Source organism: Pinus tabuliformis, chromosome 5_2 (genome assembly GCF_031772625.1).
Source record: "Pinus tabuliformis cultivar Carrire ecotype Pingquan chromosome 5_2, CPIR1, whole genome shotgun sequence".
Taxonomy (NCBI): domain Eukaryota; kingdom Viridiplantae; phylum Streptophyta; class Pinopsida; order Pinales; family Pinaceae; genus Pinus; species Pinus tabuliformis.
Window position 1 is genome coordinate 130,562,097 of NC_142306.1, and position 69,971 is coordinate 130,632,067.

The 69,971-nt window shown below is 36.0% G+C and overlaps 1 non-coding gene and 1 pseudogene across 1 annotated transcript; both read left to right on the top strand.

The window, feature by feature from the left end:
- Window positions 1-21,711: 21,711 nt before the first annotated feature.
- On the top strand, window positions 21,712-59,628 carry LOC149157849 (uncharacterized; annotated as a pseudogene).
- Window positions 59,629-63,219: 3,591 nt separating this feature from the next.
- TRNAI-UAU (transfer RNA isoleucine (anticodon UAU)) lies at window positions 63,220-63,291 on the top strand. Its single transcript has one exon. It is a non-coding gene; the product is annotated as a tRNA-Ile (tRNA).
- The last annotated feature ends 6,680 nt before the right edge of the window (window positions 63,292-69,971 follow it).

Here is a 69,971-nt window from a genome sequence, read left to right on the forward strand (position 1 = left end):
AAGATGAAAACTTGGAATATGGCAAGAACATTATTCAATCTTTAAATAAACATGAAAATAAGAGACTTGAATTTTTAAATAGAATGAATTATTCTTTTGTGACCATTTGTTCCAAAAAATAAGGTCATTTTCTCGAAATTAACCCCAATACCATGAAATACGGGAAAATGAAAGAAAAAAACCTTTTTTACACTGAATGTGGAGGGTGAAATAACTATCATAAATACCTATTCTTGAAAATTAGCACGAATGGAAGGTTGTAACTCCTAATTTCAAGGGCTAAATTTACTTTTTTTACTCTCTCCCTTAAAATAAGGTGGGCTAACCTCCATACCTAATTTTTTTATAAAATAAATGTGAGGCTATTTGTAACAATGTACTGTGATACGAAATATTTGCCCAATAAAAATATAAAAACCCTTAATTTCACCCAAGGGGGAAAATTTGCCCCTAAAATTTTCCATGGTTGTTGATTCCCATTGCCAAGAAGCTATCCATCCAAGATGAATATTTGTTCTTGCAAGAGGTTTGTTTCTGAATCATCTATTTGAAGAATGAGTGGTTTTATGATAGTGTTTACATGGATGAAGATCAAAACAATGATATTTTAGATGGCCAACTCGGTCACAGTGTTGGCATTTCACAATCTGTTGCTGTGGAAGAGGGGCGGAATCTAGAACAGCTGAAGGTGAACTGTCATGAAGGAATCCAACACTCTGAAACTAATTGGGCTTTGAGTAATTTGGAATATGAAAGGACAAGTCCTTCTCATATCCAAGACTAGTTTTGTGCTTATTATGGACAAGCTCTTCCCAAGGTCTGATGATTGGCATGGGAAATGCAGACTGAGTTTCTTCTTCTACATGTAACCTTGCTGCTTTATTGGTCACTGGATCTGAATCAACTTGTTGTTTATGGGAGTCTGTTTCAATTTTTTGAACAGAAACAGGTTCAGAATGATGACTCCTCTGTTTTAATTCTTCTTGCTTTAGTTGAGATTCAAGCTCCAAAAATTCTATCTTTTCTTGTGTATACTGCAGACAGGTTTGGATGTCAAAGAGAGTGTCTTTGTTGACTTTAATTGTATCATGAATTGTGGAGTGTATTACAGTATTTAACAACTCTAATACTTCACCAATTTTATCCATTTTCCAAACAATCAGACCAAAAATGCACTTGTAGAAACAATAATGGTTTTAGAAAATTAATTTGTCAGCTTTTCAACACGAATTAATTTTCACTTTTGTCTGCTCATGTTCTCACTTCACAATGTCTTATGACTCAATTTCTACACAATCAATTCAATATTGCTGCCTTAACAGATTGTCCAGCTTGATAGGTTTGCAGCCCACAGGCTCTTCTTTTCCAGCAATAACAAGACCCTAATAGAAATGAGATTAGCTTCTATATTTCATCGACCATACACCATATAACACTAACACTCGTGCACAATAGCCTTCAATGCATTCAAAGCAGCATACAGTAGTTCCAGGCCGTGGAATTTCAATCGTCCCCACTCAATTTTGAATAATACATAAAACAACATAATCCATACCTTTCCACTTATTCTCCAGGCTCTGCACATTCCCCAAGATTACCTTTATCGCAATCACTCATCGCAGTCTGCCTTGGTCACACCACATATCACCCCTTTTGCATCCGATATGCGACTATCAGAAGCGTTTAAATAATGCTTAAGGATTTAAACCGGAATCACTCAATTTTTAACACATTTTCCTTTAAAACCTGAGACACACCACTTTATCGCAAATACACTGGAAAACAAAGGAAAACCCCACTCTGGCAGCATAAGCCGGACTTCAAAATTCATACACTCACTTCTATAAATATCGTCGAGTCCGTCTCTTGAAGCCTTTTCGCTATACTGCTACCCCCGAACTTCGATCTTCGATCAACACTTATCGTTATCGGCTATCACACCGTCCTTCACACCTGGCCTCTTCCACTTAAAAGTTCTGATCCAACATGACTTACGAACTCGATGGGTTCTAGGTTGCAGTATATAATTTGTCGGGTCCGCTCCTAAATCGCATGTCGCATATCGCACTTAGCTCAAGACTAATGTCTCCCTTTGATGTATTGCGATGTGATATTACTTGTTCCACTCTCGCAATTTAATCTTGACTGTTGATCTTCCAGATCTAACGGTTTCTGTGCATCAACTCTTCACCTCTTCGCTCTTCTCTTTGCTTATGTTTTATGCTATTTCTTCAGCGTTTCACTATACAATCCCTCCTGAGCTTGGACTATGATTCTTCTAATGGATTCAATGATCTATTATGATCCTCCTCTTCATGTATCCCTCTCTATGTAATCACTAAACTTCACCTGCACACATCTGGAGCAGCCTTCTTTGCTGGGGTAGCTGGTTTAGCAGCCTTTGCTGGCTTGGTAGCAAGAGCCTTTGTAGACTTGATGTATGGAGAAGTGTTCAATGGATACCAAAAGTTTGAAGGAGAGACCATGAAAATGTTTTAATTCCCAAAGAACCCGGTCAATCAACCGATAGTGGAATACACATAAACTCACCTTTTCACCAATCCGCAGCTTTCGCACAGTTCCCGAGGTTTAACTTTATTGAGTTCATTCTCCACCATAGATTTCAATCCCATGATCTAACTGTTGATATCTTTCCGTGATCAATCAAACTTGCACAATCATCCTCTGCCGTAGATCTGTACTCACAGGATCAGACGGTCTTCAGCGATTTCGCATGGACAACTTGCACAAGATGCACTTGCTTGAAATGAGAAATTTTTTCTCTCTCCTCTTGTGGCTATGTGTCAAACGATGAGTGGAATCTTGTGGACTCGCAAGATTACCACTTACCACCTTTTATGCGCCCGAAATACCGTTTCCTGTACAAATACCACCTTTTTCGCTGGCTATCTTCCACGCGTCTTCTCCAAGCGATGACCGTTAGATCTATTGATCTATCGATCGGACGGTTGTCGCTCCCCTTCAGCTTTTGACTCAAAATTGTTGGGTTTTCTGCTGTTCCGCTATAGATTTAACACTTCCACCAGTTTATATTGGAGTCGTGGTTTGGAGGAGCTCCGATACCAGAGTGTGAACCGAAGGTGTGAACGAGGTAATACCACGGAGGACACACAACACCAAATCATAGTTTAGACAAGTGGTTTGGAGAGCCACAAATGGCGGTTTGCTTCAACGGAGCTGATAATGGATAGGTTGAGAATGACTGTCATTGGTTCACATAAATGCCCTTCTTCCACAACACCTCTAGGCATTGACTTTGATGATCAAGTTAGAGCTATCGTCAATGTGTCAACACAAACATTCAATACAATGTCTTCAAACACACAACAATAATGTACTAGAGTTTCTGCTTATAATGCATAGTTTTCCATTGGAATTGGATTTGGAATGAAGAAAAATAGAATAGAACATTGAACCAGACAAGTATTCAAGACATTGAAGATGCCTTTTCTAGCGTAGGTACGCTTTCGTATTCAAAAGGAATGCTTGCCATTACCAGAGGAAAAATTCAAGGTTGTCTTAGAGGTAATAGACAGATAGGCTTAGATGGTAGAGCCCTAAATTTGATGAGACCACAAGTCAATTCCAAACCAAACTTAGATTGGAGCAGCTATGAACCAGCTACGAACCAGATGATATAGTGCTCACAATAATCTCAACAGATATATAAATACAACTGAAATTTACTGCAGGAGTAACGCTATAACTTAGCATATAAACTTTTAACTTCAATTAACGCACAAAGAAAGAGTGTATATACCACGATTTCATGGGGCAAAGAGCCAAATTTACGTCTTGTGTTCCAACCGGATGCAAATAGATTTTGGAAAGCATATTAAAGTAGTTCACGAAATTTAGGGTATGGTATAACATTTAACTCTCGACCAACTCATTCGACAATAGAGATTTTATAGAGATGGCAGTCTAGAACAAAGGTACAGGACTGACATGTATAGAAAGGCCACAGAACAACAAGCTCACATAAACAAGTGGCTCATACTTGAGCAGGGCAGGAGATCACCTGCTCTGATACCATGTTAAACACACACATGGCAGCAACATAATATGAAAGATAAATAGGAGAGTAATTCTACTATTAACAAATGATATACATTTATAGTACATTGTGTGACCATTGGGTTCCACATCCCAAGGTCTCTTGGACTTCCTTAGTCTATTCGGCTTCCACACTAACCCATAGAGGATTAGGTGTCCAACATAAACTTCTTATTCACTTCATCATAGAGATGGTATTCTTTGGAGGTATGAGTACCCAAAGAAGACACATTTGTGACTCCTTGCACTGAGTTTTTTAATTTGTTCCTTAGGTATGAAGGCATAACAGGAGGAACCAAAAACCCTGAGATGCCTCACTGAAGGAATGTGGCCATACCACATTTCATAGGGAGTTTTGTTTCTGATAGCATGAGATGGACACCTATTCTTTATATACACAACACATAGAACCACATCAACCCAAAAAATTATGAACTTAACATGTGAAAAATGCCAAGTTCATAGTGAAAGTAATACATTCTAGTGAACTATGTGTTGAAAAATGCAACAAGAAATTCTCAATTTGATTTTTCCTTGATTAAATTGAAAAAAATTGAATTTCCACATCAACAGACAACTTGGATGATGTTAACTTGTGTGACATGGCTTGTGTCACCTAGTTTACTCAGTAAATTCGAGTTGGAGGAGTTAGAGTTCAGTTTTGCATATGTGATTGCTAATTTGTAGCAATAAAGGTCAATTATCTGAGGTTGTTGTCAGTTAAACTAGTTCTAACTTTTGGAGGAACTAGTGGAAGGTCATTTAAGCAGTGGGACTTTAGTCAAACTCAGTGATCATCTAGTTAACTGATCAATCAACCCAAAATAGTTAGGGCATGCAGAGAAGTCGAGTTCCCTAAGATTTGTGGAGATTCCAAGGTAGTTTTAATTTCTTGTAGCTCACAAATTTGCAAGAACTTACTATAACCATAGTGGAGGAGGTAGCTTGAGTAGGAGATTCTTGTGAAATTGGAGAGGGAATGATTGTTGGTAGCATTAATAGCCTACCAACAATTTGTTTTGCACCACACTTCAATGTTTTGGGCAGGGTTTTTGAGGGTGGATAATTTTTTTTTATGCTTTTTGGTCATGCACATCCTCACTAACTATCTTGGGAGGTCTATAATAGTTCCTTGCATGCACGTCCTCACTAAATATGTTTTAGGATGTATGTACTAGTTCCTTGCAAATTTTTGTTTGTCAAGGCTTAACTACTTATGATCTTAGGTGCTCACAACAGTCTGATAGTTTATGGCACTCTCCAAATCACCATTCCTGAAAGGGTCCAACAAAACAACTTGAGAGGAAGATGAGAAGGGCACACTCTTATTGGAACTAGCCTAGAACTAGTGCAATTGGATGGTCCCAATGGTTTTAGAGTTGTACTAGTCTAATTTGGTGGTTCAGATTGGCTAAGGTTGGTCTTGTATTGAACTGACCTTAAAACACCAAAGTGACTAGTTCTCTACTAAACTGACCAATTCTGAAGAATGTAGTGCAACATAGCTAATGACAACCAAATATTTTTTTTAATAAAAAATAGTTAAAAGGAAAAAAAATATCTTAACCCTAGGGCCCTACAAAACCTAACCCTAGTAATTAATGGTAATACTTAAGTTTTAAAGTTAAAGTAAAAGTTGACATTCTCCTTATCTTTCCTTTTTGAAAAGGAAAGATAAGGATAATGTCAACTTTTACTTAAATTTTTAATATTAACATTAATTGTTTCGGGTTGTTTCAGAGTGGTTCCAACTTCATTCAATTTTGAGAAAGTCAAATTTTAGATCCCATTCAAAACTTAGTGGTGACTGTTTGAACCGCTTCTTTGTAATGAGTCCTAGACTTTGAATTCCAATTTTTCATGTGCATTTATTTCATAATCATCTTCCTCATGAGAATTTTCAATAGAAGTTGATCTCTAATCCATTTCAAGCACTTGACCTAGCTTAGGGAACCTTCAACTACCCCTCCCAAGGTTTTCCTCAACATTGAAATTTTCTTTAGAAGCAGGTTTTCATTTTATCCATTAGATAAGTTTTTCCACTGTGACAGTCCAACAACACCCTTGCTAGCATATGCTTGACAATCCATCTCATCTTTACCGCTACCTTATAAACACTCTTAAATCTTGTGTCTCCAATCTAAAAGAGGAAGAACCAGAAAGGGCTTTCTTGACACTCTTCTCAACCCACAATATGTTTAGCTTCTCTCTTGTGCTTACACTCTAGTTTGCTCGTAGCTTCAGAATGGAAAATCTTAAACACATTCTCATCATGTGCATTCAGGGAGGCATAATTCGCTGCTGTTGCATCAAATTATCCCCCTAGCATTCCCTTACCCTTTACATGTTCTCCTTAGGTGATGGAATTTTTTGACAAAACTATTTTGAGCGTTAACATTTGTTGAGTACATAGTCATCTTGTTTCATTAATAGAATTGTATTTATTGATAAAACAAGTAGAAAAAATCCTATTGGTGTGTTAGGATTCAAAGTAATTTTTCATTCCCCTAATATTATTTTTTAACTTGTGGAGGTGGAGGATTTTGAGGATGACATATTATGTTCTGCTAAGCAATGTGAGTAGGCCTTTTACTTAGATTTTCTAGGCAAAGCAAAATTTTCATATGTTATTAGATACGATCCAAGAGGAAAGTATAAATAATTATGGTTGGATCAATATATTATTTTTCAGCCATATTTTAGAGCAGGAAATTTGGAGGAATCAACTTTATATGTCATTTTTACTACTTCTCCCACCTTGAAAATTTCCAGAGAAAAGCCTTAATATCCATCTTAAGGCCTTAAATGACCACATTTTTTGTTCTCAACCTTATTAAGGAAATAATGGTAGGGAATATGTCAATGAATATGAGTTACAAGAGGAGAGAGTTGAATTGGGACCTGTTGCTCTGATACCATGTCAAGCTAGGTTTGTAACTATGAATCAAATTGTGTTTAGCATTAAAAGATAATATAACTATATACAAGGAGAGGGAGACTATTGGATTTCATCTCCCAATGTCTCTTCGTCTTCTATCTTCCTTTATTTTTTTCTATTTAGAATATTTACATAAGTTTTCCGAATCCCAAAGATTGGGTGTCAACATTTCCAATATTTGTGCTCAATCCAAATTCCTCTTTGGCATGCCTATACTAAGGCTGCAAATGCACCTCATCACATAGTTAGTATGTGATCTATTCACCTATATGGTCCTCAAATCATTCTAACATCATATTGTCCACAATATTCATCTAGACTTACTGTGAAAGTCATGTGCATCAACTAGCACCTCCATGGATATAATCATTTCATCCAAGATATCCTCAAGATTATCAATATGCCACTTTAATATTGTTAATGTCTCTCAATTTGTAGTGTTAGTTCATTCAAATACTTCTTGCATTGTCCATTTGTGTCTGAGGCCTCTAGTTTACTCTATTACTAAGTCACAAGGAAGACACTTGCACACCTACCGTCATCATCCTACTCACAACATGCACCAAGTGTGGGGTTAGGCATGAAAGGATATCCAAGTATTCTAAGTGTGAAAGGGTGAATACCTTCTTTAGGAAGAAGAGTTCAAAACTGTAGATGATGTGAGGTCGTGGTTTCGATTCTCATCGAAAGAACTTCAAGATCACCATTATGGAGTGAAAAAGGGAATGGAGAATATGTGCTTCTTGCTTAAGCGACGGTGAAGATAATATATTTTTTGATGTCATTATGAAGTAGGTTCATCAGCCTAAGAACCATTTGGTGGATGGTGAGGAGAAACATACTTATGCTTTCAAGGTATTATGTCAAGCTGGTCCAGTTGCAAATTGAAGGACATTTTTGCAAGAACATTTGCTTTTTTACTACAGGAAGCATTGAAATTAATCCTATAATTAATGATTGGATAAGGTTAGTGGAGGAAAATAAAATTAGCCTTGAGGACATGGCCTATTGGTAGGAAGCAATATATAAAAAAATAAAGGACAAAGACACAACAAACTTTAAAGGATGATCGACATGAGTAGGGAAGAGAACAAATGATGAAGTATTTGACAATCCAGGGTTGTCATCACAATCTAAGGAAAAAGAGTAGAAATGTGAAGAGGCGTTAAATGCGACAAAGAATGTTTTAACTAGTTATGAGGTCTTGCTCCAAAAAAGAGCTGTGAGTGATAATGAGCTAATAAGTTTCACTTGCTCGACAACTACATGTCTCAGAAAGGATTTCCCCTTACTGAAAAAGAATCATAGCCATGATCCTCCAATACAACTATAGAGAGCAGGTTCCTCTTCATCCCAAGTACATACATGACATATTTTAGATGAAGATGGGAGTCTGACTCCCTCTTAAAGGTTACGATACCAATTCCTTTGGTATTGTACCACCCATCATCCCCAATTTCTATGTGCATCTGGAGATCCTTCTCCTCTAGGCTACTAAAGAATTCTTTACATCATGTCATATGGAACGAGGCATCTGAATATAGATACCATGCACTCCCCATTATAGTGGTGTCCATACATGCAATCAGGGTGAAGCCTAATTTGAATTGTGAGGCAAGTGCTTCACCTCTTGCTCCTCTTGAAGGCTTCTTCTTATACTTCTTGTGCGAACACTTTCTTGCATAGTGCCCAAATTCATGGCAGCGAAAACATTTTATCTTGCTCAAGTCCTTCTTCTTGCCATTGTTCTGACTAGTCTCTGGTTTTATTTGGGCCTTCTTTCCCTTTCCCTTATTTCCATTTCCAACCAAGGCAAAATTATCTTCCCCCTCAGATTTGGATGTTATTCCATCTCTAGTATTCCGTTGAATTTCTTCCTACACCAAATTGGACCGAAGTCTCTCCCAATTTGGTAATTTTTCCCTTCCATTTACAAAGTTCCAATAGCTATGTCTGGATTTTAGAATCCCTAGGAGGGCTAGGATCACTAGTTCTCTAGAGGGAATATTTTCTCCAACTCCTCCAAGCTCATCTCGACACTAAATGAACCTGGAGAGTAATGTGAAATGATTTCTCTTTTCTGCAATCAGATGTTTCTGAGCTTGTCCCTCAATGCTAATCCTATTGGTGTGTTAGGATTCAAAGTAACTTTTCCTTCCCCTTATTTAGAGAAAGAAATATAGTTTAGAAATCTTGTTTAAAGAAATCTAGTTTAGATAAATCTAGTTTAGAAAGAAATCTAGTTTAGAGAAAGAAATCTACTTTCACTATGGAAAGGGGTCAAACAAGAAGTTAATTTTTTTTGCAAGGAAATTCCAAATACATTATCACATTATTTTATTGGTTGTCATTTATTAATATGAGCATGCAATTGAGGAATGGAAATGGCATCCAAACGAGAGACCATGAAATTAACAAACCTTGGACTTGGTGTGAGATCTCTACCTTATACCCTCATTTTCTTAGGAGTTTCTCCTATGATATGGACATGCAAAGAGCCTTTCTATGATATATTACATGAACTATAGATGATGAAAGAGGCAATCTAGAACTTGGTTGAGTTTGGGATCAAGAACCTCACAACAATTTTGGCCATAATTATACATAGGGGATGTTGTGAAGATGACCTATTTAAAGGGTAATAGTCATAGGTTGATTGAGCATGACCTCAGATATGATGAGATCCATGATAAAGTTAAGGTACATGATGGAAAGGTAAATGGAAAAAGTAGGAGCAAATTCAAAATTTTGCTTGGAACAATATAAAGGTGGAGGAAGAATAAATCTTCTTGTCAAAAGAGGGAGAGAAGTCAAAAGAGTTTCTTATAGTAGGAAGGATAAAGGTGAAATAAGGGGGGCGGGGGATCAATTTCTAGTGGAATTACAAAATATGTATACATATAAGTGGGAGTAGTAAATGGAATTATCCTAACCTACTTAGGCAACATGACTCTTATGTTTTCTTCGAGATTTGGGGTGACCTAGAAGCTTAGGAGTTTGAATGATTAATCCAATGGTTGAAACCATAAAGATATCAACATTTCTACATTTTCTATAGAAATAGAGTAGATATGATCAACTAAGAATAAAATTATTAGGAAAGTATGGGAGTTGTTGTTATGTTTGAGAAAAAACTAAGAATATAGGAAGGTTGAGAAGTGAGGGAGAAAGTTTAAACATTAATTAACTTGTATATGTTTGATGCGAACTAAAATGGGTGATTAAGGAGTGTTAGTTGATTATTAAAGGAGGGAACTTGGCTTGAATGGGGCTAATTTAAGTAAACCAACTCAGGAAACTAAACAAAATAGAGAAGAAGGAAAAAAAGTTGGGTTTAGTACTAAGAAGAGATGACTTAGATGAGAAAGGCTAGAAAACAAGGGAAAATGAGAAGAGTTAAAAAACATGACTTAGATGAGAAGAGTAAAAAATAAGAGAGGAAATAGAGAGAACTACAACTAAAGAAGAGTAAAATGTTAATTGAAATCAAGAAAGTGAGATTTATGTTTTTCAATGATCTCTAAAATTAGTATGCATATCCAAAAAGGAATTAAGAAGTTAGTAGGAATCAAGTAGATAAGTGTGACTATAGTGTACCCCCTAGGGGGTGGTAATATGGGGTACCTAGGGATGTATCTAAGGGGAATACTAGTAGATGTTTAGGTATTACTATATAATGAAGACCATCATTAATAGAGAGGTACCCTTGGGTACCTCTCTATGTACCCCATATTACCACCCTACGCATAAGCCAATGATAAGGAAGACATGTAAGTTATTCTACATTTTTCTTATTCTACCTTTAAAAGAAGAATGTTTCCCCTTTCTCCACATAATATAATAATATTGCATTAAAAATATTAGATATAAGTAAGGAACCAAAGAAACATAAAGATCCATACAATGCATAAATAAAAATAATGTCTTACAATACCTTTATTAAAAAGGAGACATATACTACTTTATAATCACTAGTCTCGTTAACATGTTTTACAAAGTTTTTATTTGTTTTTTGTCAGTCAATTTTTGTTCCATTAATTCAAAAAGTCACTGACAATCCCTATCACACACTCTTATTCATTCATTTCAATGCATTTGAAACTAGTGCACCCTTGCTTTTCCCCGGCACTCCATAACTCTCCTTGACATGCATTGGGACACCCTAGCACCTAGCACATCTTGACATGTTTCCCTAGCCTCTAGCATGCCATAACACTACCTAGCATACCTTAGCACACCTGGAACTCACTGACACTTTATGTCACAAACTCTTAATCGTTCATTTGCATGCATTATTTTCACCTAGTGCTCCCTTGTGTTTCCCTAGAGCTTCCTAGCACGTGTTATGTTCATTTTGCTAAGGCCATAGAAGAATGTTGTGGTTCCAACAACATAACAATTTCTTGGCTCGAATTGGTAAACTAGGGTCCACTTAAGTGTCCAACAAACATTGTACTAGTCTAGCATTGACGTTATGAATTCTTGAAGCAAGGAAGGTCTCACTTGAGGAGTGCTACCAAGGCATTGGATAGGTGGGGAGCTCTACATAGTGAAGTTATCATGTTGTGATGTAGTGCTTTCAAGTAACATTCATTTAACACTATGCAATCCAACAACCATAATTTTTCTTTATGTTATGACATTAAATTAGATTGTTGTAATTGATATTAATAATGGAGAGAAATTCAGACATTAATCTAAATATAAAACATAATAAAAACCTAACATACATCATATATCATAAAATAAAAAAATGAAATATATTTAAATTGTTCTAAAAAACGACCAACATATAGGACCAACATATACGCTATGCTCCTTAGATCATATATTCAACCAAACATTTCCCCAATGTTTCACTATTCAACCATCTAACTCTTTATCTTAACCCATACCATAGTAATTATACATTTTTTCCATATAAACATTTTGACATAAATACAATTAACACAGACGCGGACGGACCGCTTTTATCCGCTTTCTTTCTACATTATATTTGATAAAACCCACACACCCTCGTCCCAAATCCTCTGCACAATACTCCTTTCTTTTTGGATAACAGTATAGCTGGAGAACGCCACAGAGACCAACTGATATGATAATGAGATCTAAGACAATTATTAAGGTATTACAAACTCATGTGCATGGATTTGCCTATGTTACTTTGTGCAATGGATCGATAAGATTGTGAAATACATAGACAATGAAGCAGTAAAAGAAACATAATAGACAACACACATAAACACAACAAGTTTAATAAGGAGTTCACCCAACACTCCTGGGCTACATCTCCTAGTCCAGCCTTCAGTGGTGACCTCTCTATTATGTCTTCAAAATAGAGTTTTACAACAGTGAGCTCAATTTGAGCTTCACACAACAGATACAAAACAATAAGGCTTTACTTGGATCCCCCAAGTCTCTTTTGAGTACACAGACTCTCCTCATTGACTCTCTGTCTCTGTTGCTCTGTCTCAGCACTGCCTGTCTCTGTTTGCTCTTTGTTTGTGGCTTTAAAGCCAATCAACACTGTATGTTCATTTCTCCTTCTCGGGCTCTCTAGCCTCCTGACCTCTGTCCACTTAGATCCCCCTTTGAGCGTTAGCAATCATTTCTAAACGCTTTCAGGGATGGTGGCCACCTGTACTGTAACGGAATGGGTCATTGGGCCTTTGAAATCCTTCGAAATCGTCGTTCTTTGTTTACACAAAGAAATACGTTCAAACACAGGAAAAGTATACCAAACACTGTTTATCAGTCTTCAAATATCCATATATCCACCTTATACTCCTATCGGGTCCAGATGTATACCGACATCGCATCTCCACCGTTAATCTGGGAGATCCAGATCGAACGACTGTGGTTCATTTCGGGTGGCTCTTTCATATGGGAGTTAACCGCTCGATAAGGGTGGTTTACTCTCTCCTCAACCTAGACACATGACAGCCAGTGTGTGGGATCGGGAGGAGCCCGACCCAAACCACTTACAGCCTTTGGTCCTCCTGAAATCCTGCCTGTTTTATGATTTCCCTTTATATTGGAAAATAAATTAAAATATGAAAATCCCGCTTATAATGGACTTGAAATAACATACAATAGCATTAAGAAACCCTTTCGGGTCCGGTTCATCGCATCGTCGCTTTATCCTTTGTATTTCGTTTATTTAACGAAAATCGCGATTTACATTGAAAAAGTCCTTTTACCAGCCTTGAAATTATATCAAATCTCATTTATAATGTTATCGGGGCCCGACTGTCACAAGTTATATGTATATCGGCCCCTCTCCATTTTAATGTGCTGACGCGATATTGCGATGCAACTTGGGCCATCGATCTGTACGCTTGATTGATGATCCTCGTTGACCCCGCTGATCACTATTGTGTATTTCTTGTGGTCTCCACTGATAGCCTTCGTTTGCCACCGTCGATTGTGATTCACCGATCGGATCTAGACTGTTGATCGGCCATATCCGACGGCTCCGATTCAAAGTTGCTTTGACCGCCAATAAGCCTGTTTTTCTTAGGTGAAAATTTTGAATGTTTAGAAGATTTTGAAGCTTTAGAGGGTTTTCTAGGATCCATTTGGATCATGCCTTCCCACTGAAAAGGCTTTTGGACCACCAAAAGTTGGTTTTTAAGCATCAATCAAGTGAGGATACAACTTCCTTACTTGCCCAATCTCTATCCATATTGCATTTCTTGGTTTTGAACCTTTGAGTCCGATTATGAGGTACTCAACATCCCCTCTACACATAGTTCCCACCTTCCTATCCAGAACTGCATCTTCGTGCAACTCATTGAGATATTCAGGCAACAAATCATCAATAGAAGGCAACTAACTTTTCTCTTCGGGATCTTCAATCAATGAAGGTTCAAATAGTCTCAAGTTCTATGCGTTAACTACTGAATAGATGTGCATGTAAGCTGGCAAATCAAGGCGAAAAGTGTTCTCACCAATTTTCTCAAGTATCTTGAAAGGGCCACACCTTATTGGCTTCAACTTCTTACCTTCACCTTGCATTTTGTCTTTGCTGATGTACAACCAGACTTGATCACCAACTTGGAAGCTATGCTCAATTCGATGCTTGGCATTCCTTGCCTTGTACTTGGCTTGGCTCTTTTCCAACTGTTCCTACACTGCCTGATGAATTTCTTGGATCTATTCAATGAACTTGGTTGCTTTGTCCACATCAATGTGTCCATTAACTACTGTGTCTTTACTAAAGACAAAATCCAAGGGAGACCTTGCTGTGAAACCAAAACAAGTCTCAAAAGGAGATCTCTATGTAGAAGAATGTCTAGCATGGTTGTAAGCATGTTGCACATAACACAAATGTTCATCCCAAAGCTTGGGATGCTTGCTACAATAGCCCCTGAGCAACTGGATCACTGTCCTGTTGACCACCTCTGTTTGGCCATCTATTTGTGGATGAAATGTTGTGTTCTTATTCAATTTGGTGTCCATTAACTCCCATAGACTTGACCAAAAATTCCCAACAAATCGGGAATCTAGATCAGAGACAGTAGAAGTGGGTAACCCAAAATTAACCCATACATGCTGAAAGAACAAATTTGTTGTTTGTTCAGCTGTAATCTACTTGTTACAAGGTATTAAAATACACATTTTGTTGAACATGTCCACAATAACATATAAATAGTCATGACCTTTTCTAGATTTTGGCAGTCCCCCAACAAAGTCCATGGAAACACTTTTGCAAGGATGAGAATGAACTGGAAGTGGAGTGTACAAGCCTAGTTTTCTATTGTTGGGCTTGCTTCTAGCACACATGGTACACCCTTTAATATATCTAGAAATTGTTTCATGCATTCTTGGCCAATAACAGAATCTTTGCAGTTGTGCAACTATTTTACTTACACCAAAATGACCTGATATTAGAGAAGTATGTGCTTCTCGGATTATGTTAATTCTTTCAGTTTGAGGAATGCATAACTTTCCAAAATGATACAAGAGTTGGTCCTTAACATGATAATCCAATTCTTCTACTTGTTTGCCATGACTTAAAGTTGCATATACATCTTTAAAATCTACATCTTGAGCATATTGTTCAATGTAGCTTTCATGCAATACTGAATTATGCTTAAGTATAGTAGATGCATTTATGATTGGTCTGGATAACATATTTGCAACCTTATTGTGTATGCCTTTCTTATATCTGATGACAAGATGAAACTGTTATAGAAAACCCATCCACCTATAGTGTCTTGATTGCTGCAATTTAGTTTATGAGTGTAAATATTGAAGTGGTTGATGATCAATATGTATAACTATTTCTTTGCCCAATAGGTAATGTTTCCACTTTTTCACACTCTGCACTAATGCATACAATTCTTTATCATATGTGGGATAATTAGCTATTGCAAAATGAAATGTCTCAGAGTGATAACATATGGGTTTACCATGTTGCATCAACACTGCTCCCATGGCATAGTCACTGGCATCTGTTTCAATCTCAAAGGGTCTTTGAAGATCTGGTAATGCTAGTACTGGTGTTGTACTAATATTTTATTTCAAGGTGTTGAAGGCTTTCTACTGTTTGCCTCCCCACTGAAACACCTTGTTCAATCCTGTTAAAGCATGTAAGGGAGCTGCAATCAAGGAAAAGTTAGCAATAAACTTTCTCCAATATTGTGCTGCTCCTAGGAAGCTCCTAACTTCTGTAGCAGATTTGGGTTTAGGCCAGTTCACAATGACTTCAACCTTAGAGGGATCTATCTTCAATTCACCACCCCCTACAATATGACCCAAATAATTCAAAGATGTTTTTCCAAATTCACATTTTGATAACTTAACATAGAGATTTTCTCTTTTCAAAACATCTAGAGTCTGCTTTACATGCTTCAAATGTTCTTCCCATGTTTTACTGAAAACAAGAATGTCATCTAAATATACAATTACAAAATCATCATAAAAGGTTGGAGTACATCATTCATAACTCTCATGAAAGTTGCAGGAGCATTAGTTAAGCCAAAAGGCATAACTAGCCACTCATACAACCCTTTCTTTGTTTTGAAAGCAGTCTTCCATGCATCTTGTTCTGCAACTCTGACCTGATGGTAGCCACTATGCAAGACCAACTTGGAAAAGTAAACAGCTTCTTCCAGTTGATCTAATAGATCATCTATGCGAGGATGAGGATAATGATTCTTGATCGTTATTTTATTCAGTACTTTGTAATCAATGCACATCCTCCACGAGCCATCTTTCGTTCTCACCAAGACAATTGGAGATCCACATGGTGATGTGCTTGGCCTTATGAACCCTTTCTCGAACAACTCTTGTACCTGCTTATTGATTTATGCATTCTCTAAATTGGATAACCTGTACATTCCGATGTCAGGCAACAGAGCATCTTGCTGCAAATGAATATCATGTACTATTTCCCTTTTGGGTGGCAGACCTTTAGGTTCTTGAAATAGGATATCATATTTTGAAACAACTTTTTCTAAATCAGCTTTCTGTTTAGTATCATAGCCTTCAAATACATTGGTTTTATCAGGGGTCTTTTCCTTTACAACCATTAGTAAAAATTGCTTGCATGAATTTACAATTCTTTTCATCTGCCCTAAGTTTATGAGAGTGTATTTATTTTTGAGCTGATGAGCTCTTACAATATATTCTATTCCATCTTTTGTGAGTTGATACTTATTTTCAGTTCTATATAAAATGGCTTTTCTATCATACAAGTAAGGACTTCCTAAAACAATACCACATATATCCAAAGGAACTATATCTAACTAAACCTCATCTAAAAAAGTTGACCCAAAAGCAAACCTAAGTTTACATTGTCTAGTCACTTGTAGCTTTTCTTTATCACATACCCAACCTAATGGATATGGCTTCTTGTGAGGTGTGGTTAGTAGTCCCAACTTCTTTACAATTGCTTCAGAAATCAAGTTTACTTGTGAACCACTATCAAATAAAGTATCAATCTTTTGATGCTTGGAAATAATTATAATATGAAAAAGCTCATGTCTTTTCCTCTCTTTTTCCTCATTATCAATAGATTGTATAGTAGATGCTTTAGAATTTTTACCTTTTATACCTACGGCTGCGAATGTTGCTTCATCACCTGAGTCTGACCCCAAATCTTTCTAAATAGCAGCAACAATATTCTTCTTCTTGCCATCGAACTTCTTGGGTTTCAGCTCCAAAGGCAAAGACCAACAGTGTTCATCATCATGTCCATCCTTCTTGCAGTGAGTTCATGAAGGTTTGTCTTTCTGTACAATGTTTACCTTCCTCTCTTTCCATTTATGCTTCCTCTTTTCCTTGTTCTTTCTTGCAGTGGGTTTTGATGATCCCCCAACCTTTAGGTTCACTTTCTTGCCTCTAGCCTCTAGATGTGTAGCCTGAATAGATACCTCATCTATGCTAGTGGGGTTAAACATGAGAATGGTGTGCTTGAAATTGCCATGTAGACCACCTAGCCTAGAATTTTAGCTCTTTTTCTAAATTCCTGGGTATAGCTTTGTACACTTTGCCCCTTTAATTGGCGAAGAGTTTGCCCACTCATCATTGCTTGCTGCATATAAGCTAGTGGGTAGATTTTTTTTCTAATGGCATAAACAAATTCACTCCAGGTAGAAAGAATTTTACCATGCTTCTTCAAATCAGCTTGTGTCTTGCCTTCCCACCAAACTAGGGCAGTTCCTCCAAGGTGAAGGTTAGACAATTGAATCTTTCTCCTTTCTAAATCGATGTTCTGTACCCTGCAATATACGTCAATCTGTCTAATCTAGTTATCTGGCTTTTTTGCATTTAATTCTCCATCATATATTGACAAATCAAATTTTACATCTAATTTAATCAAAGGGCTAGAAGGAGGTGTTGATAGAGGAGGCTCTTTCCCTTTCCCTTTGCCTTCTGAATGGCCATCTAGAAGAGGTTCCTCTATTCCTTTGTCTTGTTTGGAGGTTGAAGTATCTTCACCTCGACCTTTCTTAAATTCTCAACACATCTCTTCTACCATGGCTCTCATGATCATGAAACTGTCCATGAACTGAGAGTCCGATTCCAAGGGAATTTCTTCTATCATTTTCCTCCTAGGATAGACTCTTCATATTTCTGGGTTAGTCTCAACCAGTTCTCCTTCTCCTAATTTGAGCTTTGACCTAGTTAGCATTCAAAAATCCAACACAAGCTTGTCTAACCTTAGCAAACCTAAAGCTCTGATACCACTTGATCTGATAATGAGATCTAAGACAATTATTAAGGTATTACAGACTCATGTGCATGGATTTTCCTATGTTACTTTGTGCAATGGATCGATAAGATTGTGAAATACATAGACAATGAAGCAATAAAAGAAACATAATATACAACACACATAAACACAAGTTTAATAAGGAGTTCACCCAACACTCCTGGGCTACATCTCCTGGTCCAGCCTTCAGTGGTGACCTCTCTATTATGTCTTCAAAACAGAGTTTTACAATAGTGAGCTCAATTTGAGCCTCACACAATAGATACAAAACAATAAGGCTTTACTTGGATCCCCCAAGTCTCTTCTGAGTACACAGACTCTCCTCACTGACTCTCTGTCTCTATTGCTCTGTCTTAGCACTGCCTGTCTCTGTTTTCTCTATGTCTGTAGCTTTAAGGCCAATCTGTGTTGTCTATTCATTTCTCCTTCTAGAGCTCTCTAGCTTCTCGACCTCTATCCGATTAGATCCCCCTCTGAGCATTAGCAATCATTGCTAAACACTTTTAGGGATGGTGGCCACTTGTACTATAACGGAATGGGTCATCGGGCCTTTGAAATCCTTTGAAATCACCATTCTCTATTTACACAGAGAAATACGTTCAAACACAGGAAAATTCTACCAAACACTATTTATCGGACTTCAAATATTCATAAATCCACCTTATACTCCTATCGGGTCTGCTTGTATATCGACATTGCATATCCACCATTGATCTGGGAGATCTAGATCCAACGGTTGTGGTTCATTTCGGGCGGCTCTTTCGTACGGGGGTTAACCACCTGATAAGGTTGGTTTTCTCTTTCCTTAGCCTAGAAACGTCGTAGCCGGTGTGTGGGATCGGGCAGAGCCTGGCCCAAACCACTTACAGCCTTTTGTCCTCTCGAAATCCTTCCTGTTTTGTGATTTCCATTTATATCAGAAAATACATTAAAATATGAAAATATCACTTATATCAGACTTGAAATAACATACAATAGCATTAGGAAACCCTTTCGGGTCTTGTTCATCACATCGACACTTTATCCTTTGTATTTCGTTTATTTAACAAAAATCATGATTTACATTGAAAAAGTCCTTTTACCAGACTTGAAATTATATCAAATCTCATTTATAATGTTTTCAAATCCGGTTGTCGCAAGACATATGTATATCGGCCCCGCTCCATTGCAATGTGCCGATGTGATATTGCGATGCAACTTGGGCCGTTGATCTGCTGCGCTTGATCGACAGTCCTCGTGGACCCCGCTGATCGCTGTTGTGTATTCCTTGTAATCTCTACTGATAGCCTCCCTTTGCCACTGCCAATTGCGATTCGCCGATCGAATCTGGACCATTGATCGGCTAGATCTGATGGCTCCGATTCAAAGTTGCTTTGACCACCAATAAGCCTGTTTTTCAATGCTTTCTCTACATTTTTGCCTCCTGATAGTGTTATTTGCCTTCTTTAAAGGTTTTTCTTAGGCGATAGTTTTGAATGTTTAGAAGATTTTGAAAACTTAGAGGGTTTTCTAGGATCCGTTTAGATCACCAACAATTGGAGGAATGAGGAATCCAAGCAGAAGATCGTCAATAAGATGTACTCAATCTACCCACAAAACCCATTTGTCTCATTTTTTGTTGTTGTTGTTTTTTTGATTTGGATCATGATGGATATTTCAATGTAGATTAGGGTTTTTATTGATTGATGATAGTTTAGGTGACCTCAATCAATCCATAGAAAATCTGCTTATGATTGTGGAATTTTAAATAATTTTTGTGTTGAAGGAGGAAGCGCTCTGGGATATTGGACCTAGTCTTGAACTTTGAGAATACAAAATAAGCCCAAGCCTCTGTTGTTGAGCTCAATGCATTCATTCACTCTTCAAAATTATTATTTTGTTAAATAGCTTACAAGGAAAGGTGGGATGAGGGCATATATATATTAGATCCAAGTTTCTGGGATATCTCTTTTCTAGAGACATGAAGGATATGCAATTTTCTCATCTTATAAATCAAATGTGCCAACACCCATATGAGTGAAATTTCTTTCTTCGCGAATTGCAAAATAGGATTAATGGGCTTTTACCATTCACTGTAGGATTTATGGAATTTTACCATTTAGCTCCACTTTGAGATGGTTTTGTTAAATTATTTGTTGGGGGTTCTTTAGAGAGTTCCGAGCGTCATTAAATCTGTAATGAGCGAAACAATATAAATCGCGATGATATCAAAATTTCTGGAAAACCGGTGTGAATATCGCAAGGAACAGTCTGAACGTGGGTGCCTAATAAGCATGATGTTAGGATTGAACTTTAAACTTTCCCATATCACAATAAAAACAATGAGAAGTTTTATAGTTATGCATGCTTTCTGGTTCACACTATGTTATTGTTTATATGCCTAATTTATAATCCACACATGTAATTTTACCTACTGAGATTTGTAGACAGGACGGAGTGGAGGACTTTGAAAGGCTAGGATTAGGGCCTTTGATATGGAATCCCTTGATTGGGCATTACTTTTCACCCCGGAAGATATAGTGACAACTTTCAAAATAACAACAGAACAGATTATATCCTATCTCTCTGATTTCTTAGACGATTGGCAGGAGAAAGATATACAGGTAGAGGAATTCTTGTCTTTTGTGGCCAAGAAAGAATCAGTTTCTTTTCCTACCCAGTTATGCATACGCATTGAAAGTTTAAGGATGCACATTGGTTTTCTTTGGTGCACTAAGAAAGTTGAAAAGGACCTTAATTGTTAGGTGGAAGCTGAAATGAAGAAGAAAATCGATATTGAAAGAAGGAAACAAGTATCTGCAATGCAGTCCAAGATCATATCTGAATGATTGGCTTCATTTTTGTCTAGCAACAAGGAACTACCTCCTTTGGTCACAAACATATAAGATTTGAGACAGTTTCAAGTTCAGATAATGATGAGGATCCTGCAGCTAGAAACACTAGTGTAAGATCGGTACCAAAGAGAAAATTAGATTACCAGTGTGCGAAGTCTGGGGGTAGGTGCCCATACCTGTCAGCAATAGAAGAATTGGCACAGTTAGGAAAACAACCATCAACAGATAAAGAAATAAATTTCCTTAAATTCATTTTCTGATGAGGATGAGGATCCAGGTGGAAAATCACAGGATATATCTAGGAGGAAAAGGAGAAAGGTTCTGCAACATGAGAGATCCTTGGTTAGTCACCCTTTCCATTCAATAGCAGGAGAGCATGCTATGCTGGGGAAACAAGTATCCATAGAAAAATCCAAATATGTAAAAGATGATGTTCTTCTTCTCAAAGACAATGAACTGAAAATATTCATTGCATCTTGGAAGGACATTTGTCGGGAACAATCAGTGTATGAGGTTTTTACAAGAATGCTAGAATTGCAATGGATGGAAAGGGGAATAAAAATTGCACAAGAAAGTTGTTCAAACTTTTCAAAATGCAACCGACTATTGGTTTGTTGAATGTTGTTGTGATGTCAATGAAAATGGGACTATGGGATAGCCTCTATGACACTTTCCAAGAGGTCAACAAACAGGATGGCAGAAATACTAAAACGGCTTATGTTTCAGGGGTGATAGATGTTGGAATTTCTAAAGCAGTAGCACCAGTTCCATCTGTTAAGGAAGAAGGTGACACTTTGGTCTCTGCAAATGGTGTAAGCATTGGTGAAGTTCTTCAACAAGTTATAAGTTTTCTCGAACGTGATTCTATAGAAATTATTGAGGCTGGAGAATTAGCAATGAAGGAATGGTTCATGACATTGAGAAGGATTTGGGACTGTGAAAAATGGGTCATTTGTGTTCTCGGTATTTCAAGGGTGGAGGATTCCTACCAATGGGTATGCCAAAAATGAGTCTGAGAAATAGTACAACAGATGAGTCGTTTCATGCACTAGCAATGATGTAAAAACTAAAACCGGTTATAATAATGAACTATGAAATTATGTGCTGGATTAGTACCATATATTACATTTCATATCACATGTGAAGTAGAAATAGCAAACAATTTCCAATAAGCGGTCAATGTGGACTGGTAGGCATGACATTCAATTCAATGGGACTCTTTCAGGACAACCCCTCATTTGTAAGATCCAAAGAACTCCCACCCTGATAATACTCTTAAAAATAGGAGTTTGACTCATTAATTTCGGTAGCTTATTGATAAGACTTAGTCCCTAAGTTACGAGTGGACTTAGTTCTTGTATGTGTTATGATTGTAATTAACATTTTATAATTTATTTTCCTTACTTTATTGTACATAATTCGTGTAGGCCTTGGTCACGCATATCGTTCACCAAAATATGTATATTTTAATTGCATTCCCAGGGCACTTTTCTCCAATTTTTCATTTCTATGAATAACTATTACGTTGAATTGTGTACAATATGTGTACATTGTAGCGTTTTTTTTTTTTCCTTTTTTTTCTGAGTAATCATATTGTTGTTTTGTGCTCGTATCAATTGTTATAGACCTTTATGATTGGGGCTTTTTAAGGGCACCACAATTCCAACCTCTGTAGGGATTTTATGGTTGCCTCGGATTCTCCTTTGAAGCTCTCTCCAAGTAGTTTGAGGAATTTCCAGGCATGCCACCACCACGAATTCCTGTTTTCAAGCTATTTTTCTACTAGCCAAGGATTATATTAATCTTGAGCAAGAAGTCTCTTCGCTCACAATTTTAGATTGGCAAAAATGCAGACAATTGATCATGGACAATGTCAGCCAAGATAACTTTTGTTTCTTAGTAGTTGGTTGACTCGCTCCAAATCCATACCACACTGCATCCACAACCCTATCATTTTGGATGGGTCTAGGAAGCATGGTCATCCACACCTACCATCCATAGGTTTTCTATCACTTTTTCTATTCGACCTCTCATTGATAGAGTTGATTGTGATGTTACAATCCTAGATTGTTGTGACATGCTTCTTGGCAAGCCCTACCAATTTGACAAAAGAGATCAGATATGATGCATTTTCCAAAACTTATAGATTTCATAAGGATAGTGAAGGCTGCCAGATCAGATCTTATTTCCCGTATTATCGAAAATAGGTCGTTAAACATGCAAACCTCCACAAATTTAGAACTCTTTGTTCTGCTCCAGTCCTCATTTCTCCCGACTTTTTGCAAGGTCATCCGTAAGCTTGCAACTTCAACAAGGAGATGCCACCCCAGTGTCGATTCCACATCCTATCATCATTATGCGTCAACCCATATTGTTGTAACTTCAACCTTGAAGCAAATGACATTGCATCTTTCTCAGGGACACCTTGTTAATTGTTCTCCTCTCCACACAGATCTACAGGTTATAGCTTTTTAGCCTACCCTTCAACAACCATAGGAAGGACATTTCTTCTTCCAGCCAAGCACCAGTGGTTGCATGATCTCACATTTTAATAGTGTTTACCTTCCATTGTTCTGTTAGGACAATCCAACCCACACATAGTGCTTACCAATTATGTGGTCTCCTTCACTGGAAAGCAGGTTAACATAAATAGAAATTGCGAACGATTTTCTCTTAGCAGGGAGAAGTTGATGAGATTTAGTCACTAAGTTCCACTTCCAATGGACTTAGTTGTTATATGTATTATGATTGTAATTTTAACTTTTCACTTTATTTTTCCAATCTTATTATACATGATTCATAAGGGGCTTGGTCACCTTCATTCACCCACCAAAATATGTATATTTTAGTTAACCATAGGAGACTTGGTCAAAGATCATCACACTTCATCAATATTGTACTTTTATAAATACCTAATACAATGAAGAGTGTACCATGTGCACATTGCAACAATTTTGTCTCTCTACTACCATGATTGATCTCTTGGGGTTTTCTATTCTCATATATGAGTATTTTTACTACTGACAACTGTTTAATGTACCTATTGACTTTATTTTTAGAAATGCAAAACTTTTACTCCGCTTCCCTTTTGGAGGACATTTTTGCAAATTCTTTTTTTAACAAAAAAAGATATGTTGAATTGAAGCTTCTGTGATCCATATCAAGTTTATGAAAAAACATTTTTCGACGTAAATCACATGATAATACATTTGTCGATGCGTTTCGAACCAACGAGTGTGGTTCATCGTCAGGACAAGTTGAAGAATCAGATCATGGCTACAAATTAAATAAGGAGAGTAGATCGTCCAATGTCTAGGTTTGACTGAAAAAAAGGCTATATTAGGTCAGACTGGACAAACGGCTATAATTGACCAAGAAACGACTAGATTTGACTATTTAAATTGTTTAACTATAATAATATTATTCTGTTAAAACGAATATTATTTTAATATTTATCACGTGTTATTTTAAGTAATTTTGGGTTAACAATATTACATTTAGGGAATATTTACCATAATTTTGATTGAAATGTTAAAATATAATAACTATTAGTAATTGAAAGGATTTAATTTTAACTAAACTAATAATAATTAATGATATATTATTATTATAATAACGTTATAGTATTAATCTTCTTATTAATGGCTTGTGTAACTAATTAATATAAATCTAACAGTAAAGCCCATCTAATGGGAATCAATGTTAATAGATCTAGGGATATTAGTGAGGAAATTAATAATAATTAAAATCAGGAACCGGAGAATCCACAATATGAACATTTTTACACCAACGTTTCAAATCCCAAATGGGATCCATCTTCAGGGTTAAAGAATGATGATAAAGAAGAGCACTTCAGATAGAATAAATACTAATGAGGACAAATCTCAAGGAATAACCCACTGTCGGCTAGAAACAAAAAAATTTATTTCTGTTATTTTAATTTTAATTTTAATAAATTACATTATTTTATATTAATATTTATTAAAATTTTTATTAAAGTTTTTTTTTTTTTTTTTTTAATTTTTGGAAAGTTTATATCTAGGTTTAAAACCTATTGAATAAAAAGGATAGAACTCAAACTAACATTACTAAATTGATTGATTGAACTAAAATGTATTAAATTTCTATATAAATTAATTTAATATATTAAACTAATTTATATTAACAATTATGAATAATAAATATTTATAATTGATTAATATAATGATTAATATATTAATTAATAATTATATAGAAATTAATGTATTATAGCATTAAAGTGTTAAGTATTATATTAAAGAGGCTATTTCTATAAAATAAATGGATAATAAATTAATTCTAATAAAAAACCTAGGGCAATATATATTAATTTCTATATAAACTAAATTAATATATTTATACCCAATCATATTAACAAATATAAATAATTCATATTTATATTTAATTAATATAATAATTAAAATATATTAATTAATAGCTATATAGAAATTAATATACTATAGTATTTTAATGCTAATAATACTATATATGATATAAATAAAAGCTATTGACCAATAAAAATAGAATAGGAGAGGGATAATTTACGAGTTGAAGGCTTTACCTGGGGATGGGTTGACGCTTTTTGATTTCACTGATCAAGGGAAGCCAGCTACTGCTAATTTCCATACCATTGTCTCTGTTCAGATTATGAGGATGCTTAATAATCTCAAGGGCTTCTCTGATCTTTCGTCTTTGATGCTGCTCTTCCCTTGCTATAATTGATGCGTTTTCCAAGCAAATATGGTGCTTAGTCTTCGAGGAGTGTTCTGTCAAGGCTGAGGTACGAGATCTTCCATTCCTAATAATATTAGCATTAAAGAATACGCAGCTAATAATAAACATAATGAGTTACCCGTTTCAGATCAAAATTCCATGAAAAGCATTAAAAATTGCACAGGTAATATTACGCTTGAAGGGTTACACGTTTCAGATTTAAATTCAATAATAGACAATGGTGTCAAAGCCCAGAACATTGGCAAGATCGACAACGGAATAAGCGTGAGCTATTGTCAAAATTTAAAGAACGAATGCATTAGAGACTGTGCAGGGAACATTAAAAACCTAGCTGTTAGTTCTGGTAGTGTAAACATTGAAAATTGCGCAAATAATCCAATAAGAAACTGCGCAGGTTATACTCCTGTATCAATGGCAAACAGCGCAGGTAGTACTCCAAAATTGAAGGCAAACAACGCTGTTAGTTCTAGTAATGTAAGCATTGAAAATTACGCAGATAATTTCATAAGAAACTACGTAGGTTATACTCCAGTATCGATGGCAAACAGCGCAGGTAGTACTCCGGAATTGATGGTAAACAGCGCATGTATTATTCCAGAATCAAGGGTAAACAGCGTTAGTGACTGCGCAGGTATTCCAAAGAAAAAATGTGCAGGTAATACTCCAGATACAATGGAAGACTGCGTAGCTATCATTAAACATAAAAGGTTGCCCAGACCAGACCTGATGAATAACAACGGCACTAATAATGACAACACAGTGGTCAAGGCGCAAGACCATGGCGCTGATATTAGGAATGGAAGATCTTGTACCTCAGCCTTGGCAGAACACTCCTCGAAGACTAATCACTATATTTGCCTGGAAAACGCATCAATTATCGCAAGGGAAGAGCAGCATCAGAGACTAAAGATCAGAGAAGCCCTTGAGATTATTAAGCATCCTCATAATCTGAACAGAGACAATGGTATGGAAATTAGCAGTAGCTGGCTTCCCTTGATCAGTGAAATCAAAAAGCGTCAACCCATCCCCAGGTAAAGCCTTCAGCTGGTAAATTATCCCTCTCCTATTCTATTTTTATTGGCCAGTAGCTTTTATTTATATCATATATAGTATTATTAGCATTAAAATACTATAGTATATTAATTTCTATATAGCTATTAATTAATATATTTTAATTATTATATTAATTAAATATAAATATGAATTATTTATATTTGTTAATATGATTGGGTATAAATATATTAATTTAGTTTATATAGAAATTAATATATATTGCCCTAGGTTTTTGATTAGAATTAATTTATTATCCATTTATTTTATAGAAATAGCCTCTTTAATATAATACTTAACACTTTAATGCTATAATACATTAATTTCTATATAATTATTAATTAATATATTAATCATTATATTAATCAATTATAAATATTTATTATTTATAATTGTTAATATAAATTAGTTTAATATATTAAATTAATTTATATAGAAATTTAATACATTTTAGTTCAATCAATCAATTTACTAATGTTAGTTTGAGTTCTATCCTTTTTATTCAATAGGTTTTAAACCTAGATATAAACTTTCCAAAAAAAAAAAAAAAAAAAAAAAAAAAAAATTTAAAATAAAGTAATTTATTAAAATTAAAATTAAAATAATAGAAATAAAATTTTTTGTTTCTAGCCAACAGTGGGTTATTCCTTGAGATTTGTCCTCATTAGTATTTATTCTATCTGAAGTGCTCTTCTTTATCATCATTCTTTAACCCTGAAGATGGATCCCATTTGGGATTTGAAACGTTGGTGTAAAAATGTTCATACTGTGGATTCTCCAGTTCCTGATTCACAAGATAAAAACCACAGATCTCTTAAATCCAATAATTAAAATAATATTAATTATTGTTCTATTATTTAAACTAGATTATTTAGATTAGACATGAAAAGGGGACTATTTATACTAATATTTAACGTGTATAATTAGTAACAGTATGGATTTAATATTAATTATAATTAGTTATTATTATATTTTTGTTAATATAAAAGTATTATTCTTATTATTAATGGTTAGGTTATCTAATGGGAACATATATTAATAGATCTAGGGATGTTAGTACTTGTAAGGATTAATTGTATTAATATAATAGTGTTATAATAATAGTATTATTATTAAAGGTTTGTGTAACTAATTAACATAAATTTATAAGTAAAGTTTTCTAATGGGAATATCAACTTGCTATTTAAATATTAGATAATTTCACCCATTTAGATAGTCATGAAAAGGACTATAGCATAAATAAAATAAACCAAGGGAGATTTCCAAATAGGAAAAAGCAATTACGGCTAAACAAAGCAGGTTAAGGGATAACAAGGGGGGGGGGGGGAATTAAAAAAATCAAGAATGAGTTATTAATAGAGGAGGAGAGGAAGGGGAAGAAACGACTAGGAAGAGAGGGTAGGAATCCAGCAACTACTTATCTTCCAGCCGCCATCTCTATTGAGATTGCTTGGCATTCTTTCAATCTCAATTGCCTCCCTAAATTTTCGGTGATGGAACTGTGCAACCCTTGCAATAGCATTGGCCTCCTTAATACAAACATGATGTTTGGTCTTCTCTGCATGCTCCACTAGTGCGGAAGACTTGGTTCTCCCATGTTTGAGGTTAGCTACGTGCTCATTAAGCCTTTGATTAATAGAGCGTCCTGTCTCACCAATATAGGGGGTCCCACAGGAATAAGGAATAATATAGACACCCTTCATGTCCTTAGGGTCGATAGGATCCTTCACTGACCAGAGGGATTTATGAATGGTGTTGAGGGGTCTAAAGGTTAAGGGAATATTATGCTTCTTAAGAATCTGAGCAATATTATCGGTGGTCCCTTGGACAAAATGTAGATGGACCCCTGGGACTCGTTCTTTAGGATCTTTTTTAACAATCGAATTTCTGGAAGCCTTAAGGAAAGCCTTCTGACCAAGGTGTCTACTATAATCCTTCTCAACAAAGACATTAAGGAGATGGGAGTTCTCTTTATCGAAGCTCTTTTCATCAAAGATCCTTAGGGAACGAGTAGCGAGGGCACTGAGAACGCCCAACTTTTGAGTCGGGAAATGATGGGAACTGGCATGAAGATATTGCTCAAAAGTTCCCATCATTTCCTAGCTCAAAAGTTGGGTGTTCTCAGCACCCTCGCTACTTGTGCCCTAAGGATATCTGCTGAAAAGAGATTCAATAAAGAGAAATCCCATCTCCTTAATGTCTTTGTTGAGAACGGTTATAGTAGACACCTTGGTCAGAAGGCTTTCCTTAAGGCTTCCAAAAATTCGGTTGTTAAAAAATAACCTAAAGAACGAGTCATAGGGGTCAATCTACCTTTTGTCCAAGGGACCACTGATAAGATTGCTTGGATTCTTAAGAAGCATAATATTCCCTCAACCTTTAGACCCCTCAACACCATTCGTAAATCCCTCTACTCAGTGAAGGATCCTATTGACCCTAAGGATATGAAGGGTGTCTATATTATTCCTTGTTCCTATGGGACCCCCTATATTGGTGAGACGGGACGCTTTATTAATCAAAGGATTAATGACCACGCAGATGACCTAGAACGTGGGAGAACCAAGTCTTCCGCACTAGCGGAGCATACAGAGAAGACCAAACATCATGTTTGTATTGAGGAGGCCAAGGTTATTGTGAGGGTTGCGTAGTCCATCACTGAACATTTAGGGAGGCAGTTGAGATTGAAAGAAGGCCAAGCAATCTCAATAGAGATGACTATTGGAAGATCAGTAGTTGCTGGATCCCTGCCCTCTCTTCCTAGTCATTTCTTCCCCTCCGTCCCCTCCTCTATTAATAAATTATTCTTGATTTTTTTCCCCCTTGTTATCCCTTAACTTGCTTTCTTTAGCCATAATTCCTTTTTCCTCTTTGGAAATATCCCTTGGTTTATTTTATTTAAGAGATAGTCCTTTTCATGACTATCTAAATGGGTGAAATTATCTAATATTTAAATAGCAAGTTGATATTGCCATTAGAGAACTTTACTTATAAACTTATATATATTATTTACACAAACCTTTAATAATAATACTATTATTATAACACTATTATATTAATACAATTAACCCTTACAAGTACTAACATCCTTAGATCTATTAATACATGTTCCCATTAGTTAACGTAACCATTGATAATAAGAATAATACTTTTATTATAACAAAAATATAATAATAACTAATTATAATTAATATTAAATCCATACTGTTACTAATTATAGACGTTAAATATTAGTATAAATTTTCCCCTTTTCATGTCTAATCTGAATAATCTAGTTTAAATAATATAACAATAATTAATATTATTTTAATTACTATTAAATTCCTCACTAATATCCCTGGATCTATTAACACTAATTCCCATTAGATAGGCTTTATTGTTAAATTTATATTAATTATTTACAGAAGGCATTAATAAGAAGATTAATGCTATAACGTTATTATAATAATAATATATCATTAATTATTAGTTTAGTTAAAATTAAGTCCTTTTAATTACTAATAGTTATTATATGTTAACATTTCAATCAAAATTATGGTAAATATTCCCTAAATGTAATATTTCTGACCCAAAATTACTTAAAATAACACATGATAAATATTAAAATAATATTCATTTTAACAGAATATTATTATTGTAGTTAAACAATGTAAATAGTCAAATCTAGCCGTTTCTTGGTCAATTATAGCCATTTGTCGAGTCTTACCTAATATAGCTGTTTTTTTCAATCAAACCTAGCCATTGGATGATTTTCTCTACCTATTTAATTTGTAGCCATGATCTGATTCTTCAACTTGTCTTGACGATGAACCACACTCGTTGGTTCGAAACGTGTCGACAAATGTATTATCATGTGATTTACACTGAAAAACTTTTTCTCATAAAAAACGATATGCTCAATAAATATTGAAATTTTTAAGTTTTCCATCTCTAACATCTCATTTATATTGAAGATGCAATGTGATCCCTTGACAACATGTTCCATGGAGAGAGGAGCCCATATCTCTCTTATTTACTACAATGACTTTTCCATGGTGCTTGAATGTCTTTTAGGTCTTGCAATACAATCTTTAATGAAAGTTATAAATGGGCTTGAAATCACTGATGTAGTTCCCAAAAATGTGACAAAAATACTGAACAAGATTCACTCACATCATGAGAATCAAAATTATCTCGGACTGGACCTGCATATGAAGTCCTGCCAGTGAAACCTTATTTTTTAATTTGACTGGCTTTTTAATAATTTCTGGCTTTTCCACTTCACAAAGTGGATCAGAATATAGAGGATCAAGATCGGTCTTTGCTTTCTGAAACCAGTTTAAAATTATTAATTTGAATGCAAAATGCCTCAAAGTTGTAACATATTATAAATGTTGTATACTGATTTCTCTCAATAGACAATAAATGCAGGGTAAAAGGATAGCCACACTTGACATAAAGAACCAAAATCAGCTATCTAAACCTCATAGAGTTAGCGGGGATGCATGCAACATGTAGAAGCACCAAGATGCATGGCACCTAAAGTAAAGCGAATCAGTAATGCTCTTAACACATTTAAAATCAACCATTTAATGTTGAATGAACTGAAAAGAAATCTGGCTTACATATATTAGTTGTCATTTTGGCAACTCTTATGCCCAGTAAAATCTGATCAAGCTAGACTTGACCAAACGTTATTATGTCCAGACATCAGATTCAACAGGTTGAAATGAAACCCTTTTAAAATTTTCTATTCAAATAGCAGTAAGGTGGTGGCTATACTCTGTCATCATTTCTATGAGAAAACATAAGCATCTTCAAGAACTACATATTAAATCTACCATTGAACCTTAAGTTGTGTAGCATAGCTACAAATTGGACTTTTGTCATTGTGGCCAATTCTAGGTGTATGGCACACGTTTTAAGTTGGTGGTTGCACTGTGTCACAATTCTATGAGGAAATATAAGGTTCTTCAAGACTGATGTATTAAATGAACTATTGAACCTTAATCTACAAATTGGACTTTCCCATTATGACCAATGCTAACTGTATGATATATATTCTTATACTTTCTTCTATTGATTACACTTGTCATGAAGACAAAGATAAAGTGTGTTCGGTTGGAACTCTTATTTGTCAAACAGGCTTCATGGTTCGCATGAAAATATCATTGTTATGCAAATCGAAAATCAACCACAGGTCAAAAGTGCAAAGACATCTTTTCTTGTGCCATTTTGTTAAATATAAATAAATCAATTTCATTCTGCTATTGGCCATTTTTTTCACTTTCTGATGTAATATTCTCTGATTTTTCATAGAGTAATGTAGGAAAAAATATCCTTGTTTTTCACGACTTTTGTTATTTTATTTGTTACTAGCTCATCTAAGCTGCCTGATTCTATTGGCACTTGAATTTGGAGATTTGATATGTAGACACTTAGGCATGGCCTTTCTATTCTGTATCTTCTTTATGACCTTTCTTTCTGAAAAAGCACACAAAGTGACATAATTTAGTTTGAAAGGGGTTAACTCATGTCATTGATGTGTCCTTGTAAAGTACTAAGATACCATACACATCATGTTGTTGATTGTGCAGATAAGGGAAGTGTGTTAAGTAAATCACAAATCAAAATATGGACCGAAGAAACTGGCCCTAGAGAAAAAGATCATCAGAAAAGGTAAGTGTCATGGCAGAGCAAGGAGAAACAATCAAGGAAAATTTTAAGGATAGAAATTTTTCTTGAAGTTTAGAAACATTGGCGAATCTCACTAATCCCTAATATGCAAACTATAAAATGTTTATTGATAGAAATGTAAAATTATTCAAATTTATAATGATTTTATATATAACCTCTATATAATGTTGGCGATTTTTAAGGTAAAATAATTTTATATTCTAAAATTTGGGCGAATCATATTTTATAAAATTAGAAATTAGCGAATCTTTTTTGTGGAAAAATCATGGAAAATTAGCCCACTGGGCGAACATTAGCCCCTAAAATTTTCCATGGAAACAATGCTAGGTCCTCCATTATCACCAGCACAAGGAATTATATCATCTCCAACACGAGCGCTATCTCTATCTCTATCACCAACACCAACACTAACACAAACACATGAAGAACAGGTACATTCATTCTACCAGTGAAATAATAAATGAACTTCTTTTTTTAATTGGATAGGTCATTGAATGTTATAAAGAAAATACTCTTTTGGTGTAGTTATTTTGCTTCTAAAGTTGTCCTTGTTCCAATATTTGGTTGGAACTCTGGAATTCTGGGTGCTATAACTGTTCTGTATCAGGAAGGATTCTAATGTACCATATGAAATTAGATAATATTGAAGCAATAGTAAGATATACGAGTTAAATAAAGATCACACTAAAGTGAAAATATATGCTCCTTGCCAATGGTTTTGTTGTGCATAAGATTTTGTATGTCTGAACTTTGTGTTTGTTTTTTCAGCTTGATCCTTTTTGTTTCTGGAAATGCTACTTACAGTTGTCCTTCAGCCAAGTGGCTATGCTACAAGGCATGAAAATCATCTAGGACCTATACCCACCCATATCTAAACCCACTCGAGGGTTTTAAACCCGGGTTTTGGTGTTAATACAAGCCTAATCACTTTGCTCTAGCTGCTAGACCACACACGTATGTGCTTCATCTTACTCTTTACCAACTTCACAATCAATAAATGAATTATATTCATTCCTGAAAATCATGGAGGATTAGAAGTGTTGTTGATACATTGTTATATTGTAATATGACTTTAGGAATAAAAAGGAAAACTGGAAATGGCAAGAAACGGGCTTCCGAAACCTACAATGGGTGGGGTCCACTATGGGATCGAAACTTGGAGTAGACATCTGTGGGTAATGGTGAGAAAGAGGGAAACCATAGGAGATAGGGAGAAAGAGAGGGTCCATCAGAGCATCAATTTTTTTAACATAAATTAAGAAAATTAAGTCATATATCATTCACACATAAAGCAATAAATAAAGTTATAACTTGATGACTGTATAATGAATTAACTTTTCATTGCTAAATTTAAAAGTTGAGAATACTGCATCAAAATTTAATGAAGACATAAAGAGAACATTGAAAACTTATCATTAACAAATTCTATTGCAAAGAACCAACTGTTAGAACTTTTGTCACAAGCTACATCAGAAAATGGTGAAAATGTATTGCTCACTAGAGAAGAAGTCAATATTCTTTTGTATAAGTAGTTTCCTTTGATCAGATTTGAGCTATAAGATAGTTATTCATTTGAGGAAGTCTTGAATTATATTATGAAACTCCAAAATTATTTTGAACAAAAGAAGACAAGGTATTCAGCTGCATTGTTGGCAAGGAACAACACAAGTGATCATTCAAGTCTGAGCTCAGCTATTACTGAAAAGTGGATATTTGAGCCTTTTGAAATAGCTAGAGCATTTGGTCACATGACTAGTGTTGATGCTTTGAAGTGCCTACTAAAAGAACCTATGCTATCAAATCTGGAGGAGTGGTCACATTGGGATCATATTTTTTCTCCTACACTTGGTCCAATTTTGAACTGGATGGACAAAGAAGGGAACAGTAACAGTTTGCTTTGTCTTGTATTAAGGAGTGGAAAAGGAGTCTCCATTGATGGTTCGGAAACAATGGAAGGCTTCTTGACTGCTCCAATGAAGTGCTCTGCAAAGAAAACCATGATCAAGTAGCAAACTACGATTTTTTTAATCTTATCATCTAACCGCCGAGATAAACAGTTTTCAATTATTTGCAACCCATAATTCTTTAGTGACACATGGTTTACCATGCACATAGTCCTGGAATTCAGCAAAAGAAAATGTTGATTGAAGTTACAATACATAGATGAAGCACTAATTGGTGTTGCCTATTGATTACAAAGCCCAATAAATTACCTTGTCTATTAATACTACATTGATAGGGAATTATTCTTTCTATACTTATTTGCAAGAGTTGTGTACCTATAATTGATTAGAGGTTTAGTGGGTTTTGGTTCTTCCAACCTGTAGCAATTAGGGTATAATGAGTAGTGAACTGGGATTGTTGTTTGGTTAGATTAGCAGGTCCAGTTGGGTTAATGTTGAGATCAACAATTTTTATGTTCTTTGGATGAGGCATATCAAACTTGTATACCTTGAAAATATACATCAAATTCCATGCAATAAGTCTTATTTTCAATGAGAAATTTCTAATGCACAAATGGTTGGTGATCTACTTGAATTCGTTGTTGTAGATTTTGTTAATTCAATTTACCTGATTCGTTTGTGAACTCTGTGAAATCTGTATGACCTTATGCAAAGAAATACTGGTCTTTCTAAGTTTGCAAAAGCTTTTTGTAGTTGGTTGGTTTGCTAATAGGAATCATGGAAGTAGTTTTATAAGGCTATTTTTATTTTGTGTAGAATGGACACTCTTCAGATACACATGCCACAAACGGGTGCAGATGGAATGAATGAACTGAAAAATATTGCTTTGTGGTTTTAGGAGAAGATTTATACAGTCGCTATAAGTCAGGTGTGCTACTTTTCACATTGGAATTGTTGTGATAGTTAGTTTTCGTTTGAGGATAGTCCATTTTATCAAATTTTGTTATCATGAAACGATACCTGATGAACTACTTTCTTCAAATTTGAACCGAGAGAATATTTCATAAATATCCTATGTATGAATATCACCATGTAAATATATCTCCTTTCATACGATGTCAAATGCCATTGCCATTTGAATACATATTGACATTTCACAGTGGAATATCTATGGAGTCTTCGTTCGTTTTCAAAGCCAAAACAAGTGATGTGGGGTGTGTTGCGAGGTTGGAGGTTTGAATTTCTGTCAAGTAGCACCGTCAGTTAGTCAATGTTGTGGAAGAATTTATGTTTGCATGTCTCGGTTTTTTATTTTAAAGGAGGATTGCAGATCATATTGGGGTTTATTTCTTAATTGGATGATGCTTATTGTTTGGAACAACACTTCATTTCGCAGCCGCTAAGGCAGAGCAGGTGCTAATGGAAAATAAGGTAGATTTTAAGGAGGATTTTGGGTTGAACGGTTCTGCTTCTGCAAATTCAGGTTATTTTATTTGTTTGGTTATTTAAAATTTTCCTTTAAGTTTGCTACAAGATCCTATGCGATAGAGGCTTTTTTTTCTTTATCATTGATGAAAGACTTCATTTTGAATTTGTTGGAGTGATCCAATGCCAAAATATATGTCATTTTAAATAATTGTGAAATTTTATATCTGTTGCGACACATAAGATCCTAGATTGATATCTATAAAACCATTTTTGTTGATTGTAGAGAGTGAAACAAAAATAGAGTTGTCTTCAGTCTATAATACAAAATATGAAGAAAAATCTTAGAATCCAAATCTTGTGACCCCAAAGGTAAGTAAATTCGCTGCATACATATCACTTCGTTTTTCGTACAGCTCCATACATCCATTTCCTATGATATGTGCACTTGTTTTTGCCTTTGTTTCCTCATTACTGTGGAAGAGTCAGACCTTTTTTTTTCACTGGTAACTTGGATACCATGGAAAATAAATGATCTGCATCCTCCCAAGAGGGTTTCTTTGCATCCACTTACCAGCTCTATATTAAATCAAATGCATATCATTTGGGAAACTATTTTATATTAATCAAGAAATTTTTATCCGGGGTAAAAACTAGTGTTTTACGTTCCTTAGAGAGAGGGGATGAGCATCAACATAGATAATGACCAAAATCCAAAGTGGTGCTATGAGATATGCCACCAAGACTCCATGTGATGTTAGTACTGGACTAACAGAGGATACTATTACATCAACCCTAGGATTTCCCCCCCAAATCCTTCTACTAGATTGGAAAACCTCATGCAGGTAGTGCCTTATAAACCACCTCTATCTCATAGTTGTTACTCACACTCACAATTAGTAGGAGTACTAATGTGAAATATAATTATAATCACAGGATATACCAATGCATTACTAAGACTTGCAATTTTTGTGGACATCACCTAGATCACAACCATAAACCAGGGAGAGAGACAAAGATGACTCAGTAAAAGTTTCCTTATCATGCATGTGCAAGGATATTTCTAGGAGTGGATTTACAAAATTGAAAACTTGTTACTAGATCTTGCAATTAGCTTCTTCCCGAGATCATTCTATACAATACATTCTACTCATTCTATTCACCATTTTTTGCAATATATATCTCTCTCTCTCTCTCTCTCTCTCTCTCTCTCTCTCTATATATATATATATATATATATATATATATATATATATATATATATATATATATATATATATATATATATATATATATATATATATATAAGTTCGTCTGCTGAGACATGTCCACGGGATTGAACTTCTGATTACTTGGATACACAAGGGCTCTCCAACATACCTTTTGCCAATTGTGCTACCACCCCGCGGACTTTGCAGAATTTATACTGCAAATGGAACAACTTCACATTGTCAGGAGGAGATGTGAATCCAAAATGACTAGGTGCTAAATTTCCACTGTTTAAACTTTAAAGTCTTGATAGTTTATAGATATCATTTAGTTGAGTGAATTCTACTCACATTGTTCATACCTTGTCTCTAGTTGTTTTTGACGAAATTGATCTCCTGGCTTAAATACAAAACTTTATTCCCTCAGATGGCAGTGGTCATGATGTCAAGAAAAATGCGATGCAACATGGTAAATTTTGATAACCTTGCAGTTTACTAAACAGATTCATTGTCTGCACAAGGTTGATGTTTTATGTTTTAAATCTACAGTGAGGTTTTAACGAATAACTTAGACTTATACAATAGAAATATGAGTCTAAGAGCATGACCTGATGGGTTATGATGATGAGAAGATCCTTTAGGAGTAAAAAGCAACCAGTTGTCTGTATGATGGTAGACCATTCTATAGGAAAAACTTTAAAAAGAGCATTCCAGGATAGCTAGTATTCATTATTTAAAATGACTTATTCTCATGAAGGTCCTAGTAAAAGGTAAGTCAATGCAATTAGATTTTTTTCGACATAAAAGCTTCCTTTAACTAATAGTAAAATGTTATGTAGAGAGAGTTTAGAGAGACATTCATAGACCTTAAATTAAAGCAATTAATCACAAAAAATGCACCAGTGCACCACATTTCTTGATACACATAATTTCTTTTTTATCAGACCCCATGGAAATGGATCTAAGATGAATCCAATCATATGCACAATTTGTTAGGCAGTCTTCCAGGTATCTAAAGTTGTTCTGTATCAAGGATCTGTTTCCTGACTAGGTCAGTTAAGGGAGATGGATTTGATATGAATCATGTAAGTCTTATCGATGTGTAAATAATGGATGCAATGACTAGTTTAGCCCAGTAGAAGATCATGATGCTAAGTCTGTTGTGTGCTGAAATGAGAATTCACAACATAATTCACAAATTTTGTAGCACTGCTTCAAATCCTATGTGAGAACCAACATGTCCACTATAAGTCTAGATTCAAAGCTTGGACGTAGATAAAAAGGATGGGTTATTAACATAAATAATAGAAGTTAGCCATCCTCAAATGCTATGAGGTAGGTGGAAGGTCCATCTATCTCAAAGTCAAATTCATTTGCAGCTCACATCTGTTACTGTTACAAAACAAACTGAATGATTTCTCAACTGGAAATCTTCTAAGAGTGATACCATAAGTATTTCAATCTTCTTGTTTATGATTGTTAAAACAAATTTTGTAGTAGGTCATGAAAACCATTGAGGATAGCCAACCTGGTGGCCAAAGTAAGCAAAATGAGGGGAATTTTTTTCTATTATGTGGCCTACCTTAGTATAGTGAAGGAGATAAGCATATTCCTTTACAAACCACCACATAGTGACTTACAATCAATCTCCACATGAACCAAGATCTTCGAGAGAGAGAGAGTTTGAAGAGGAATTTATAAACCTTATTCAAGAAGTTAGTAACGACAAATGCACCAAATTTCTTGATACATAGAGTCTCTCTTTCTGACCAAATTCCACATAAATGGATATGAGATGAAGTTGTCACACACACAATTGATCAGGCAGTCTTATAGGTTATTAAAACTAATCTGTATTGAGGATGTGATTCCTGATCAGATATGATGGAGGAGATACATTTGATATGAATTCTGTGTGCCTTTGTTTGCATAATTTTTACACTAGAGCAAAGGAACTATTGTCCCATAGATCCAGCATTAGTATCTGCCAGATTGTTGATATAATGCTAAACAAGTCTCCGCTAGATCTCTAGGCACATGACCTCTCACATAGAATATAAACAAAGGAAGGAATCGAATATGCACCTGGTTTCCCTCGCCTGCTGGTGTAGACTAATGACTCGATTCAACTGCCAAAAATATTTCTCTTCATCTAGAGATCTTGCAGCAACGCTTGTAATCTATCACCTACGTACATACTACAATCATAGACAAACACGGAAAATCCTTTACCCCTAATAGAAGGAAAATAAGTGTACATAAGAGAATCAATTCATAACAATCTATATAAATGTATATCAAAGAAAGTAAAATCACCTTGGAAGCAAAGTATTCCTCTCCAGTTTCTTGATCCTAACCCTTCCTTGACTCACATAGATTGGGCTCATTTATGTAACTGGGAAAGGTCTCTTGGTGACAATTCTTCACCATGACAGGACAATATGAAATCTCTCCTCATCTTCCATACTTCCACCCTTGAGAGGGTTTGGTTGTATATGCTCTTCCTATATCTGGGAGGATTTACTTGGTCACAGAGGGCTGAAAGGAGTTATGAAGTTTCTCTAATAATTGACCCTAAGCCAAAGTCATGACACCCTCACTTGAGCTGATCATCTTGGGAAAGCAAAAATATAGAACCTTGAGGCATCAATTCTCTGTGAACAAAGGCATCATGTGTAGTCTACAAATGCCATGACAAGATGTACACTGACATGGAGTGATGCTACACAGGCTGATAAGGGACAGGGAGAGATGGGTTATCTACATGAGAAAAAACAAGGGTGAAAGGGGATGCACTTTAGCTTGCAACTGTTGTGAGCTGAGCTCTGGTCTCTCTAAACACAATGAAGTGGAAAATAGGGTCATAAATCTTCCAAATATCTAATAAATGGATACAATGATAGTTTTATCCCAATATGAGAATCACAATAGATGACTCTTTTAGGTGTTGATAGGAAAACTCTTGACATAGTCATCGATGAGAGATGTGGGGTTAGGTGCTAGGTGTACCACATTAATCTGACATCCAATCTTAATTTCGTTACTAACACCAGCAATAAAACACATGGCATTCTTTGTAGTTTTTGATTGGCATTTTCATGGAATACTATTAACTTCTCAGGTTTACATCATAGTGAAGATGCCTCCCTCTTGTGTTTCTTTTGTTGCTAGGAATGTGATAATAAGTCATTTTCATTTCTCTCAGTTTTTACTTCTGGACTAAAGAGATGCATGGCTACATTTATTAGCATAGATACACATACAATATCCAAAATAAATGCAACAATTTTTTATATTAGACTAGATAAGGTATGACTAGGATATTGTGAAATATATACTAGTGCTATTTGGCTTAAGGGAGGGAGAGGATGGAATTATTTGGTCTAAAACGAATACTATGGAATGTATATTGCACAACTAGAATACAAGGTTAGTTTTGAGGAGGATGAAGGGGGTGAAAAGAAGTGGTGATGGAATTTATTATGGAAACTTAAAGGCCCTTTGAAAACTATGCTAATCATGGCTAGCACCATCAAAGGAATTACTAACTTGGGGAAATTGTTAGAAGAGGTTTTGATAAGGGCCTAGTAGATGCATACTCTGTAAAGATAGTGACAAAACTATTGATCATCTACTAGTGCACTGCCCTTGTAGTAAAGAACTTTGGAGTGAAGCTTTGAAATTGATAGACATGGAAGAAGAGTGGGTAGGGAATATTTTGTTTATCTTTTTAGATAAATGGTTAAACGATCAAGGTGTGAATGAGCACAAGGTGCTGCCTTGTACTGTAGCATGATCTCTTTGGTTGCCCAGAAATAAAATGATCTTTCAAATTAAGGAGACTATATATATATATGTCAGGTTTGTGAACAAATTAGTCTTGGTTATGGAGGGGTCTGGAAATCTAGCAGAATGAAGAGTCCTAGAACTTTGAAAAATCCAGAAATAGATAAAGCAGATGCATGTGGATATTTTGTTGGTGCATGTTAAGGGAATCCTGGAATTTGTGGAGTTGGCTGAATGATAATCATAGTTTTACATTTAAGTCTGTTGTGGGGGGTGGGGGACAAATAATAGGGATGAATTGTTTGCTCTCTCGCTATTAAGAATTTAATTTCTTGGATTTCAGGTCTTGGGGGATTCTAAGCTCATCATGGATTGGGAAAATGGAAAAACTAAAATGGAAAACTTAATTCTTCTCCTGATCATGGAAAGAGTCAAACAAGTGAAAAGTTCATTTTTAAAATTCTCTTTTCAGCACATATATAGAGAGTTGAATGTTATGGATGATGATTCGATGAGTTACCCAAACAAGCTCTTAAGGCATGATAATGATCCTCTTCAGTAGAATAATATTAGCTCCTTACAGCAGAATGACATTAATCCTCAACAACAAAATAATATAAATGCTCTGCAACAACATCACCACCAGGCTCTAAAGCAGCAATAAATGATGCAAGCACAAGAAAAACAACTTAAGATACATCAGTAGTAGCATTTTCAACATCAGCAACAGCATCTCAAACAACAGCTTCAGCAACTTCAATAACAACGATTCCAACAGTTACAATAGAAAAAGCAACAACAAGCTTCTCAGTTGCAGGCAGAGCTTCATGCACAACAAATGCTGCAACTTCAACAAATTAATGAGTTGAGTAATGAATCAATGGAAAAATATTCTGTTGTTAAACAAACATTTATACAAAAACATCATATATTAAGTCAGTGTTCAGTTTATCACTAGAAGCAACTTAAGATAGGGTCAACACTTTCTGTTTCTTCACCTCAACTTCTCTAGGCTGCTTCTCCACAAGTCTCTCAACAATCCTCCCCACAGGTAGATCAACAAAGTTTAGTAGCATCTTCACTTCAAGTTCCTAAAGCAACTCCCATGCAACCTGCAACCTCACCATTTATAGCACCTCCACCCTCTGCTCTCCCAGCTCCGTCGCCTCACATAGAAGACACTGAGAAGTAGTCTTCTACCATTTCTTCAATTTCAAATGCTAGAAGTGCTAAGCGATTTCAGCAGACAACTCCTGGACTAAATCATGATCAGTCTCTAGCTATTGGTACACCTGGAATTTCTACTTCACCACTATTAGCTAATTTTTCTCCTAGCCCAACTACGAATACAATCAACCAAGATGGACACCGAACTGTTTCATCTGGATTCCTGGTGGGAGGCAAGTCAAGCACAACAGAACCCCCATTGGAGCACTTGGTAAAAGTGGTATGCAGGTGTGAACTCATTTTCTCAGATTATATATGGAAGGATAGTTATTTTATTTTTCCACATTATTTTAGAAATTGATCATAAAAGGTCTATTTATTGTTACTTTTTGTTTCCACATTAATAGTGCAAGCTACCTAACCTATGCAATTTTTAGGCTCCATGGATATGTTTCAGTTTTCCTTGACATTTTAGTATAGTTTGTGTTTACATCCTTTTGTTTTTTGAAAACAAAACAAGCATCATGCGTTTTTAAATTTTAATATATTGAAACTTGGAATTCTCCTTGGGTTTCATCGTTGGTGTAATAGAAACCCAACCAATATTATAAATTCCATGCTGAGACTTTTAATCAGCATTTCTATTATAGTAATTCATCGTGGTCTCTCCTAGATGTTGTAATGGCAATCCCGCGGTTATGTCTAGGGGGCAACAGTATCCTTTATCAATTTATAATGCATTATTGTTCCACAATGGCAATTATTATTCAATGGAAGCAAATTACATTGAAAACAGTGTAAAAATGCTCCAGTAACATAAGGGAACAATAAACTGGATGTAACATGCTATTGTTGGGGCTATTAGGTGATACATTCAAATGGTCACATTAGCAGTTAAAATTAATTATTTTATATAGTAATAGCATAAAAACTAGGAGATTGTTAGAAAACCTTAAGGAGCTTTGACCATTTTATTTATCAGTCCCAGGACTGATTATTAGTATTGTTTTCTTTTGAAAATATATCGTGGAGTCCATTAGACTGGTTCTCTGTTATATACTTGAGGATGAGTTGCAGGTGATTGCACTGTGTACATGCACCCTATAAAATAGTGATCAAGGAATGGTATTAGGAGTTTGTATTGTAACAATAATCCTGGTTGAAAAGCCCTCCAAATATATCATGTTTTGTTTAGAGTATTGGTTGTCTACTTTTTAGTTCGTTACCTTCCAGTTTATGTGTTGGTGGATTTGGTTTCTGTTACACTAAAAATTTTCACCTTGACTATTTGCAGTCAGTATGGCTCCATCAACTGTCATACTGTCCTCCTTGGCAAGTCTTATACCTCTGCTCCTCATGTCAAACTCCAAGAAAGAGAGAAAGTCCTTAAAAAGTCAATTAACTCTGGTTACGCAGTTTCTCTTAACCTTACCTGCGTGTACGCACCTCAAGTTCACAATACCTGCATACTTGTACGCTCTGTCTGTAAAGGGGTGGGTGCGTACTCCTGTAAAGGTCAAAAGGCGCGAGTTTTACTTCAAAAAAGTTACTTGTGGTCAAATCTAGAGCATTCTAGAAGATGGTTTGACGTGTATTGAGCGCCTCCAGATGGTTCATGCATCCCTATGAAAGAGGAACTTATCCCATCAAGAGGGGAGCTATCCCATTGAAAGAGGGTCTTATCCCATTGATGGTGGACCTGATTAACTTCCTCCAAAGCATTATAAATACAGGCATTGGGCCAGAGGGAGGGGAGGTTGAAAGCTGAACATTCCTAAGGGTAGATGCTGCTGAAATTAGGACTCCCTTATAGAGCTTGAGAGGAGAGATTCCCATCCTTTCTTAGCTTCATTTGGAAGTGGGTGAGCTGATCAAAGTAAAGGAGAACTCTTGCTAGACCCTGGGAGGGACCTGCACAACACCAAGGTGCTGGTTGTAATGGTTTCTTTTGTTTCCAATTAATACAATTACGTTCGTTTTTCTCAACAAGTTGTTATATATAATTTGTTTCATATACTCCTTGGTCTTTATGATGAATATGTTTTATTATATGAGTTATTCAGGTGCTATGTAATCGTTTGCTTGTTAGTGAATGCAGGTTTCAAAGAGAAGGAGGAGCTCATCTGGATCGGAGAGGCTTGGCTGTTACAAACAGCGTTGGACTAAAGGTATGCTTTAAACACCTGGTTGCTTGTATTTTAAATGCATGTTTAGGGAAAGATAGTGCTTGATTGTCTTGTTTGTCACTAGAAAGCCTTAGCTTCTAGGGAGGTCGGTTTTGTCTGCAAAATTGACAGTTTCCGCATGACAAAATGGCGACTCCGGTGGGGAATCCATGGATTTGATTGATTTCTCTTTTGATTGATACTTTGATTTGAGAAAAGTCAATTTCTTTCTGGTTTTTGGCTGATTGACTGTGAATTTGGGTGGAATAGCTTAGGGTTAAATTAGTTTTTATTTTTCTTGGTTTTGCTAGCAGTACGCACCCTCTGCGTTAAGCACAGTGCGTACCTGTACGCACTGCAGCTTTGTACACAGAGCGTGGCCGCACCTGTGCAAATAGGCTGCCTGCGTACCCTGTCAAAAGTTGAGAAAATTCCAATTTTTTCCTTTTTGCCTCTTAGATTTTGTTTATAATTTGTTTTTTGCTGCCCAGACCCATTGGTTACTTGTCAAAAGTTTTCATCTCAGCTTGTTTCATTAGTATCAAGGGTTTTAGTGAAATTCATAGAAGTTCTAGCCCTAGGTTTGATTTTTGCATTGGTCCTGTAGTGACTTTGGCTTTAGAAGTTGTAAAACCTTGGATATCCCTGGTCTTTTTAGTCTTCTTAGGAGTCGGACCTTTCATAAAATCCACCTTTGCGAGAAACCTACCTTTGTGTTGTCTCTTTGCGGAATTTCGAGAAAGCTTGTTGGTTAAGCTGTGAATTTCATTCTTAAGAAAAAGAACAAAAGATTTTGATTTTTGTTTTTGACTGGTTTATGATTCTGCATGAACTAGTCCTTGGTTGAATTGTAACTGAGTAAAACATCCTAGAATTATACTTTGTAGGCTTTTACCTCATTAGATTTGCTTTTAGGTGAATTTCTCTTAGATTTGCTTTAGGTAAAATTGATTTGATTTTCATAGATTTTTTAAAGTTGATTTTTGTTAAGTAGTTTTACATGCTTTGTTAATATAGGAAAAAATACAAAAATCTCTTTTGAGAAAAAGTTTGTTTTAGTAGCATTTGAAGTCTTTGAAAAGAGAAAGGAATTTTCGTGAAATAATTAGTGTGGTCGTGTGTTGTATGCTTTGGAAAAGATAAAGAGATTGTTTCTTTGATTTTCATTGCCAAGAAAGTTGTCTTTATATCAATTTTGCATTCTCCAACTCTCTTAGCTAGGGAATTCATTGAAAAGGAAAGATAGTTTAAATCATCTTAGGTGCATCTTTTTAGTGGATTTGAGTCGAGTCTACACACCATCAATTTCATCTCCACTACCTTTTGTCCTAAAGAAAAGCCATAAAAATTAATGCCTAAAGTAAAATTAACTTAGTAAATTTTTATTTACTAGGGCTCTGAAACACCAATATAGATCAGGCTAGTGTCTTGGAGTAGGAGAGTAATTAACTCTCCAAGACAGCAAAACCAAACAAGTAGCTCATCTTGTGGTAGGATAAATCCAATAGTTACATTTATGCTCTGGGAAAGCTCCTCTTAAAGGAGAAGCACGAGATCGTGTCCGAACCAGTGAGGGAATCAATCCTCCTTCATTGGGAATGACGCCAGATATGCACGTACTACAAACGGTAAACCTCGGATTAACCATTGTCGAGGAGCCTAGGGTCACTTGTCGGTAAACCTTGGATTATTGTCAAGGAGCCGGCAAGGGGATTGAGCTTGTTACCCTGCCCTTGCGTGCTATCGGATCGTAGACTGTTCCCCCAGGTATATTTGTTGCTGTTGGTGACCCTAGTGACCATTATCTTTAGGGTTCTACCCAAGGTGACGGTGGAGGGAAGATCCCACTGTACCTGGAGCAGACATCGGCTAGACTCACTTGGATTTTTTGGGGGGTTCACTTCACTCGAGACAGTTAAAGTGGAGGAACTTGTGCCGGTCTATTCATTAAGCACGTTGTCGGGGTAACTGTTCCAACCGCCACTTCTGTACTGAATTTGGCGATGTTGGATTTCATCACCAACTAGTGTTTTCGGTCCAGAAGGTTACTGTTTGTGTATGGTTTGACACCATAGATTCTTTAGGCGTGTGATTTGAATTTGTTTGGTTATTTAGAGACTTTAGGCGGTTTTCTTTGAGATTTTACTTTGTTTGCGTGTGCAGTAGTTCAAAGTTTTTAACTGTGGCTGAATTACCGCGACAGTCCCGTAGACTTCAGGGCCAGTCTCCTGAGATTGTAACCGTGGCCGATTTGTTGAGGAAGTCCCGTAGACTTTGGGGCCAACCTCCTGAGGACATCCCGGGTCATTACGAAGGTTTGAAAGTCCTTGTAACTCCTAGTGGCAGTAAAGTAGGTTCACCTGAAGAAGGAGAGTCTTCGTTGGTAGTTCATCCTGATTACCAAAGTCTAGAAACAGGTTATAATCCTGAAGCTATTGCAGTTTCCGAGTTTGCTGGTAGTTTTTCATCTACTAGTGATATAGGTGAAGAACCTGAGATATCTGAACCTATTACTCCAACTTCTAGTGCTCCTGATTCACCTAGGGTAGAAAGAGTCATCACCGAAAACCTTCCTTCTGGTTTGATAGCTATTGAAGAACTTGCTCCAGAAGAAGAAATAGGTGTCCCTATCCTTGAAAATCAACCTACTATTGATCTAAGGGAGCGTGAATCCATTTTTTGTAGTCCACCTAGAAGTACTACTTGGTATCTTTCTTTAACTAATTATTTGGACAACTCAGGGTTAAGTTTTTCTCCACCTCGTGCTCCTTATCCACCTGGAGGTATTTATACTCCTGTAAATATGTCAGGTCAGTCGTCCATGTTTACTCAATCGCCTGAATCTTTTTTGTATGGCGGTCCTTCTGTTCCCTCTGGGTATCAGTCACTTTCTGGTACTTTTGTGGGAGCATCTCCTCAACCCATTGAACATGGGTTATTAATTGGAAACAATGGTAATAAACCGTTGGGCGTAGGAGACATTTGCATGATGTCAGGTTCAATTCCCAGTTCTCAACCTCAAGGTGGTCAGTTACCGCCTGGGAGGCAGCCTCAATTAACGCCTGGGGGGCAACCTCAAGGTACACAAATTGCGTCTGGGGGGCAACCTCAAGGACAGTATGTACCTGTGGTGCAGTACATTCCTCAAGATCAACCCCAGCCTCAATATGTACCCCAAGGTCAACCTCAGTATCAATTTATACCTCAAGGTCAACCGCAGTATCAATACTTATCTCAAGGGTATCTACCCCAAGGTCAGTACTCGAGTCAAGGTTACCAACCACCCCAAGGTCAATCTTATGTTCAAGGTACGGGAAATGTACCTTTCAATTATCAATCCTACCCTCAATCCGGTTATGGATCTCAATATCCTCAACCTGTTATGGGTCAATACCCCGAAATGAACATAGTGTGGGATCCATCGCAAGTTCAACAGGTATTGCAGCCAAGTGTACAGTTGTCATCTCAAACTGGACAACCCTTAGTTTCTGGTTCACCCCAGCAACCAGTCTAGTCTAATGTTCAAACTTCTGTACCTTCGTAGTTTCTCAATCTGGGCCTATTGCACCTAGTATTCCATCTCAAACGACATATTGCAACCACCGCAACATCTGTTCAATCTACCCCACTTACTTCTAGAGTATCGACATCTCCGGTTTCTACTGTCTCTGTAACTACTCCTCAGACATCTTTACCATCGTCTGGATCCACGATTCAAACTACGGTTCAGATGCCTGTAGGACAACCTGGTTTAAGTACGGTTATCACAAGTCAACCATAATTCACTTATCAACCGTACCAAGGACAGTAGCAATACGGTCCTGCTGTCCAGCAGCCAGTTTACCAGTATCAACTATATCCTGGGTACACTTATCAACAATCACAACAACCCCAGTACGGTCTGGTTAATCCTGGTTTTCCGGGAGGATACAATATCCCGAACGCGATTCCTATTCCAAGTTATCCTGGATATCCTCCTCCTCCTGGGACTGGTCTCGTGACCCAGAGCTTTAGGGATCCTAATCGACAGTTACCGTTTATTGCAACTTTGGATTTACCAGACTTGTCGTGCCTAACGAACGATCCAATAAATTATCTTCTGTTTTGGCCGCCAATGCCAAATAAGTTGCCCAGTGACATACCCAAGTTCGAAGGTAAGTCTGGAGAGGACCCGTCGAATCATGTGATGACTTACCACCTCTGGTGTGCCTCTAATTCCATCTCTGATGATTTGATCCGCTTACAACTTTTCCAGTGTACTCTCATTGGTCTCGCGGCCAAGTGGTACATTGCGTTACCACGGGCCTCTTTTTATAATTTTAGCTAGTTAGCTACTTCGAATTTAACTCATTTTCAGTTGCCGATCAGATATGATAATGGTATGGAGTTACTAACTTCGTTAAAGAAATCGACCTCCACTTATATTTCCGATCATATTCATGAATGAAGACGTCGAAGGTGGTTAGTGAAAGTTTTTATTCCGGATCAAATCTTAGCTGAATGGTTAGTTAAATCATTGTTACCGAAGATTACTGAAGACGTAGCTAAGGCCGAAGTAGTTACTGAGGAGCAAGTGATTTCTCAAGCGCAGTACCTTGACTTAGTTTACACACAGTCAGGTACGTTACACGAAAAGATCCCAGATCTTCCTAAGTTAAATCAAATTGTTGCTGCTCCTTTGGGGTCTCATGCCGCTGATGGCATGATTGGTACGGTGAATACTAAAAGTAAGAAGAAATCCTCAAAGAATTCTTCTCCTATTATAACCTTACCAGACTCCCCGACAGGAGACTCTTCTGCTGAAGTTTCCGCCGATATTCACGCTGTAGAGTCATCTACGGCTAAATCAAAATCCGGTGGGAAAAAGAAAGGCAAGAAGAAGAAAAAACCAGACAAAACTCCAAAGGAGAAAACTGAAAAGTCAGAAACCAATGACGAAAAGCGAAAACCTCGTTATCCTTGTCTTATTTGTGAAGAGGATCATTTTACAAGAGATTACCCTCATCGGGCCGAGGTTGTGAAAATCGTCAAGGGTTCCCCAACTCCTGCTGTTTTGAAAGACCCATTTCCAAAGCAGGAGAGTAAGATGATAGGTTCTTCCTCGAGTGCCAGTGAAGAACCCATATTGATGATGTCTCATGTAAGGATTGCGACTCGATCACAAGATTATGGTAGTAAAAGTCCTGTTGATGGCAAAGAAGCAGAATCTTCTCATTCTAATCCATCAACCTCAGCTCTCGGTTCCGATCCACTACAGATCGAGAAACCTAACCCAAACTTAGTAATCAAACCGCCCGCCAAGGGTATACTTCGAAAGTTTGCTTTCAATCCACATGCGAAAGCGGCCCAGAATTATAACATTGTTGAGGACTTAGCTGTTTCACCCTCAGCAATGTCGGCTTTGGAAGTGCTGCAATCATGCCCAACACAACGCAAATTACTTTTGTCGGCTATAGGAGCTGTTGATGTTCAGGACCCGAACCTAATAATCTTTGATCTAGAAAATAGTACACCGCGTTTGCCTCATCAAATGGCTTTCCAGATCCCAGTGATAGTAAAAAACAAGCCTATTCATCAGACTGTAATTGATGAGGGAGCTTCCACGTGTATTATGTCGATACAGTGCTGGAGATCGCTTGGTTCTCCTTCACTAAATCAATCCCCGACAATTCTTAAGGCCTTTGATGGCCGTGGGTTTCATCCGTTTGGCATTCTACAGGATTTGCCTATAGGGGTTGAAGGAAAAACTGTTAGTCTAGATGTGGAGGTGGTTGATGCCCCTCTAGACTACAACCTTCTCTTGGGTCGCAGTTGGTCTTACGCTATGACAGCGGTCGTTTCATCGGTCTTCCGAGTAATAAAGTTTCCACATAATGGCAAGATCGTAACAATAGACCAACTGGCTTACTTTTCATCCGACCCATCCTCTTCAGAGAGTATTCAGCATGTCGGTAAAACGACTATCCCTTACAAGGATGTTGGAGTAGGATTAGTTAAAGATGCCGGTTTACTGGGAACTTTTCCTTTTCCTCCAATCAACGCATTGTCTTCGTTTGCATCCATTCATATGATTACATTAGACACCATTGTTTATGACGATCCTTGGATCGTTCCTTCTGAATCTGATATAGACTCCTTTGGTGATGCTATGCCTTTGAGTCCATATGAAATTGCCTATGAAGCCGTGCAGTCTTTTACCGACCCGAGTTCAACCAAAATCGACCAAATGAATGTGGTCTGTGAGGAATCACTTTTCACGTCAACCTCGAAGTTAATAGCGTTTCCCGAAGTTGTGTCATCTGACGAGCAACTTCGTGAAGTCCTGTGTGTAGACGATTTACCATGGGAAGATCTCCATCACAGATCTTTGTTTTTACCTGAGGATGATCGTTTTGAAAATGATTTCTCATCAATCTTTACAGTTGAATATGTCAAAGAAGCTCAGAATCCAATGAAACATCCTGATTCAGAGTTGAATTTGGGAAACATCTCTCGAACTATTCCCATTGACATTTCAGTCAAGCCTGGAATTGTTGAGAACATTCATATAGGTGCCTCGTGTTCAGATGACGAAATTCAGACATACAAGGCCTTATTTCAAGAATTCTGTGACGTGTTTGCCTGGTCCTATGAGGAAATTCCAGGAATTGATCTCGTGATTGTTGTCCATGAGATCAAGACTTACCCAGACGCTAAATCCGTCTGGCAACGTTTGCGTCAGATTCACCCATGAAAAGCGGCTGCAATTAAAGCAGAAGTTGAAAAGCTGTTGAAAGCAAGTTTCATTTATCCGATCCCGTTAACGGATTGGGTATCGAATATTGTTCCAGTTAACAAAAAACAGGGAACAATAAGAATATGCATCGATTATAGGGACATTAATCGAGCTTGTCCAAAGGACAACTACCCAACACCCTATATCGATCAAATAATTGACGATTATGCCGGCAGTGAAATATTTTCCTTTATGGATGGATTTTCCAGTTACAATCAAATCAATATTCTACCTGCCGATCAACCAAAAACGGCTTTCATTTGTCCATGGGGGACATTTGCTTATTGCAAATTACCTTTTGGGCTTAAGAATGTCGGAGCAACTTTTCAAAGGGCGATGTCTTATGCGTTTCATGACATCAAACACATTGTGCAACCGTATCTCGATGATTTGCCCACTCATTCATTACATCGAGCTGATCACCTTGTCCATTTATGAGCAATCTTCATGAGGTGTAGGCATTATCGTATTCGGTTGAACCCACACAAATGTGTCTTCTGTATAGAAGTGGGACGATTGCTGGGATTTGTAGTTTCAAAAGTCGGCATTCGCGTCGATCCCTCAAAGGTAGAAGCTATCATCAAATTGCCTCCTCCTTCGAGTCTTCGCCAACTCCAAAGTTTGCAGGGGAAAGCAAACTTTTTACGACGATTCATTCCTAACTACGCCGAGGTTACAAAGGGTTTTACCCGGTTGTTGAAACAGAACGCTCAATTCTCTTGGGATGAGATAGCTCAGAAATCTTTTGATGCACTCAAGCACGCGTTGACCCATGCACCGTTGCTGCATCCTCCCAACTACAACCAGGATTACTTTTTGTACCTCGCCGCCGCTCATTCCACCATTGGAATGGTCTTAGTACAGGAAGATGAATTCGGAACGGAACATGTGATATATTACCTTAGTCGGATGTTAAATCCAACTGAACTCAAATATTCACATGTGGAGAAATTGGCATTGGCAGCTATTCAAGCTGTCCAACGTTTTCGTCATTACATTTTACTCCGTAAAACTACAGTTATTTCGGATTGCAAACCTATGATCTACATTTTGACTAAACAATTGCTAGGGGGCAAGTACTCTAAATGGATCGTTATCCTGCAGGAGTTCGACTTGGAATTTGAAAAATCTAAGTCTAAGAAATCTTTAGTTTTTGCAGAGTTAATGTGTGACTTCCCGCGTGCTGACACGGAAACTGTGGCAGAGGAACCCATTGTGGACGAATCTTTGTTTCTCATCAGCACTTTAGATCCGTGGTATGGGGATATCATTGTCTATCTCCAGACCCAATCCTTTCGGCCCGAAGTTTCAAATTCGGAACGTCGGAAAATTTGATTCCAGTCCCAACAGTACAAAATTATTGGAGATACTCTTTATTGTCGTGGGGCGGACTTGGTTTTTCGACGTTGTTTAACTCACGAGGAAGCTGAAAGGGTTCTGAATGACTGTCACTCTGGAGCATGTGCCGGTCATATGTCTGGGTATGCCACAGTCCAAAAGATATTGCACGTTGGCTACTTCTGGCCGTCCTTGTTTAAACACTGTATTACTGCGGTCCGGAAATGCCACAACTGTCAAGTGTTTGATCGCAAGATGCACGCTCCACCTGCTCCTCTCCACCCTATAATTGCCATTGGTCCTTTTGCCAAATGGGGTATCGACTTTATTACATGTAACCCTCACTTGGCCGGGGGCATGCGTATATCATCCTTGCGGTAGATTATTTTACTAAGTGGGCCGAGGCGATGCCTACATTCGAGGCAGATGGAAAGACAGCTGCAATTTTCATATTCAATCACATTATTGCTAGGTTTGGTGTCCCATAAGCGATAATCACTGACCATGGGCGCCATTTTCGAAACGTTATGATGACAGAACTTACAGGCCAGCTTGCTTTGTGTCACGATAGCTCAACTCCTTATTATCCACAAGCGAATGGTCTGGTTGAGTCCATCAACAAAGTTTTAGTTATCATGATCCGACGAATCATTGGTATTCATCGGTCAAATTGGCACAACATGTTATTTTCCGCGCTTTGTGCATACCGAACCTCAGTGAAAACATCAACAGGGTTCACTCCTTTCCAACTAGTTTATGGTTTGGAAGCTGTGCTACCCATTGAATGCGAAATCCCGTCACTGCAAATGGCCATCGAATTACTTCCAGCTACTTCCGAAGAGGAGAAGCGTTTATTATACTTAGCTCAACTAGATGAGACTCGACGTGATGCTGCATTGGCGATCGAGACTCACGCAAAACGTATGAAAGCTCAGTATGATCGAAATGTGACCCCTCGAAATTTTTCGGAAGGAGACCTAATGCTATTATATGATCAAGCTAACGATAAATTATGTGCTGGAAAATTCGTTCCTATGTGGCATGGGCCCTATATTGTCAAGCGAAAGCTAGCAAAAGGGGCCTATGAGCTGGTAGAATTTGACGGGGACTCTTTGGGTAAACCCAGAAATGGACTTTACCTAAAGAGGTATTATGCTTAAATGATGGGTATGGAGAATTTTTAGTTAGGTTAGTTTTTCTTTCTAGCTGGTGTGTTTGTTAGTTTAGATAGTGTGCTTAGCTTAGAAGGTGTGTTTTTCATCGTTATTCTGCTTATCTTGGTTTTACCCTTGATGTTTGCAGATGTTGATGCCTCTCCAAACATACATTGGATTTGCTGATGGTGCTTGTCGTAGTACACGAAATATCTCTTCCGCAGCTTGGGTTATCTATTCGCCCTCTGACGAGTTAGTTTCTATGCATGGGGTGAGCCTCGGTCAAACAACAAACAACATTGCCGAGTACAGTGCAGTGATTGAGTTATTGTCTAAATCTATTTCATTTGGTATTCGGAGTTTGATAGTGAGGTTAGATTCTGAACTCGTTGTATTACAGCTTAATAGAGTGTATGCCATTAGAAATCCAGTGTTATTAAGGTTATTTTTGAGAGTGCGTCTCTTGGAACGTGAATTTGATTACATTGAATATCAGCATATTCCAAGGTCTTTAAATACATTAGCAGATGTAATTTCTTCTCGAATGTTAAACAAACATTTGCAATAATCATACATGTAAATTTAAAAACATTTCATCACACATGTTTAACAAGATAAGTTGGTAATAATGATATATATAGATAGGAGTGTGTCAAAAAATACATCGTCTTTGATCATAGGTTGAAAAACACCTTATGATCGGCAAAAATGATAAGTACAAAAAACCAAAATGTCACATGTGTCTACAAAAACGACCATCCAATCACTGGTGATGCTCTCTATACGACACCACTGCACGAGCCACCCTACACAAGAACCTTCTAAAAGGTCCTGGGACTGCGACTACATAGCGCTGAAGCCTGATAGGAATATCATCTATAGTAGTCTCTGGTATATTTGCTGTAAGACGCTTGAGGTCTTGTTCCAACTCAGCTAGGGTCTCTGTGGCCTCGTCTCGTGGGGCCGGTGCCGCTGCAACTGGTAGTCTCCTCTCGAAAGGCCGGAGATTGGTTGGACGACGTGGGCCTACATCTGCATTTTGAAAATTAGTACTGTTAGTTTTGAGACGATATAAAAAACAAAAAAAGTAGATAATTTAAAAACTTGTGAAAAATGAATTACCTGTGTCATCCCATTGTTCTCCCGATGGAAGAACCATGTCCGGATCTCCACGAAAATCAACTCCGACATAAGGAAAATCCTGTATAGAAAAGACCTGGTCTTCTAACCAGTGAAAGTACTCCGGAGTAAATCAGACAACCTCCGTGCCCTCATCAGGATGACGGGCCATAACCGCAACCCATCGCATCAATTTGGGCTCTCGGGGAAGCCCAGCCTCAACAATGAGCTGCTGTGGGATTAGCATCAGAACCCTCTTTAAGGCAAAACTCACAACTAAAGGCCCATAACCAAAAGTCTTCAGCTGTACGTTTTTGGTTATGGTCAATTGGCCCTTTAAATTGGCCAACACAGCATCACACCAGTTGAAAATGGTGCCTCGATAGCAATCAATCTCCATCCGCATCTGGGATCCAGTGGAAATGTGTAAAGCGGCAGCCCCGCAAAGTCTTGTAACTGTCAAAGCAATCACCATAAGTTCAGGTCGGGATATAGTTTTGATCTCTATCCCCTTCTCCTGAGACTGAGTGTTACACCACTCTAGTCGGAGACTAGCGATGGACTGGCCACCCGGCCTAGTCCCGAACAGAGTCAAGTGTTCGCCTCTCTTGGGCAAACCAGTGAGGAAGTAAATATCTGAGGGCTCTATCTCGAGCTGGCACCCTCCAATGTAAAAACACTGGTCTTGAATGTTCCATCTCTCTACCAGCCACTAGAAAGCGCACCTGGGCCCTCATGCCAGGTATGACCCAGTATTTGTAAAGGCCACATGCCTTCAAAGAATCAATGGATGGTTGATGACTAATGGCGGCCAAATCAACATCTTTGTGCTCTCTCTCGCGCCAATCAAGCATGGTGGGCAATCTACACACCAGAAAACATCCATTAGAATCCATGAAATCAAAAATTATTGGTCCAATTTGGAGAATTTGGGGTTTGTAAACCCTTTGCGCGGAGTACGCACCCCGCCTTTAGGAACAGAGCATGGGTACGTGGGTTCCTTTAAGGCAAGGTGCGTACGCCCGCCATTTTCCCAACTGAGAAAATGTCGGGGTACGCAGGTCCCTAGTGTGGCACCTGCGTACCCCGAAAGGCGGATCTTGAAACCCCAAAGCCTCCAAAAAATGACATCTAGGGCCTAAAAACAAATTCTAAACGGATGAAAATGAAGAGGAGGATGTTGTAGAATACCTGAAAGAGACGACGTTCGATTTCGACGGTCGGATTCTCCGCAATGTCCACGGGAAGTTTCTTGCCAAAAGCCCTTTTTCTCTCCTCAACAGTAAAATGGTAAAAATGAATTGGTAAAAGCCCTTTTTATAGGTTTTTTGGGTAAATAAATGGTAAATTTGTTTATTTTTCACCATGAAAAGGTATTTTTCAAAGTATTTTTATCTATCTTAAACAGGTATGAGTAATGTGTTGGTTTTTGTGCAGGATAAAAGGATTTTTAGGGAAAATTGTCATTTTTTACAAACAAAAACATCAGAGTCATCTTTAAGCCCTTTTCTGACTCCTAAAACATGAAAATATTGCCGAGCGTTTCTTTTACGCTCGTTAAAATGGAATTAAAAGACGGTCCTCTTATAGCCATTTTCTGACCATAAAAACATGAAAAGATTGCCGGATTTTTGTCGTTTCAAATTTGATATTGGAAATAAAACGACGTGTCCTTGATCGCTTTTTACTTTTCAGGTCAAAGACACTAATCATGAAAGTACTCCTTGGTCGTAAAGATCAAGTGGTTCTCTCAAGTATTATTTTATACTTTTTCGGGCTTGGGAGACACAAATTTACGAAAAAGGTCAACCCTGGAGTCTTCTTAAGTTTTTTTAGACTCTCTAAAATTGAAAAACGCTGAGTTTCTCCTATACTGGACTCGTTAAAATTTCACAGTAAAGGACCTGTTCGATTACAAATAGGAATGGACCACTCCTTCTTAGGGTTCGAATCTAAACTAAGTTGGAATCATCCAAAGGATGAGCTTATAATCAAGCATATGTTATCCTCCTCAAGCTTGTAAAAAATAAAGAGGTACTTGCCAGAAATGGTGGGGGAAAAGAGAGGAAAATGAGCCTATTTGTCATCCTTTGTCTCAGAAGAAACCTTATCACCATTCTTGAACACGACACTTTTCATTCACCTGGGTTGGGAAATCCTTTGCCTAACAGTTGATCAAACCACATTGAAAATCTTCAGCCGGTTCCGGGTATTAACTTTGGGTCAATTGCCACCAAGCCATCTGTCGTGTCATTATGTGTTCAAGAGGTCACTGCAAATAAACCATTCATCTGCAAAATACCTATCATCCATCTTGACCATCGCTAAGTCAGTCCTTACAGCTACATTTCTTCAACTTGATTTATGATTTTGTGTTGTGGGCTTGCCTGCAACGGGTCGCTTTCTATCGACATCAGCACATTATCTAGAAAGATGACCTAGAAATCGTCAGTACCTTGAAATCTGCATGCATCAATGGCAGGTTTCTTGCCTTTGACGACAGTTTACATCATTGACTTTCGATCGAAGGATTCCATGATATGTTCGACATCAACACATTCATTCACATCTCATGGATTGTACTGGGTACTTTGAGAACCATTGACATCACTAGTGGTCTCTCTCACACTTGTTAACAGTTTACATCATCGACTGGTAATCAAGTGGTTTCTACCATGTTCGACATCAACTCATTTATTCGCATGGATAGAATCGTACTATTTCGGGAAGTAGAAATGAAGACCCTGGATCTAGTTTCCACCATCCAGGCTGCGAGGAGTTTTGTATTCATTATATAGTAGACTAACCATAAACAGATGGCTGCGTCCATACTATGTCTACATGAGTCTATGATTATGATGTACTGCGAAATCATTCCTATATCAAAGCAGTCGTTAGTTTGTGAGTTAAAGTTTTCAATCTGAGTATGGGAATGCCTACCTCAGCAATGATATGATCTTATATATGTATTTTGTGTTGAATATTTGCAGGTTCCGACTGGGCTCTCCACAAGATAATCCTTGAAATGAAAAAGTACTTCACACTTCCTAGATGATATGAAACCCTAATCTACTACAGGCTTCGCACTTTAGGGGGCAATCTGTTACACTAAAATTTGTCACCTTGACTATTTGCAGTTAGTATGGCTCCATCAACTGTCATACTGTCCTCCTTGGGAAGTCTTATACCTCTGCTCCTCATGTCAAACTCCAAGAAATAGAGAAAGTCCTTAAAAAGTCAATTAACTCTGGTTACGCAGTTTCTCTTAACCTTACCTGCGTGTACGCACCTCAAGTTCACAATACCTGCGTACTTGTACGCTCTGTCTGTAAAGGGGTGGGTGCGTACTCCTGTAAAGGTCAAAAGGCGCGAGTTTTAATTCAAAAAAGTTACTTGTGGTCGAATCTAGAGCATTCTAGAAGATGGTTTGACGTGTATTGAGCGCCTCCAGATGGTTCATGCATCCCTATGAAAGAGGAACTTATCCCATCAAGAGGGGAGCTATCCCATTGAAAGAGGGGCTTATCCCATTGATGGTGGACCTGATTAACTTCCTCCAAAGCATTATAAATACAGGCATTGGGCCAGAGGGAGGGGAGGTTGAAAGCTGAACATTCCTAAGGGTAGATGCTGCTGAAATTAGGACTCCCTTATAGAGCTTGAGAGGAGAGATTCCCATCATTTCTTAGCTTCATTTGGAAGTGGGTGAGCTGATCAAAGTAAAGGAGAACTCTTGCTGGACCCTGGGAGGGACATGCACAACACCAAGGCACTGGTTGTAATGGTTTCTTTTGTTTCCAATTAATACAATTAAGTTCATTTTTCTCAACAAGTTGTTATATATAATTTGTTTCATATACTCCTTGGTCTTTATGATGAATATGTTTTATTATATGAGTTATTCAGGTGCTATGTAATCGTTTTCTTGTTAGTGAATGTAGGTTTCAAAGAGAAGGAGGAGCTCATCTGGATCAGAGAGGCTTGGTTGCTACAAACAGCGTTGGACTAAAGGTATGCTTTAAACACCTGGTTGCTTGTATTTTAAATGCATGTTTAGGGAAAGATAGTGCTTGATTGTCTTGTTTGTCACTAGAAAGCCTTAGCTTCTAGGGAGGTCGTTTTTGTCCGCAAAATTGACTCTTTCCGCATGACAGTTTCATGGAAGAAAGTACCCATGTGGGAGAAACCTCGTTCATAAGGATATGTCACTGCAGTAATAGCTTGAATTGGGATTTAGGAAATCTAAATATTAGAGACTTCAACAACTCCCGGTCACCAGCAAAATTGACAGATGAAGTGTCAGTCTCCCTTATTATTTTACTGGATTTGAAGAATTTCAGTATGTGAAGTTGACTATCCTGAGAATCATGCTATGCTTTTGATTACTTTAATATGTTTAACTGACTACCAGGTTTCCAACATCACTTTCCTTGAGGCTAAATAGCGTAAGGAAATAGATGAACTAAAAATAGGACTACATTATTCTGTCATGCTTGGAAGTTGGAACACTTCTATTTGAGGTTTCCCTTAGACACCATAAACAATTGTAATACCAGTTTGAAGATCATGAGAATTGTTGGTTAACTTAAATGTTGAGTTCATGTTGAGATGTATCTATCATGGAATGTTGTTTGATGTTTTTCTTTTCCCTGAAATTTGCGGATCAACTCAATCTCCCTAAAGGACTTGAGGGTTGTTGTGAATGAAATAGGTTCAGTGGTAAGCTTGATAGATAGGATGGTAGGTTCTGCACCAGGTAATGGCTCCATAGTTGTTGTCGGAGAGGATTTGGTTACTAGACAAAATTTAGTTTGCAAGCAAGAAATCTAATGTCACATGATGGTAGTGCTATGACAAAGAGAATGAGACACAATATGAGTTTGATGCCCCTAAGCAGTGCATCTTCAGGTGGAAGTGTTATCAATAGTCTCCAACAACATAATAATCTAGAGTCTCCAGAAATGGAGTCTATGAAAACCTCTAAAATCAAGAGGCCAAGATTGGAGGTATGCGATGTAGATTCACTTATATCTTATATATGAGCCACCAATCTACTGTAGAATCTAATATTTTCAATAAAGGAGTGGGTAGACGGGCTTCACCTTTTTGACCAATATCTTACTATGTTCATTCATAAAGGGAATTTTAAAATTGTAAAGAATAAAGTTAGTGCATTATAAGTACTATGGGGAGTTGTAGAGTACGAAATGGTTTATAGGTATTGAGGGGAATTTAAAGGATATCTAAGTAAAAATAAATACTTGCTTTATTGGCAATATGTATTGGAAGGGGGATTTGAAAAAAGTATTTTTGGAGGTATTTATCGATACCTAGTGAAATTAAAGGTATTCTTTAATATTCCATAATGCAGTTGCTATGAGTGGATGAAGCTTATGATGTTTAACGCAATGAAAGTGTTGTTTCTAAGGATATAGTCATACTTTATCACTAACATATAAGGATCTAGGGCTACGATAATGATCACAAAACATATGGATGTGTGTTAGGTTACACTAAAGAGCATAATTGTAGATGATATGGGCCATATGTTTCACAAATGCAACAAGAAACTTATAGGCATTGATCTATAATTCCTTCCTTGTTAAACATAGAGATGACAAATGGCATCTATATATTCAAAGTTAACGTGGATCCATTCTAGCACCATATAAATACTATTATATCCTCCAATTTCTTCCTCTCTTCAAATCCATGTTATTTACTCCTTATTTGAAGATGCAAGTGTCCCTACTTGTGAAATGGGATGAGGGAAATGTGTAGCAAAATCATATTCTAGAAACCATTTATCTTTGGTTGGGAGTTTACCCATATTACCCATGATGTAAATAGTTATAATGTCATGGAGAGTAGATTTTTGGCACACCTTTAAGAAGGTATCATTATTGAATGGGGCTAGAAATCTAAAATGTTATCCATTGAATTAGATATAGGATTATATTTGTCTATATGGGAAGGTTGATATAGTTTGATCTTGTAGGAATTAATTATTGGAGAATACCCTATTGCAAAGGAAGCTTTGGGTTGAATGAAATTTCATGAACCTACTGTAGAATCTGTGAGCTAATTTTTTTATTTTTAATATATTTTTTCCTTATACTGTAGAATCTGTGAGCTAATTTTTTTATTTTTAATATATTTTTTCCTTATACTATTTCTTATGACAAATGGCATATGATATGTAGTAAGATTTTAACTCTATAGAAGATATTCATGGCCTTGTGTATGGTCAAGAAGATTCCTAAACCTTAAATGACAACAATTTGCTATTCAAAGTTAACAAAGATATTTTGGATATTAGAAAGTCATTTGTATCATGCTTATGCATGGTACAAGCTCCATATCCTCCAAAAAAGCTACAATAAATACTTAGCATAGAAGGATTTGCAGCTGATGGCATCATCTGGATTGTTGGCTGCCATTTCTATTATTCCCTATGATCACAAGCATGGGGCTCACCATTTTGAGATGGAGAATGAGAAGGAAAGAAATTCAAGAATGACTAGTCTTTTCGGTTTTGGCATTTAGTTTGGATTCTAAAATGCATACCAGAGAAGTGGTAAGTTATTTCAATGAAAAGTCTTAATTTCATCTGTCACTATTTGAGATGTTTGCATTTGTATAGGTATTTCTAGTATAAGTATTATATTTTATGCTTAGTTCAAGGAGTTTTCTTCGAATATGTCTAATAATAAAATGTCTTTTTGGCAGTTGTCACGCTCAACACTTCTATCTGAAGTGGCAAGTAATAGGTATGGAGCTCATTAAAGCATTTATTTTTGAAATTAAGTCTTTCCTTGATGTTGTTGAGAAGTCAGAGCACACATATATTCTTCTAAGCACTTTTTATGCTTGTACAAGTTTTTAGTTTAGCAAGCTACATGGTTTCAATTATAACTGGATAGAATGTGGTGCAATATTAGGACAAATTTTACTATATATACTTATATTTATAGCTTATATTAAAGTTTTGTACCATATAATCATAATGCACTTCATTTTGTAATAATTCAAATGCATCTTCACTTCAAACTATTTGGTTCTACTTATCTCCATTATTATTTATAAAAAGATGGTTTATGTTAACTCTTACCTTCAAATATAAGTTAACATTTGAGGATATGTGAATATAAGTTAATTGTACCGACTTTAAAGGCTCTTTGGGTTCATGAAAAGAAAGTGGAAACATCTACTTATGTGGGTAACTTGTGTCTTTATTATGTTTTAGGTTTCTAAAGGTGTCATGACATGTGTTTTGCAAGAAGTGAAAAATTTGTATCATCTATTGGAAAATGATTTCCACCTTTTAGGTATTGTTGAATAAGCTTAGTGACAAATTTTCTTCATCTTCTCTAGTCCCATAAGTGCAATTGGAGCAACACATTCCTTCTTTAGAAAGGCTAACTACTTTGATAGTGTTACAACAGGTGATGGGATTTAATTCCTACTTTTGTTTCATGCTTTCTATTATTTTATGTTGTGACTACTTGTGATTTGTAATTGTGACCTACTTTTAGAGTTACAAAACTTACAAAATATGATGGCGAATTTAATTATTAATTTGTTCATTTCATTTATCTCTACTATTTTATGCCATATGGTGTGAAAGTCTTGGATTTGGTATATTTCTTACACTTTGGTGTTAAAGTATACACATTCTCTTGTGTCTTCTAAAAGTATAATTCCTGAGGTTTTCTAAAGTTAACCCTTGCATGTTTCTAGGTATCACAAATGTATCAAAAAATGAAAATCATGATCCTGTCAAGCATGATACCATTTTCTAATTTTTCTGTTATAAATAGGCTTAGTGCGGATGATATGAAGTACATTTTTGTATGGTCGAATATTAACAATTTAAAATGAATTGTACAGTTTGGCAGTTAGGTGAAGTAATACAATTTTCTAATTTTTAATATTTTGTATAAAAATACAACTTCTACTAATTTTGAGGATTTAGCTTTTGTGCATGGAGTCTTTTTTAGAGTGAGCATAATATAAGTTCGTCAATGAATTTATTTATGCAAGGCCTTGAATCAGAACAATCCATATATCTAAGTATTATTGAATTGTTTGAAAAATCCATATATCAAGGCTATGAATTACAGTAGGAGGGGCCCAATACCTTAAGTACTGTTATTAACTTACAGGCCAAAGGTACTGCCTTAAATCATAATGCAGGTATGGTTATTATCCACTCTTAGGGAAATAGTTACATAACTTAAAGTACTCTAATGATATGATAAATAAAACAATAGAGTCAAATTTCCTTCTCGGAAATAGAATAGTCTAGAAGATACCAAAAAGAAGTCTTTACTAGATAGTGCATCAGTTGAGCTTTATGTTGTTGGTAAGTAGGGCGAGGGTGTGAAATTTTGGCAAGTAAAAAGAAGAGACCTTTAGATCCGATTCCCAAAAAGTTGCATTGGGAATTGACTCTTTTCAATAACCACTTCTACTTATCAAAGTTGATAAGGAGGGGTGTTACAACATCAACTTTGTTGAAATATGAAATTTTTTTCTTTGAAATTCATCGTGTAGCTGCAATTTTTTTTTTAAAATCAATGGCTATAAATGTAATTTTAAGGATTTCCATAACTCTTCACATAATTCTTTAAAGTGTGCTAGCTCAATGGAAGAGCATCTGCCTTATAAGCAGGAGGTTGGTGGTTCGATTCCACTGTGCGCTAACATGAATTAATCAACGATTTTGTAGTTTATTTTTAATTAAATTTTTTTTATATCGATTTATTTCAATGGTGAGATATTTCTAGATTCATTGTTTTATATTGTCTCTAAAGAGACAAAAGTGATCTTTAAATAAATTTGTTATCGTCTCTGGAGAGACAATAGCTAGTATTAAATACATATTGTCTCTAATCCAAGTGTTGTCTCTAGAGAGACAAAAATGAAATTGTCTCGAGAGAGACAAAAATGAAATTGTCTCTGAAGAGACAATAATGCTTGTGTTATATATTGTCTATATAGAGACAATAATCTTTAAGACAATATTTTTTAGACAATAATCTTTAAGACAATATTTTTTAAGACAATAATCTTTAAGACAATAATTTTTGAGACACCCGCTTAAAGACAATATTTAAGACAATACACAAGTTTTCTTTTGTCTCAAGTTAAGACAATTTACCCAAAAATTGTCTCCAATGTTGTCTTAAAACCCCCCTTTATGTAGTAGTGACTACATATTTGTTCAACAAAATGAAATACAAAGTGAATATTATCATTCTGATAAAATATCTATGCTTTTCCATGTTCTATGTAGACATGCAAAATAAAATGTTGATCATATAGAAAGCACCAGTGAGAATCGACATGCTATTAAAGAATATCACTTTTATAATAGTGATGATCGTACACATGATACACATCTTGTACAACATTTCTTTGATAAGATATATGACTCATTGAAAGGTTATGGAATAAAATTCAATGAACATTGGATATGGTTAAATGGATGCGCATGTCAATTCAAACATTCACGATCATTTGTTTGGTTGTGTTGTCTTCATATTAAAACCAACATTAAACATTGTTGGAATTTCTTTGAAACTGATCATGGAAAAGGAGAACATGATGGTGCAGGGACATGTATAAAACAAGCACTTTGGAGATATAAAATGGACCACTCTGCAAATTGACTTGTCTCATTTGAACAAGTTGTTCAATGGTGCATTTCTACACTAAGCCATGAGACTAACCCATTAAGGGAGGTACGCAGGTATGTACATATATACATTAACTTGTATATATTTTTAATATATGATAATTTTTATTATTTTTCTAATTTTAAGCATTTATAAATCTCATTATATTTGATATATAAATTTCATTTTAAATAACATATTTAAAATCTTTTTTGAATTAAATATATGTTTTTTTTTGCATATTGGAGTTCAAGATGTAGATAGATTGACTACATATGAAGCTGAAATAGTAAAAGGGACTCGAAAATTGATTCAATTAAAACTAAGGAGTACCGAAATGTGTTTGCATTTGATAAAAGAAAATAATCTTGTTTTTTTCGTGTTTGCATATAGGACACACAATTCAATGATGTTTGTGAAAACAATATTTATGTAAAATTTTGGCAACATAACAAACTAAATACAAAGGGGGAAATGTTAAATGAAGGTGATAGCTTCTGATCTTGCTAGAGAAGGTAACATTCCAGTTTCTTTGAATATATATATATATATATATGTGTGTGCGTGTATGTGTGTGTGTGTGTGTTTAAAATCAACGTGTATAAGTATCTAGATAATATTTAAAATATAGATCTAAATAGATAATAAAATCAAGTCCATGTTGATAACTAATTTCTTGTTTATTATGATCTGAATTTACAATTGTTTTATTGTGTAGAACATGTTTCTGCTGTAGTTGCACCCATTAACAACACAGAAAATATCAAGAATTATTTGATGGAGTGCACTAAACAAAAGTTGAAGTTATTGGAACACTATGATGATAACTGTTTTATATATGAAATATGATCTATTATACTGAAAGGTTATTTTTTCCAATAAAATCATCAAAGTGAGAGTAATTTTTACTTTCAAGAATATTGACTCAATTTCATAAGTTGCCAATATAGTCACTTGGTGTGTGCAATGTGCATAAAGTTGATAGAAGTTCAATAAAAAAAAAATTGAAAGTTAAAAAATGGAGAATGTCAAAAGTTGACCATGAACAGATCATTGAGGATGGAATTCCATTAGAATTTTTTTAATTGAACTTCCCAACAATTTCTTCTCCTTGTATTCATCTTTGAGAACTTAAAGTTCAAGTACATTGTTAGCCTTTCTTTTTGTGCACTCTTAAGTTGTCCATTCTAGCTAGTAAGTTAAGTATTACAAAATTGTTTTCATTAATATGGCATGACTTTGTTGTTAATGTAAGGATGTAGCATATCACAATTTTCTTGTTTGTTGTTGATTGTACAACTATCATGTTTTCATTATGCATTTTTTTTTTATGGACCATCATTTTATCTTTTCAAATATTTTTATTGTTATCTTAGTACCATGTTTTATAAAGAAATTTTATATTATGTTTGCATGAACAACTTTATATTAAAAGTTAATTATCAACTGAGATCCACAACAACCTTTCTATACATGAATGCAAAATGTATACTATATTTTCTAATACAATTCTAAATTATTATTGTTTTAGATATCTACCACATTATAAGATTCATTCAAATGCAAAATGTAACATGTTTTGTAATTTTCAATTTTACTAAATTCATTAAATAACTTGACAAAACATCTTTAAACAAAACCTACGAATCATCTACTAACATTATAATAATGATCATGCAAAATGTATCAACGAAATGCAAATTTACATTCATTTCTACATATTCATGAACTCAAATACACGTAGAACATTTTTAAGCATCAAACCATGCACCGTGAAAATTGTACCATGTTTTATAATGAAATTTTATAGTATGTTTGCAACAACAATTCTATATTAAAATTTAACTATCAATTGACATCCATAGTAGCCATTACATACATGAATGCATAATTTATACCATATTTTATAATGCAATTTTAAGTTATGATTGTTTTAGACATCTACACCAAATTATAAGATTCATTCAAATACAATATGTACCATGTTTTGTAATTTGCAATTTTACTAGATTCATTTTAAATAACTTGACAAAACAACTTTAAACAATACCTAAGAATCATCTACTAACATTATAAGAATGATCGTGCAAAATGTACCAACTAAATGCATGTTTAATTTCATTGTTACATATTCATGAACTTAAATATGTAAAACCTTTAAGCATCAGAGCATGCATCATTCAAATTGTACCATGTTTTATAATGAAATTTTATAAAAGTTTGCATGAACAATTTTATATTAAAAGTTAACTATCAACTGATATCCATAGTAGGCATTTTATACATTAATGCAGAATGTATACCATATTTTATAATGCAATTTTAAGTTATGATTGTTTTAGACATCGACACCAAATTATAAGATTCATTCAAATACAAAATTTACCATGTTTTGTAAATTGCAATTTTAGTAGATTCATTTTTAATAACTTGAAAAAAATAAATTTACAAGAAACCTAAGAACACTATTACATAAATGGGGGTTTTAAGACAATATCTGAGACAATTTTTCGGTAAATTGTCTTAACTTGAGACAAAAAAAAACTTGTGTATTGTCTTAAATATTGTCTTTAAGCACGTGTCTCAAAAATTATTGTCTTAAAAATTATTGTCTTAAAGATTATTGTCTTAAAAAATTCTCTGTAAAGACAATATATAACACAAGCATTTGTCTCTTAGGAGACAATTTCATTTTTGTCTCTCTAGAGGCAACACTTGGATTAGAGACAATAAATCTTTAATACTAGCTATTGTCTCTCTGGAGACAATAATTATTTTATTTAAAGATCACTTTTGTCTCTCTATAGACGATATAAAACAGTGAATCCAGAAATATCTCACCATTGAAATAAATCGATATAAAAAACATTTAATGAAAAATAAACTACAAAATCATGAACTAATTCATGTTAGCGCACGGTGGAATCAAACCACCAACCTCCTGTTTGTAATGCAGACGCTCTTCCATTGAGCTAGTACACTTTAAAGAATTGCGTGACGAGTTATGGCAATCCTCAAATCTACATTTATAGTCATTGATTTAAAATATATATATATCTGACACATGATCTATAATCTTTATAAAAACTATAAGAATTCAGACCATATTTTTAACTTACTAAAACTAGCAATTGGCCTAAAAGGTGAAAAGAGAGGTGGATTATATCTCTAGAAAAAAATTCTAAAATCTTATATTAGTATACAATTAAATGTTCATGTATACAAGCTATCTTGCTATAGTGGCATATCTGTGTGTTGGGATTTCATTCCATGTTAAGACTTCTTTTTATTCATCTTCTTCTCCACACATGTATGTGTCTATTATTGTGTATATCCACCCATACAAAATTCTATAACAAAATGTCTTGATTTCCAAACGTTAAACAGACAGATTTATGATTTTTGCATCGACAATCTATGATTGAGTCGTTATCAAAGCAAAAGAAATGAAATGGGGTGGATATATTCTCTTGCACCTTTGCAATTAGTTCTCCCTACTTAAAAGCTAATAGACCTGGAATATGTTTTTCCTTTGAATTTTAAGCTGGATAGATTCATGGCTCCATCCTAACTCCATAATTATTCAGGGCCCTCTATGGCCTAGGAGTTTCCACACCATCCATTGTTTATGACAATGAAGAGTATTGATCTCCGAGAACATGTGCTAAAAATGACATATATGTTGCTACTAAATGCAAAGGTATATCATGATAATGAAAAAAAAAACAACAAGTTTCTTATTAAACAAGTGGACATTGATTATAAAAATGAGGGGATGACATAATGGAAGACAAACTAGTCTTCAGTAGCCAGTGCCAAAAAACCATGGCGCACACTCAACAATATAGATAAGCATAACATGTGAAAAGTTGCAAACTATGAAGTGTAAAGAAAAAGGTCAAAGAACTGCTTACCACAATTGCTCCAACAAGATCTATCCACCAGTATAGAGTACTTGCAAGAATAGTAGCAATTTGACCAATTGTGTTGGTGATCACATCAAAGAAATGATCTTGAGCATATGCCTTCACAATCTCATTAGTAAAACTTTGAGAATAAATTATGAGGAACAACTTCTCAAAAGTAAACAAAACCATAATTCCAACCACCCAATGCCATTTGTCACCATCTAAAGATAAACCATCCTCCTGTAAAAATTTGGAAATAGAGTTGACAAAAGTTAGTTCCTTGTATGCAAATTGGAAAAATAGTCCGTCTCTCAAAATACAATACAGAAAATTATGTTCATAAGGTACATGATAGAGCAATCAACAGTATGAAATGAAGCATGGAGAAGCAAATCCATGGCTAATATGAACTCAATATTAGGGTAACTTTTAAGACAAGGAGTAGGATTATAACTGCGCAAAAAACAACAAGTGTATGTAAAATGATTTATTAAAAACAAAATTGTAAGACTTAGCATACAAGTAGGTCCCGAGAAAGGTGTTTGGGATTTTGGGATTTCGGTGTTGCAAGCCCATGCTTCCTTTTAATCTATATTCATAAGACTAACATTTGTAAATAAAGGGTAACTTGCAAGAGTTGATGTCAAGATAGGAGGGTTTCTACTAATGGCCATACATGGAAACAAGTCAGAAAGCTTTTAATCTATATTTTAAAAATAGAAAGTTATAGAAACTTCAAATGTAAAAAGAAAATGTCGAAATAACTATTCTAATTTGACATTTAGAATGAAAAATTCTGAGTATCTTACTGCGCACTTGGGCTCACCAAACCTCTCTGGTAGTGAAACAAAAACATGTTTGACCTACAAAATCAAGAGCATATAAATTTTATTAATGCCTAAAATGGAGCCCCAAAAGAACCTTGTTCATAGTAAGGGAGGTTATTCTTTAATGCAATTCATACATGGTACAAGTAGAAAGATAGCACAATATAGAAGCAATGAAGCAAAAGGATGAAGCCTAACTAAAAAGTGCATTATGATGTTATGGTAGGAGGAGGTTGCATGGAAAATTCACTCAACTAAAAACTCAGAACAAAAAAAGACATGAGTTGATTTGGATCTACAGTCTCTAAATAAAATTCTAACTAAAATGGATATGTTCACAACTTCCCATATAATTTTAGCTTCCATCTTCATGCAACATCAATTTTAGTAACAACAGGCATGACCTCTAGTAAGTGTTCTTTATTTTATGTAGGTTGGGTTGTGTTCTAGCAGAAGCTTGATGTGAGTCTACCCCAACTAACCTAGGCTCGATTCTTAGTGTAAGCATGGTTGGGAATCCCCAAAGTGACACATGCCAAGAATTTTGCACCCACTCAGGCCAAAATTTGCATAGTTATTTCAAAAAAATAAAAGAGGGGATGCTTTAGTATGTATTCAGGTTGGGAGGGAGGGAGTGCCTCGAAAAGCAGTTGCTGCAGAGAAAACAAAAATAAACAATACCAAAGCATGACATAAACATGGTACAAAATATTAAGCAATCACCTTGCCATGTGGATGGTCTCACTTTATAGACCATGTATATTGTGGTTGATATGCACCCATAGAAATCTCAGTATCTCTTCAACCATCCATTGAACATTGGTTAATATTTGTAGGTTAGTGTTTTTCTGCGAAGAATAACTACCCTATTGTATATTGGTTGTAGTGAGCTTGTATTTTTTGTTTTGGTTGTGAGATTCGTTTTGTTTTTTAGTATATGCTCTTGGTTTATACACATCGTTGTAAGATG